The 70,760-nt window shown below is 48.8% G+C and overlaps 1 protein-coding gene and 1 non-coding gene across 2 annotated transcripts; one reads left to right on the top strand and one right to left on the bottom strand.

Moving 5' to 3' along the window:
- The first annotated feature begins 11,169 nt into the window (after window positions 1-11,169).
- Uck2 (uridine-cytidine kinase 2) lies at window positions 11,170-68,854 on the top strand. Its single transcript, XM_032914716.1, has 7 exons — window positions 11,170-11,708; window positions 55,509-55,668; window positions 56,810-56,906; window positions 57,732-57,874; window positions 62,395-62,492; window positions 64,121-64,169; window positions 65,338-68,854. Exons 1-7 carry the CDS (start codon window positions 11,610-11,612, stop codon window positions 65,475-65,477), a joined length of 786 nt encoding a protein of 261 aa, XP_032770607.1. The 5' UTR covers window positions 11,170-11,609; the 3' UTR covers window positions 65,478-68,854.
- On the bottom strand, window positions 20,868-20,974 carry LOC116911873. Its single transcript, XR_004389387.1, has one exon. It is a non-coding gene; the product is annotated as a U6 spliceosomal RNA (small nuclear RNA).
- Window positions 68,855-70,760: the final 1,906 nt, after the last annotated feature.

Genomic DNA, 70,760 nt, shown 5'->3' with positions numbered 1-70,760 from the left:
TTGATGACAAATTTCCTTACCCACTGAGCCACCCCCCCACCAATCCCTATTTGAGACAGGGTTTTTATATAATCCAGGTTGGACTTGATAAAGTCAAGACTGACCTTGAACTGCCTATCGCCCTGCCTCCATCTACTAAGAGCTGTGATTGCAAATGCACTACCACACCAGCTTAACCCTTGAGATTTTAAGCTGCCAAGTATGTGCTTGACGCTAATCGATTCCTGTTGAATAGGAAGCCGAGCCAGGGACACACTGCTCGGATTGTCTGCAAGGTGTAAGAGTGTGGAGAAGCATGGCCACCATGTGCTAATATAAATCCAGAGCTGGAAAGGAGCTTAAACAGCTCAACGTCATTTCCTTCACTCGGCAGGGGGATGAACTGACAGCCATATGAGGTAGCAGCAGACAGCATATAACTAGTTACTGGCGGACCCAGACTGAGGCAGGCTGCAGCCTGCTGGGCTGGTTCTCTTTTGAGTAGCTCCAGCACACAGACTAGGAGAGGCAGTACACACGCCGTGCACCGGGTGAGCCAGTCCGGATTTCTTCTTTGGAGGAAAAGATGCTGTGCTCGCTTAGGTAACTTTGGAAGAACAGTGGTTTCAGCAAAGCTAAGCAGGGATCCTCCCTCAGAGTGTTACTCAATGTGTTTGCCGTGCTAACTCCATCCACTGTGACTCTCCAAGATGTTAGAGTGGGAAGGGCGTGCAGGTTTTCTCAAACTTATTTGTCCTCCATGTCTTTTTTCTCCTCAGCCTTACTGTTGCCAGGAGCAGTTGGGAAAAATAATCATTTCGGACATTCTAGGAAGAAGGCTTCGTTCATACTTAGCACAGCCTTTTCCTTTGGTTTCTTTTTGGGGGTTTTCAAGACAGGGTTTCTCTGTGTAACCCCCTGGAACTAGCTCTGTAGACCAGGCTGGCCTTGACTCAGAGATCTGCCGGTCTCTGCTTTCAAGTGCTGGGATTGAATGGATGTGACACCACCACTGACCCTGCAACTTTTATCCATATGTAAAGGTGTTCTCTCAACTGTCTGGTGTTTTTTTTTTTTAAAGTCAGATATAAATTATTTAAAGTAGATACTTCATATATTAAACTGATCTCATTTTTAAAAAGACAAAGCAAGTGAAATTTGGTTAGGATATATCAGTGTTTTATGTTTTGCTAGATTTACTTATTAAAATTGTGTTTGATGCACTCCAAATGACCAGAACAGACACATTAATCTTTATGTCTATCAACTGTTGAATGGAAAAACAAAATGACACACACAACCACAGGGGAAACCTGTTCAGCCATAAAAGCAATGAAACTGGGTGGGTGTGTTGCTGCCCGTCAGAAATCCCAGTGTTTAAAAGGTACAGGGAATATTGAGTTCTGAGCCAGTCTGTGCTTCATAGCAGATCCCTGTCTAAAAAAATGAGAGAGAGAGAGAGAGAGAGAGAGAGAGAGAGAGAGAGAGAGGAAGGAGGAGGAGGAGGAAGAGGAGGAGGAGGAAGAGGAGGAGGAGGAGGAAGAGGAGGAGGAAGGAGCTGGATAGATGAGAAATCACTAGAGGTGCAAGCTTCGAAGCATGAATTCAACTCCTGGAACCAATGGCCCAAGGAGAGAACCAATCCAGAAAATTGACCTCTGACCTCCTGGCGTGTGCTGTGGCAGAGGCTTCTTTACTCGAATACTCACACACGCCTAGTAATAGGTACAATAACAATTAGAAATCAGCAAAGAGAGGGCTCGTTTGTGGGGGCTGGTGAGATGGCTCAGTGAGCGTTTAAGACTTACTGCTCTTCCAGAGGTCCTGAGTTCACTTCCCAGCAACCATAGGGTGGCTCACAACCATCTGCTATGGGATCCGATGCCCTCTTCTGGTGTGTGTGTGTGTGTGTGTGTGTGTGTGTGTGTGTGTGTGTGTGTGTGTGTGTGTGTGTGTGTGAAGACAGCTACTGTGTGCTCATATACAATAAATCTTTTTTAAAAATCTGTCTGTCTGTCTGTCTGTCTATTTTTATGGGAATACACTGTCTACACTGCATCCAGTAGCAGGCTGGTCCACCCCAAGACCCCAGGAAAGAACTGCAGCACACTCATTAACAGCACACGGCACAGACAGTGGAACTGCCCGATGACGCGCACGATTCAAGGAGGGAGCCAAGCTGTCCCCTGAGAAGGAAGAGATCTTTAAAGAAAAAAAGATACAGAAAATCCTAATGAGATATGATGAAAGGAAGAAGAATCCCCCAAGTCAGCAGGTTTGTGGAGAGGCAGCTCCAGCAGGGCAAGCTTTCTGTCAGCGTTGCGTCAAGACTAGCTGGCTGGAAGGCAAGGGAGTGGAGTTCTGAGGAAATCAAGGCTGGGAGAGACAAGTCATGAAATTCACATAATAAAGGTTAATCTGTGTGTGTGTGTGTGTGTGTGTGTGTGTGTGTGTGTGTGTGTTTCTTTAAATAAAGTCCAAGGTTGTCTCTGACCTCCACGCACATACGCATGCGCGTGCATGTGAGCAGACACACTCAAGAACATGCACACACGTGAACACACAAGTTACAACATTCCTGAGATTAGAAAGCATTAAGTGCAGCAGGCCAGACATACAGCGGTGAGTCTGCTGATTTTACTCCCATGTGGGTTCTAGAAAAGCTGATCTCAGAGAAGCTGAGAGTAGAGTGGTTGTCGCAGCCTGGAGAGAGTGGGGAAGACTGGGTGAAGGTCTACCAACGAGGATTAATGTGGTACACAGGCCTGTAAGCTCAGCCCTCAGGAGATGGAGGCAGGAGGGCCAGAGTTCAAGGCCAGGCTTGGCTATGTAGCAAGTTGAGGGCAAAAATATACAAAAAGAATTGTACGTCATCTACAGAGTATCCTGTGATGTTCACAGCTATGTAGATACTATGTGGTGTTTAATTGGATTAAATATACCTATAACCTTAAGTATCATTTTTAAAAATCACTTTTTTTGTAGTCAAAACATTCAAAATCCCTTTCTGCTTTTGGAATACATAGTGCATTCCCCCTTCCTCATTTCAAGTGTACATTGCATGTGTATGCATGTATGATACATGTGTGTGCACCAGTGTAGATGGTTATAGGTCCATTTGTGAACACACGTGAACACATTTGTGCATGTAGAAGAAGCTGATGCCATGGTTCTTCCAGTATCACTGCTCGTGTTTTTTTTAATTATTTATTTTGTGAATATGAGTACACTGTAGCTACCTTCACACACCAGAAGATCCCATGACAGATGGTTGTGAGCCACCATGTGGTTGCTGGGAATTGAACTCAGGACCTCTGGAAGAACAGTCAATGCTCTTAACTGCTGAGCCATCTCTCCAGCCCCCACTGTTCGCGTTTTAAGTGTGAGAGTTTATTTTTAGCTCACAGTCGCTGGAACGTTGTTGTGGGGGAAATCACTATCGCTGGAGCCTGAGACCGGTGATCACATTGTAGAGAGGAGTGAGGGGTGCACACTTGCTGCGTTCAGTTTGCTTCCTCTGCTCCACAATCTGTAGGTGAGACAGAGGGGCAGGGTCACTTTGTGTAGCCCTAGAACTTACTATTTTAAAAACAGGCCCTCAAACTCACAGAGCTAGACCCGCCTGCCTTTGCCTCCTGGTTGAACTTATCTTTTGAGACCGGGTCTCTCACTGAAACCAGCGCTCACCTATTGGCTAGGCATGCTAGTCATCAGACTCTACCTGTCTCTGCCCACCTACTACTAGTGATGTAGAAATGTGTGACCACACCCGCTTTTCTGCCGGTGCTGGAAATCTCAAGTCCCAGTGCCAGCACTTTACCAACTGAGCCATCTCACCTCTCCCTGCTTTTTAATGGTTTTGAGATAGGGTCTCAAGCTGGTTCAAATTTATCATGTAGCCAAGGATAACCTTGAACTTAACGATACTCCTGCCTTCAGTTTCCAGATGTGCTGCCAGGCTCAGTTCACCTTTCCTTTCTTTTATTCTTTTAAACATTTATTTATTTATGTTATATATGTGAGTACACTGTAGCTGTCTTCAGACACACCAGAAGAGGGCATCGGATCTCTTTACAGGTGGTTGTGAGCCACCATGTGGTTGCTGGGAATTGAACTCAGGACCTCCGGAAGAGCAGTCGGTGCTCTTAACTGCTGAGCCATCTCTCCAGTCCCCTTTCCTTTCTTTTTGCTGGAAGAGACTCTCATGTAGTACAGGCTGGCCTCATACTTAAAATCACATGGGCTAACTTCTAGGATTTCAGGTACCACTATGTCTTACATAAAATGAGTTACAAAATGTTCCCCTCTCTCTGGGAGAATTGGTGTAATCTTGGCATTAACCCTCTCTTGTTAAAAAAGAAAAGAAAGGAAGGAAGAAAGGAAAAAGCAAAACAAGACAAAAACAAAATAAGACAAAACCAGAAAGAGCTTGTGGTCTGCCGACCTATTACCCTGCAGGCAGATCTATCATAGATTGCCAGCCTGGATAAGACAGCAAGCGAGATCCTGTTATAGGCTGTCAACAAGAGAAATGGTTCATGAGCACAAGTCTTTTAAAGCTAAAAGTCTGGAAAGGATACACTACGTAAACAGTTATTACAAGAGTGCTGTTCGGCGGCGGCAGGGGCGCACACCTTTGATCCCAGCATTCCAGAGGCAGAGGCAGTAGGATCTTTGTGAGTTCAAGGCTAGGCTGCTTGCACCACACTCACCCCATACACACACTTGCTGCTTACTATAAAGTCTTACCCATAGACATTTGGGGCTCCCCACCACCAAAGCCATCCTGTGTGACTGCACTGCAGGGGCCTGAGCTAGCTGGAATAGAATCAATCCCTGCTGTGAGCTGCATCAGATTGCCCCGTCTGGTTTTTTTTGGGGGGTGGGGTGGGGTGGGGTGGACAACACCATGACCGCAATGTAATGAATTCTAAACCCACTCATAGTCTCTAACGCCCACCCCCATGACTCCTACATAATTTTTTCCTGACTTTATAGATGTTCCTATTCTGATCATTATCTTTAAAAAATAATCTTTTAAAACACATCTAATTATGTGTGCACCTGAGTGTTAGGCTTTGTGTATGTGAGTGCAATGCCCCAGGGCTGGAGAGATGGCTCAGTGGTTAAGAGCACTGACTGCTTTTTCAGAGGTCCTGAGTTCAATTCCCAGCAACCATATGGTGGCTCACAACCATCTGTAATGGAATCCGATGCCCTCTTCTGGTGTGTCTGAAAACAGCTGCAGTGTATTCATATAAATAAGACTTTAAAAAAAGAAAGGAAAAGAAAACCATATGTGAGTGCCATGTCCCATGAGGCCAGGAAAAGGTGCCAGATCCCCTGGATCTGGAGTTGTGAATCAGTCGTGACAGCATAACTGGGTACTGGGAGCTGAACTCAGGTCCTCTGCAAGGTCGGTGAGAGCTCTTAGACGCTGAGCCAATCACTTAGTCCCAACATTATCTTTTTGTTTTTGTTGTTGCTACTTTGAGATAGGGTCTCTGTTGCCTCTGTAAGCTACAGAATGAGACCCTGTCTCAATGAAATAGTGTTTTTGTTTTGTTTTAGAGTTATTTACTTTATGTATATGGGAACGCTGTAGCCGTCGTCAGACACACCAGAAAAAGGCATCTGATCCCATTAAGATGGTTATGAGCCACTGTGTGGAGCTGGGGACCGAACTCAGGAAGAGTCCTCAATGCTCTTAACTGCTGTCTCCAGCAGTGAATGGTAGTTTTCAACAGATACATAAAACATGAAAAGTTATACATATTAGTGAGATACTATGCAATGTTGTTTGCGTACGCGCGTGTGCACACACACGTCATTGTATAATGTAAACATCAGTTTAAACATATGACTCATTTGGAGTCTTTATTATCTGTTCATGTATGTCGGTGTGACACATCCACACTTAGCATATCTTTATGAAAGGACAGGATGTCTTGGTTTGTACTAGAAAGAGCCTTTGGGGATTAGGAATACTTCCTTTTGGAACACTTAATCCCTGAATGCTAAACTCTGTATTATCCAGACAGGGATGAGAAAGAGAGGAGGGGAAGGGGTTGTTCTTAGCAAGGAATATGTAGTAATTTGCAGTGATTTTCACAACTGTTCTGTCAGATGGTTATCACTTAACAGTGCTGACATTTACAGACTCCAAGTAATTTGCCAAAATTTACTAAGGTAGAAATAGCTTATTTGATGGTGTGCTGTTTGCCCAGCATGGGCAACGCCCTCGGTATGATACCCAGCACTACATGAACAAGGCTCTGTGACGAAATTTCGTAAATCAGGCCAGCCTGAGATGCTTTTGAGACCCTGCCTCAAAGTTAGAGGCGAAGCCAGGACATAAACCTTGCTTTTCCCCATAGCCCTTCTTCATTCTCAAGGCGGGTCAGTGGTTCACTAACTTCAGTGAACATAAGCTCTTCTGGGGAGCTGTGAAGGACTGCACGGGGCTCATCCCCTGAATTCCTGATTCATAACTTCTGGGGCGGAGCCCAAGCATTAGCATCTCCAGCCGCACTGTGGAGGACGGCTGCAGCTGCAGCCGCTGCTCCTGCAGGTCTGACACTGCACTGTGCTTTTCTTCTCTCTTTCCCAGGTACTTTCCGCCCGATGGTATCAGAGAGCATGGATGATGAAGGTCACAGGGTGGAGAGGTTGAAATAGCCTTCCTGTCAGAAGGTCTTCTTTTCTGAACAGTTAGACATGGCTTGTCAGAGCAACTGCTGACCGAGAAAAGGTGGAAAGTAGTTAGAAAGGCAACATAAAGGACAAAAAAAAAAAAAATGTTCAGGATGGTGCTGACCTGTGGTAGCATCTGTTCTTGTGATGGGGGATGGATAGGCAAAAGGAGAATTGGTCATTGTTCTTCCTGAAGCACCTGCAGGCAGAACAATTCTGTTGGCTCTGGGAAGGAGGGGTGCTGGTGCTTCAGGAGAGGGGGCAGGCAGACAAAGGACTGTCATCGGCAATGTCTCATTTCTCTTTGGCCACAGCTGTAGCTGCATACTCATGCTGACTTCATTCCCAACCCTTCTCCCGGCCAGGGCTTGAGCAGGCTGACTCTGTATGAAGGAAAAAGAATGATCACAGACGACATTTCCTTGGGTGTGTTGGAACTCTTAAGGAATACATATATTAAAAGATACGTGTGTCATGGGGGCGGGGGAGGCAGAGGGTCAGACTGAAGTCACTTTCGCATCTGCAGTCATTGCAGAGTAGGCTCGAATGCGATGTGAGCATCCCTGGCTGTGGGATTTGTGACTGGCTCTCAAGAGAGGATGACACAGCACAGGGAGTAGCAGAGGCAGCTTGCTTTGCTCAGTGCGGAGCAAGACACTCGAGTCCTTGTTGAGGTCACGGTGCTGAGAGTCCTCTTAGTACTTTAAACAGACGGCGACTTCTTCTGTGTGGGCAAGCCAACCAGCCCTAAGGACAGGGAAGGGAAAGCAAAGAGGGACAAGGAAACAGAGCAGGGTCTCTGCAGCTGGCATGCTCTGCTAACAAGGCCTTATCTTTACATAGAAAGCTTTCAACCATTTTCAGAGCATTTCTGTGACTACTAACTCCCATTCTGCTATTAGCATTAAGCCAGGTAGAAAGAAATGTATTGAATTAGCTCAGGTACTAAGTGATCTCAACTAGGAACCTGGCGCACCTGGACTAGCTGTAGAAAGTTACTGTGTAATTCTAAAGAAAGCAGTGGAAAATAGGAAGGCCTCCAAGTCCAGCCCCAGCATCTACAGACTTCTGGGAGTGGGGGGCGGGGCAGGGACTAATTTTATGCTTCATCACGATATGGAAGGTGACGTGGCTTGGTCAGGGTGTGGTGACTTGTGCACAGACACTGCAGAAGAGAAATTTGTGAGAGAGGAAGCAAAAAAGAGCTAAGAACCACACTATTGATAACTGAACTACCCTGGGGGAACTACATCAGTCCCACTGTGAGGGGTGAGCCCCTGGGACCTCTTCCTAGCCCTCTTAAGAGGTCTCAATAATTTTTTTATACTGCTACATGGGGAATCAACTCTCTGTGTGAATTTTGGGCAGGAACGAGCTACATTGAAAATGTAGCAGTCAGGAAAAAAATATCCATAATATTAGTAGCTGAGTGTGTTGGCAAACTCCTCTAACCTCAGTACTTGAGAGGCAGAGGCAGAAGGATATCTGTGAGTTCAAGGCCTGACTGGTCTACAGGGCAATTTCCAGTGCAGCTCTTTCTTAAAAGTAGTAAGCACACAATCATAGGGACGTTTTCTTTCCTTTTCACTGTTTTAAATAACTTATGTGCGTTGGTGTTTGCATATATGTCTGGGTGATGGTGTTGGATTCCCTGGAACTGGAGCTATAGGGAGTTGCGAACTCCCATGTGGGTGCTGGGCATTGAGTCCTGGTACTCCGGAAGAGTAGACAGCACTCTTAACCACTGAGCCATCTCTCCGGCCTCGCTTTTCAGTATAATAAAATGTGTCTTTGTTGGTACCTTTTTACCATATCTTCATTTGTTCACAACCATGCATCAAATGCATCCTACTTGTGTGTCATTCTCCTGGGGCATGGAGTGGGGATGCAGAAATGAAATGTGGTGTCCCAAAGAACATTCATGGAAGCCTTACTACATGCCAGCAACTGTTCTAGGAGTTGGGGGGGTGTAATAAAAGGGGTGTGTGTGTGTGTGCAAGAAATGTCAGTTCAAAGTAGGCTAAGTAAAACTGACAGATCCTAACACAAGTGTCTTCACAGGTAGGGGGATGGGCACATGACTAATTTACATGATACAGCAGGGTTAGGCAGATGGCAAGGTGGACTCTGGGTGGTAAGTATACTGTTTTGTTTTAGTACTTTTGTTCTTTGGTGGGTTTTTTGTTTGCTTTTGAGACCGAGGAGTTTTTGTGTAGTCTTGGCTGGCCTAGATCTCACAAGGAAAAACAGGCTGGCAGACTCACAGATCAGCTTGTCTCTGCCTACCAAGGACTGAGATTAACGGTGTTTGCCGCTATACCCAGCCTTATATTATTGTAAGATATTTCAAATACATTTGTGTGTGCGCGTGTGTGTCAAAATATGGAAAAATCTAGGGGTGGAGATTTCGGAAAAGTTCATGATGTGGCCTCTTATTTCCCCTTAGCTAGCTAGCTACCGGCTATCTCCACGTTAATCTGTGGACTCATCAAACTCCAACTGCCAACAGGCCTCACACTGGGCCGTAAATAGAGTTCTGCAAATCCTTGAAGACTGTTTTATTTCCTTTGCAGAGAATAGACTTTTGGGAGAAGTCAACACATCCACACTGCCTCTGCTGGGGGATGGAATGAGTTAGCCAGCCTCTCCCAGATGTTGACTGTGGATACCAGGCAACCACTGGAATCTTGGTTCCCGGGGAATGAGGTTTGCTGTTGATGGCGACATAAAATATCTTAGGAGAGAACATTCGTAAGCAAGACAAGGTGGTGTAATCCTACCATCTGGGAGGAGACTGTGGGATGAGGAAGGTGGATCTCAGCTCTTTAGGGAGTACAAGGTCAGCCTGGGTTAACTAAGATCCTATCTCAAAAGAATAAAGAGTGCTTGTCTAACCACCCCTCCCCTGCCCCCCACCAAGGTTTCTCTGTGTAGCCTTGACTGTCTTGGAACTCAGAGATTTGCCTGCCTCTGCCTCCTAAGTGTTGGGATTAAAGAAGCCTATCACCAACACTCAGCTAAATCTTTAGTGTTTTTCCATTAAAGAATTGGAAATTTCTAACTTTCTTTTTGTTTTTGAAGTCAGCACGAACAAGGATGCGCTCTACAACGTTGGAATAATTAGCTCGGTGCCCTTTAACAATATTTTCAAAATTAATATTTACAAGAAAATGTGTGACTTAAAATCTGTTTAAACTTAAAAACTGTAGTGCAGCTGTGGTGACACACAGCCCTCTCACAGGAGGCAGAGGCAGGAGGATCTCTGTGAGTTCGAGACCAGGCTGGTTTTATAGAGTTCCAGGACAACCAGGGATACGCAGAGAAACCCTGTCTCAGAAAAACCAAAAACCAACCGATCAACCAAAAAATCAAAACGAAACAACGAAAAAACATAAACCAAACCAAACAAAGAAACCAAAAAAAAAAAAAAACCCAAAAAACAAAAATCCCCAAACAAAACCCAACCTGTGTTATGCATATAGGTGTTTTGCCTGCATGTATATCTGTGCATCCAATGTTCGTGGTGCAAGCAGGGGCGAGAAGAGACCCCCTGAAGCAGGAGTTATGAGCTGCCTTGTAAGTGCTGGGAATTGGACCCGCACACCTCTGGATGAGCACCAGTGCTCTTAACTGCTGAGTCATCTCTCCAGCCTCTTCGGCCCACTCTTAGGGCCCCATCAATAATTCACTGATAAGGTTCAGAGAAGCTGAGATTCTAGTCCTACCTTTCAGGTGTGCCCTGCAAAACTGCCCTTTCTGGTTCCTTTAGGAGTCTTTTCCAACCCCAGTCGTCTACAGTGATATTCAGACATTGTTCTAAGAACTTTACCTATGATAATTCATTTTAGCCCAACAAAAGTCCTAGCGTATCATTATTTCCATTTAATAGGCGGGAACACTGAGGCACAGTGGACTTGCTTGTGGACCTTGATGTGAATGAAGAAATCTGCCTCCCCTGGTGAAGAGCTCTTTAGTCTCTATTTGGTACTGTCTTCCTGACCAAGTGACAAATTGCTCGCCTCTAATAAACTAGGTCAGTTAAAGTCATCAATGACTCGAAATGGTATATGTCTCTATTTTCATTAACCCTTGCTCCACGGGGATGTCAGTACTGCGGACCTAGGGTGCCATGGTGTGGAAGGACACTAGTTTTTCAGGGAGGGGTAACCGTCCTCGAGTCACCTTTCTTTTAGGGAGTCACATGAGGACAGACCTGCTAAGGAAAATGGCACTTGGGGGTTTCCAAGACAGGAAATCTCTAAAGTCGAGCGGCTGACACACTATTTTGGCATACAGGGGATGGGAAGGGAGTCTCTGAAAACACAAGTTTCAGTGAGGATAAAGGGTCCAGGCATTAATTCTCCTCCATCTCCATCTTCCCAGCTTTTTCCAGTTTTGCGACTCAAACCTGGGGCATTTCCTCCATTCTCTGAACTGCTTGGCAGCCTCTTCTCGCTTTTGATCTCTTTTGAAATAGGACGCAGAGGGCACATTAAAACGCTGACCTAGCCGGTTTCTCCCTCACTCCCCCACCCCCCCGCTCCGTCCGAGAAAGGGTTAATCGGGCGGGTGGGGAGGGGAGTGGCGCTCACACCTTTCCCAGAGACCTCGGGCGGCGGCGGGGCCCGGGCGGGGCGGAGGCTGGGGCCAGACTCCTGGCGAATAGCAGCGCGCAGCCCGCCCGGATTGGAGCAGCCTCATCACGCTGACCTCTGCCTGGGATGTAAACCCCACGGGCCGCCACGGGCACAGGAGAGCTCTCAGCACCTCCGGGAAAGCCACCTCGGCCTCCTCCGTGCCCGGGCTCCAGCCGCGGCCGGCCCAGCCTCGACCTCAGCAGCGACCAGCGGCGCCTACGAGGAGCTGAGCGAGCCCGGTCGCGGGCGGGGAGCGTGCGTCGGTTCGCACAGGCTGCGAGAGGAGGGGCGGCGCGAGTCATGGCCGGGGACAGCGAGCAGACCCTGCAGAACCACCAGCAGCCCAACGGCGGCGAGCCCTTCCTGATCGGCGTGAGCGGGGGCACGGCCAGCGGGAAGGTAAGAGTCCGCGCGCCCTGCCCGCACTGAGGTCGGCGCATGTGGCCGGCGCCCGCGGGCCGTGTCAGTTGCAGCCTGCCACCGCGTGGCCCGCGCGATCCTCCCTCCGGGCCGCCGCGCTCCGGCGCCGCCAGACCCCGCGCAGACTCGGGGCGCGGCGTTGGGGATCAGCGGGGGACCGGGGCGACCGAGGGTCCCTGGTGCGGGTTCCCTTTACACTCCCCCCGCAGGGATGGTGCGCTCCCTCGCCGGTTCCCGGCGGCCGCTGTGACTCGTGGTCAGGGTCTTGTGGGGGAGGGGCGGAAAGTGGATGCTTATTGTTTTGCAAGTCGGGTGTAGGGACCAGGCTTTCGGGGCTTCCCTTGGAGCCTGTGTGCGCTCCTCGCCCGGCCTGGCCCTGGCCGGCCGCCCAAGTCCGTGGGCTGCGAGGGTGGTTGGGATGCGCGAGGTGGCGCGCCGGCTGCCCGGAGCCCACCTGGGGGTTGCAGGGCTTTCAGGGAGAGCCGAAGCTCGCTGGGCGCTGTCAAGGATGGGATGACAGCAGGGACTGCTGTCTTTTATGGTCAGAAGAGAAAACTGCATCAGTCTCAGTGAGAAAGTTGTACTGGCCCCGTGCTCTTCGGTGTCCGGGTCGCTTGCTCCTTGGATCCCAGGGAAGGGGCTACCCAGTGTGACTTTCCGAGACGCCTTTTTCCTTTGTATTTTCTTCTGCAAGGCAGCGAGGGGCGTCTTGACCTAACCTCGGGTCTTTCCTGCAGGTGGAGAAGGGTGGAGCCCTCCCAGATGGTTCTTTCTTTACTCCCCCTCGCTCCCTTTTAGGATGCGGCTGCTTGCTCGCCTGCCGTTTAACAGCCGCCAAGTTCAGTGGGCGCTCGGGCTCCATGAGGGGCGCCCGAGGAAGCTGGGCGCCGCGTGCGGCCGCTGGCGAGGCGGGATGGTGAGTCCCAAGGCTGGGCAGCGTGGAGCAGGAAGGCTGGATGGCGCCATGAGACGCGCGCCACGCGCCACGAGCCACGAGGTTTTAGCTTCCAGCCCATTTCTCCTTGGCCCCTCCTCCATTTTGATTTTACGTATTTTCCCTCCAGGTCTGGAGTACTTTTAGCCCAACAGCCCAGACTCAGCGTTGTGTGCTGCAGACTCCAGTATTGATGAAGTTCGCCTCTGTTTTAGCTTCCATGGTTTGGATTCTGCAATGCTATTTAGGTCTCAGAACTTTGGTCTTTGTTTTTTGTTTTTCTCTTTGCCTTTTAACGCGCTAAGCTTAAAAAATATGTTCTTCACTAGTGCGTCTAGGAATGCCATTCCTACTAGGACCCCTTATCTGCTCTTTTCGGAATCACCTCTGCCGCACTGTTCGTTTTCCAGAATTCCTGCCGTAGAGGGCCCTTTTCTAATTCATGGCTGTATTCCCAGAGTAAAGTTTGGGGTAGCATTAGCTTAAAGTCCAGTCCTCTTAGTGAGGAAGAGACCTTAAACTTGCAGGTGAGTGGAACATTTAGAAACAAAATGACCTTGGTAATCACCTAAATAATTTAGTCACCGGAGGCTGAAAAGCGACACACTGAAAAGGTGAAAACATTCTTATTCTGTTATCTTATTCAAGTCTTCTCAGTTGATATCAAGGATGGGACAGCTCAGAGAGCTGGAAAGGTAGAGCCAGTTAGCCACTGTGGGCGTGGCCAGGTCTCAGCTGACCTGCTGCATATCCAGGAGGAAGAAAAGGGAACTCCCTAGGAAAGAAGGGCCTTGTCTTACAGTTTTCTAAATGTTCATTTTGGGCAGATGATGGCTTGTTAAAGAATTGTGTGTGTGTGTGTGTGTGTGTGTGTGTGTGTGTGTGTGTGTGTGTGTAACACAAGTCTCCTGGCTGACTCGGGATGTCATTATGTAGACAGGCTAGGTTGGCCTGGAGATACCCCTGCTTCTCTAGTCTTGGGATTAAACTTGTGGGCCACCATACCAGACTGTGTGCGTGTATGTTTTAAAAAGTCCAGCTGTGTGTGGTATGAGATAGAGTGTGAGGCCAGCCTGGGCAACAGAACCACTGTCTCAGAACAGTGGACTTGTAAAAAATTTCGTACTGTAGTCGGTTTGCAATTTTATCACAATGTTATTCCAGTCCATACTGTTTCTCCACTAAAGAACTGCAAGCTTCTTTCCTTTTTGTTTTCCAAGTCAGGGAGAACAAACTGGATCTCATTTGGGACTCAAAACCTGGTGCAGTGGGGCTGGAAGCATGGCAGGTTGATACCTTACATTCTGGCTATAAAGGTGTTTGGAAAAGGACAGAGGGGTTAAGAAAAATGGCGGTTAACAAGGAGATTCCAGAGCCCAACAATCTAATTACCCGGTTTAAGATTTATGCTTTTGGGTGGTGGTGGCGGCGGCTGCCTAACCCAGGAGCTTGTATTGTCTTCTCTTGTAGAGAGAAAGGAGGCTGAGCTGATAATGTATGCACATGGCATAGTTAGTGGCTGCGCTGGGACTAGAGAGCTTCAATGCCCAGTCACTGCTGCAGGCTTCTTTAAGACATGATGGAGATAGCTAGGAAGGAGTGAGTACTGGGGCTCTCCATAGTGGGACAGCTTCACCTAGAACAAATGGAGGGGTCCTACAGTCCTGTACCATAACTCTGATACCCTTCTCCCTTTCTGGTCTCCTTCTGAACCACACTCGTTGGAGATATATAAGAGGTGTTTTTCTATGGGACTCTCCTTGTCTCAATTTTGTGACTCTTTAGTGTATAACTATTTTATCTCAAGACAAAATTATTTTGGTTGTGAAAGGCAAAAAAGAATAACTGTGCACTTTAATCCCAGCACTCAAGAGACAGAGAGAGAGGCAAAGAGGCAGATCTCTCTGTTAGTTCAAGACCAGCCTGGTCTGCAGAGTAAATTCCAGGACAGCCAGGGTTCACAGAAGCTGCCTTAAAAACAAAATAAAACCAAAAATATTGATCACAGCTCCAGTTATCACATTGTATATTTATTTTCTGAGACAGTGCCTTGCTATATGGTTCAGGCTGGCATTGAACTTACTGTAGTCCAGGCTGATGATCTTGCCTCTGCCTTCCGAGCGCCAGGATTACAGAGCATACTGATCCTCTGCTCTGTTATAGATTGTTAGATCAATTTAAAGTTTCCTATTGGTGGTGGTGGGGGAGCTGGAGAGATGGCTCAGCCGTTGAGAGGCACTGACTGCTCTTGCAGAGGAACTAGGGTTTGATCCCTAGCATCCCAGATGCTCTATCAACTTCTGGCCCTGTGCAAGCACCAGACACACATGTGGTACACACATACATACATGCAAAAGGTCTAGACACCTACATTAAGCTGGCTGTGGTGCTAAACACAGGTCAGCCAGGGATACATAGATCCTGTCTCAAAAAAAAAAAAAAAAAAATTGAAAAGTTAGAATGCACCAGGGAGTGGAACTCCATGATAGCGCTCTCACCCAGTATAAATAAAGGTTCTGAGTTTTCTCTCCTCATCTCAGACACGAAGCCAGTCTGTGGCGGGTGGGGAAGTTTTTCTGGCTTAATATCAAAAGCCAGACTTTCCTCCTGAACAATAGGTGCAGGATGATAGCAAGATAACCTTGGAAGGGAGGCGGAAACGACCCAGTAGCCCACCTGTCTGTCTATACAGTCTGTCTTTCAGTACTGACCCCAACCGCCCTGTCGATTCTCACTCTTGCCCTTGATGAGTAAAAACAGCCCGTGGACCGCTCCTTGTCACACCATCCCAGGGGGTCTTGTGTTAGCGCTTGCTGTCCCTTCCCACTTCACTCATGTCTGCTCTCCAGGGTCCAGCGTACCGGTCAAAAAAACTCGAGTGGCAGCCCCCTGGGCTGAGGACCGCAGCTCATTTTGTGCTGCCTTCTGGTGCCATTGTTCTTGTCCCCGTCTACAGTGGCTTTTGGTGCAGTGCTGTTAGCTGCTTCCAGAAGGGCGCTCCTTGCTCCCTTCATCAGAACCCGTCCGTCCGCTCTGTCAGACCTACTGCGTCTTGCCCTGTGGCACGCCTGACTCTGATTGCTGCTTCCTGCAGAGTCTGGTTCCGTAAGAAGTACTGGAACGCCGTCCTTGTTGAGGTATATGGAGAGAGGGGCAAGGTAGTTTCTGTTCCTCAAGACAAGGCTAGTCTGTGTATCTTTGCTCTGTGGACCATGTTGGCCTTGAACTCAAGATCTGGCTGCCTTGCCTCTCTGAGCACTGGGATTAAGGGCGCTTGAATCTAAACTGAAGGATGCTGGAGACAGTCCCCCTTAGTGTCTGTCTGCGTATCCACAGCCCAGTCTGCTTTCTCATTCATCGAGAGGCTTTATCATGAAGGAATCAGATTATCTGACTTTATAGGTGCTTGGACAGTGGACGCGCGCTTTGACCTAGGGACAGAAGTGGGACTCCGGCCCAACTTTTCGGAATCTGTCTCATTCGGGTTTTTCTGTGAGCTGTGACCTCCCCTTGAAGGTATTTTTAGGGAGGCTGGCCTGTGAGTAATGCAGGACAAGTGGTCCCCACCGAGGTGTGGGCTGATACGTCGGCTCAGCTTGACTGTGAGTCAGCACCTGCTTTTGGACTCCCTCAGAATGCTGTGGGGCCTTGTCATCCTGGCGTCCCCTGGCCCTATCCCTGGAACCTCAGCTGCTCCCCTTCTGTCCGAGTGGCTCATCCCATGCTCCTTCAGTGAGGCGCTTCCAGGACCCCAGCTGTGGGCTTTGTTCTCCAGGCTGCACTCCTTTGGGGAGGCACTGTGTATTTCCTACCCCTCAGATTCCTGCCGTGGTTTTGTTGGAGGGTAATGCTCTGTCCCTTGGGGCTCTTCTGGTAGTCCCATGCTCCTTTACAGCCAGTCCCCTAGGTGTGGTGTGCACTTGTCCCTATCTTTCTGAAACCCTTCCATTGAGTTCAGTGCGCCACTGCAGCGAGGAGTGGAGCAGCAGCAAGCCGCCAGCACCACTTCCTGTTACCTTTTCTCCGGGGTGGGGGGTGGGGTGGAGGCTTCCCTTATTCTTAGGATGAGTGTCTTTGAAGTGTCCTTTCTTCTGGTGCTCGCCCCCTGCAGTCATCTCACTCCCTCTTAGTGAATTGGGCGCTTGTACTTGGCTGGCTCTGTGTGTCAGCTTGACACAGGCTGGAGTTACCACAGAGAAAGGAGCCTCCTCTGAGGAAATGCCTCCACGAGACCCAGCTGTAAGGCATTTTCTCAACCAGCGATCAAGGGTGTGTGGTGCCATCCCTGGGCTTGTAGTCCTGGGTTCTATAAGAAAGTAAGCTGAGTAAGCCAGGGGAAGCAAGCCATTAACATTCTTCCGTGGGCTCTGCATCAGCTCCTGCTTCCTGACCTGCTTGAGTTCCAGTCCTGACTTCCTTTGATAATGAACAGCAATGTGGAAGTGTGAGCTGAGTAAACCCTTTCCTCCCCAACTTGCTCCTTGGTCATGATGTTTTGTGCAGGAATAGAAACCCTGACTAAGACAGCGGTCTACAGGGTTGGGGATTTAGCTCAGTGGTAGAGCGCTTGCCTAGCATGCGCAAGGCCCTGAGTTCGGTTCCCAGCTATGAAAAAAGAAAAAAAAAAAAAAAAAAGACAGAGGTCTACGGCTTACTGTAATTTTTTTTTTTTTGGTAGAATCTCGCTTTACACTTTAAAAGAAAAATTTATTGCATGTCGGTAGCCTGCACATGTTCAGACTTGGAAGGAGACAACTGACTCCCACTACTAGCTCTCCTCAGAGTCCAGATTTTATTAGCTTCTGTGATGCAGACAGCTTGCATTTGGGAATGCCACTGAAAATGTGAGGTAGGACTTTTTGCTGGTGGGTTCTGTGATGGTGAGACAGACTTCAAGGTCTTTCAGGATGTCTTCATTCATTCATTCATTCATTCATTCATTTGGCTTTTTGTGACAGGGTTTCTCTGTCTTTTAATTGTCCTGGCTGTCCCAGAACTTGCTCTGTAGATCAGTCTGGCTGAGGAACTCACAGATCTACACCCTGTGAGCTGGGATCAGTGCTGGATCAAAGGCATTCGTCACCATGTCCAGCCCTGAAGATTTTATTTTATGTGCATTGGTGTTTTGCCTGCATGAGTGTGTATGAGTGTGTCAGATCCCCTGGTGGAGTTAGTTGTGGACCTCCGCAACACTTGCCTTCTGGAAGAGTGGCCGGTGTTCTTAATCAGTAAGCCATCTTACCAGCCCTTACTTTTTTTGCCCATTAGAAACATTTGAGGGTGTACTTATAGCATATCATGCTTTCCTTGTCCTTTAAGTCATTTTTGTTAGCTTTGTCATTAGTTCATCTAATTTAGTGTATAAATCATAGGCATATGTAAATCATAACTATAACCGTGTTTTTGTAGTATCAATAGGAATTATGAAAGGCTAGGCCTGGCGAAACATTTAGAAACATTGCTGCAGTAGTGGAGGGCATTTTGGTTTTTATTAAAATATTTCTGATTGAAATATGTCTTTGGCACTGTGAGATGGTTCAGTGGGCCAAGCTTGACAGCCTGAGTGTGGGCTCTTAGAGCCCACAGGGTAGAAGAGAACCGACTACTACTGAAAGGGCTCATCCTCTGACCTTCCCATGTATGATGTGGCACATGTCTGTACCCACATACTTTGTGGACACACACACACGTTTTTAAAAAGCCCTTTAAAAATGTGACAGGTGAAACTGAGCAAGTTATTCTATTATTCTAAGTTATTTTGCGAATGTGTGCGTATAGCATGGCACGGTGTGTGCGCAGAGGTAGAGGATAACACACTGGGGAGTTGGTGCACACCTTCCAGTAAGGGTCTGTACCTGCTGAGCCATCTCCCTGGCTGAGATTCTGATTCTTGGGTGACTTGATGACGTACATTAGTTTAGATCTAAGTGTTTGGATCTATTTAGTCTTTTGAGCCTTAATGGCTGCCATATTAACTCTTCAAAAGTCCAAGCGAAAGCAAGCCCCCCTTTTTTGGGGGGAGGATTGGAGGCTTCTAGATGGGTCTCTCTGTGTAGTTCTGGCAGTCCTGAAACTTGTTTTGTAGCCCAGACTGGCTTGGAACTCAGAGATCCGCCTGCCTGCCTCTGTCTCCGGAATGCTGGGATTAAAAACATGCCTCACCATTCCACCTGAAAGAAAACTCTTTTAAAAATATATTACTGTTGTATGTGAATGCAGGAGGGTGTGTGCCATGTCAAAAGTGTAGAGGCGGGCTGGAGAGATGGCTCAGTGGTTAAGAGCACCGACTGCTCTTCCAGAGGTCCCGAGTTCAAATCCCAGCAACCACATGGTGGCTCACAACCATCTGTAATGGGATCTGATGCCTTCTTCTGGTGAGTCTGAAGACAGCTACAGTGTACTCATATATAATAAATAAAAATCTTTAAAAAAAAAAAAAAGACATGAGGGTCCATTAAAAAAAAAAAAGTGTAGAGACCAGGACAACTTTTTTCAACTATGGGTCCTGATGTTGAGTTTGGGCCTTGGTAGCAAGTGTTTTGAATCCTGAGGTCAAACTATCTCTGGTTCTTGGAGTTTGCGTTACCAGGCCTGGACTGATTTGAAAACTTTTGAACAGTGGTAGAGGGTGATTGATAGCCCTCAAATCAGCTCATGTTCTTAAAATTTTCATCAGCGATGCTTATTTTTATAACATAGTTTCTTTTTTCTTTTTCTTTTTTTTTCAATTTATTTAGGTGAGGTTTTTTTAAGCTTGTACTTGGTCATTTTTAATTGTGTGTGTGTGTGTGTGTGTGTGTGTGTGTGTGTGTGTGTGTGCTCCAAGAGGCTAGCGGTGTCAGATACCCTGGAGCTGGAGTTACAGGCGGTTGGAGGTTGTCTGATATGGGTGCTGGGCATTGAATTCTGGTTCAAGAGCAGTGTATACGCTTAATGAGCCATCTCTCCAGCCCCCGGTTAGAGGGTTTTTAAGTCTTTGTAATTTTTAAAGTTGTGCTGTTTTATATTGTGACATCAACATGAGACACATCATGCAGGTCCTGGGGATTGAACTCAGGACTTCAGGCTTGGGGGAAAAAAAAATCACCTCTACCCACTGAGCCATTATAGCCTTTAACTGGCCCTTAATTTTATTTTTTTATGCTTGCAAATGTTATTATTTTTTAAATGCTTTGGCAACAACAAATTGGGTATATATGTTAGACCTTTATTTCATATTATAACTTCTAATTCTTTCAGACTATATGCTTTTTTTTTTTTCCTTTCTTTTTTTTTTTTTTTTTCAGATTTGGGGGCCGAACCCATGGCCTTCCCCTTGTTAGGCCAGCTCTCTCCCGCTGAGCTAAATCCCCAACCCTTTTTTTTTTTTTTTTTCTGATAGGGTCTCTCTCTCTCTCTCTCTCTAGCCACTATGTGGCTGATCTGCAGCTCTGTAGGAGTGCAGTGGTCTGTTTGTGTCTGCTTCCTGAGCACTGTGACGAGAAAGAAGTTTTTATTTCTTAAAGTTTTATCACATTTTTGTTTAGTGTGTGTAACTGTGTAGGCATTTGTGTCTCTGTGCATTGCGTGTGTGTAGGTCAGGAGGAAACTTGTGAGTAGGCTCTTTTTTTCTTCTACCACATTATCCTAAGGGAATTATCATACTTGGTTGGAACTTTCACCCACTGAACCATTGCTGCCTCCTTCTCTCTTCTGAGAGGGTATTAGGTATCTCGACCTTAGTTTGCAGTGAGGTTGGTCTTCAAGCCCTGTGTTCCCGCCTCTGACTCCCCAAGTACTGGGATTTGGAGAGATGTCACAGTGCCCAGCTGTGGGAAGGGACCTGTTAGCTCTGCTGTAGCATCTGCAACTATTTCATACCACTTCTTTGGGTTGATTCAAGAGGGAAAGGTGGGCCCTGGTTTTGTAAATTGAGAGGAACTGGTAGGTAGCTCGATTAATGGCCACACCGGCCTCAGAAGAATATACTCTTCCCTCCTGATCCTCTGAGGATCTCCCCCTGCTTTCTGTGGTAACACTAGAAAGGAAAACACAACTGCCCCTCTTGATCAAAAGAATGACCTTTGGTCTTGGGTGGAGGCATTCTGATCTGTTCCAGAGATCACTGTTGTCTTCTCTGTCCATCACCTTGTTTCACAGGAAATCCTGTTCACCTGAAGACATGGCTAAAGCCATGGGAGGACTGCTCTTTTTTTTTTTTTTTTTTAAATATGGAACGCTTCACGAATTTGCGTGTCATCCTTGCGCAGGGGCCATGCTAATCTTCTCTGTATCGTTCCAATTTTAGTATATGTGCTGCCGAAGCGAGCACGAGGAGCGAGCACTGCTCTTTAATGAGATGATGTATTGCCTATCCTTCCCAGAAACTCCTTCCTCCTTGAACTCTTGTAAAAGTGGGAGTGGCTGCCTGTGCCTGCAGCCCTAGTGCTTGAGGGTGGAGACTGGCAGATGCTGGGCACTTGGCTTGTTAGCCAACTAGCAAGACAGCCTCAGGTTCTGTGGGAGACATTGTCTTAAAAACGGGTGGAGTGAGGCGGGAAAACACCCTTCATTGACCTCTTGCTTCCACAGACATGCGCATATACATGCATACATACACACACCCCAACACAATTGTTTGTTTTGAGCCCGGCCTTTCTGAATAGTCCTGACTGACCTTGAACTCAGATCCCTCCACCCCTCCGCCTCAGACTCCTAGGAGTGCTACCATTAAAGGCCTTTGCATTTAGCCACACCAAGGGCCTCAAGGGCTGTAAATGGCTCCTCTGTGCTGACTGTTTCTCCAGGATATATTCTCCTGAGCCAGGAGGAGATAACTGTTATCTCAGTGCTAATTGACTTAGCAGTTGACTCTATTGCAGCTCTCACTTCCTTGACTTCCTGGAGTGTTTGCTCATGGCTTTCACTACCGCTCTGCTCAAAAGTGTATGTGGTAGAGGAGCTCATCTGCTGGGCTAAGGAGTGCATTACTTTCTTTTGCCCATTTACATCTTGTAACAGTGTTTTGTGGTGCTGTGGTTTCATACACGGCACCTCACGCCAAGCGTGTATCCCCTACTGAACTGCCCTTGAGCCCCTAAATACTGTTTGAGTATTTCTACCTGTTTGCCTTGATGACTGCTAGGAGATGTGGGTAGTGCTGTTCGTTCTTGAACTTTCTCTTGGGGACCGTGGTGTGGTGGGGGGTTTGGGGGGGCATGAGAGTTCCCTTCACCTGGTGCTGCTGACATTGTCAGGTAGCTTTGCTTCAGTGTGCTTGCTTGATGGCTGGATGCCAGTCTAATGTTCCATTCAGGAAGATGATAAACTCAGCTGAAGAAAGACTTGAGCATCTCTTGAGAGCCACAGTTATCGTCCATTTTGTTGAGGTGAATGTTTATTGATAGGGACGGCATCATCAGCTTAAGAGATATTTAAGAGATTTTGTGAACCCCTAAAGGTCTAGGAAAAGGTCAGTCTGCCTTGCTTGGAGAAAACCCACCTACTTTGATCAGAGGGCCTCAACAGGGACTTTGTCAAACAGGGAGTTGGGCACCACTAATTCACAGTAGGAAAACTGGTAGACTGCCCCTTCCTTCTCCCCTGACAAATCTTTTTAGATTTACTTGGTGCTGGTGTGTGTGTGTGTGTGTGTGTGTGTGTGTGTGTGTGTGTGTGTGTGTGTGTGTACATGTGTATATACCATGTGTGTATGTACCATGTTATCAGGGGGCACAAAGATGTCCAAAGAGGCTGTCAGATTGCCTGGGAATGAATCCCAGGTTGTTTGCAGTAGGCATTCTTAACCACTGAGCCATCCAGTCCCGCTGTCGCAAATCTAATAGAATGGAAAACATATGTTTCACAGTTTACATGGGCTTTGTGCTCTGTTCATCAAAAAAGGGGCATTTAAGTAGCAGTGTTGAGTAGGATCTTATAGAAGCTTATAATACATATAATTATGTATCATTATGATATATAAATATGGTAATCATCCAAAGGAGACCCTACAAAATGACACACAGCTTTATGAAGTGTGTTTTCCAAGTCTCTGATCTAGTGACGGCATGCCTGATTTCCTAGCAACACTCTAAACTCAAGAGGCTGACCTGGTACCAGTTTCGGTCTAGCCTAGTGGAGCGCACCTTCCATCCCATCATTAAAGAGGCAGAAAGCAGCAGGCAAATCTGAGTGTGGGCCAGCCTGGTCTACCTAATGAGTTCCAGGACACCCAGGCTACATAGTAGATAGATCCAGCCTCAGCAACCTTTCTCCCCAAACAAGTAGACTTGTGCTGGTGTTGGTAATTCACAGTTCTGACTAGGACTCAGAACTCGGGGCTCAGAACTTGGGGTTGGGGGTGGAGTGGGGCTGCTGCATGTGGTCTGTAGCGTGTGTGTGTGTGTGTGTGTGTGTGTGTGTGTGTGTGTGTGTGTGTGTGTGTGTGTGTGTGTCTCACAGGTCCCCTTCTGCCAGGTGTGTTGGGAGCAGCATAACACAGAAGCAGTGCGACCGATCTGTCTCAGGAGAGAGCCCATGCTTCTTTTGGGTTATGTACTGGTTCTCTGAGGAAGTCCCGTTTTGGACACTGGTTCTGGAGCCTTGCCATATCTCTCCCGACTTATTGATCTCTGGAGGTCAGGCATGGTGCTTTCGTTAGCCACCGGCTGCATTTCCCTACTCCAGCTTTTGTGGGGAAAGCAAACATTTGGGAGCAGGACAATATGGAGCAATAAATACACCCTATTTGAATGAGGGAGGCATGAACACCGTTCAAGGTTCCCTGTCGCGCCCTCCCCAGACACTGCAGCTGGGTCGTCCTTTCACTTCCTGTATGAATGCAGGGGAGCTTGCGTTTCACCCACACCGGGGACTCCACCAGGCCTTCCAGGGAATTGTGTTCACTGGGGCAGTGTGGGATTCGAGGTCTTTCATGGTAATAGAATGGAAGCTTTTATGGCGTCCGTCACTGTGTCCAGTCAGGATGGTGGCCCCGCAGGCTTGTGGCAATAATGCTTTCAGGTGAGTGGGGACAGGGGACATAGGCCTTGTATTATGTCAGGCTCCTGTTCCTGGCCTGCCTTGGCCCAGTTTTTAATCTGTTTCTTTTGACCCCATGCCTACATCTGTGAAAAGGAGATAAGGTCCAGCTTGTTAGGAATAAGCGAGGAAACCGGCTCCAGTGTATACACAGCAGTGTCTGAACCAGGAACAGTCGCCCTCCTGTCACACCTGTGTTCACATTCTACCCCGTGTGTGAACAGCCCCTTTGATTAGTCTATTGTTAAAAAATATTCCTAATATTTAATTGGGGATACTTTTTTTTTTTTTTTTTTCTGAGACAGGGTTTCTTTGTATAGCCCTGGCTCAATCCTCTTGCCTTTGGAGTGCTGGGATTAAAGACATGTGCCACCACTGCCAGGCTTAATTGGGGTATACTTTGGAATATATAGCAAGACCCTGATATACACGACAAAAACCATACTGACCCCCTGAACCTTTCACTTGCGATCTGAATGTCGACTGTGTGCTGGGGGTCTCTGAGGTGTCGGTTCGGCTGAGTCCGAGAGAAAGCCCTGATCACGGGGATCATCTCTCCATGTCTGGCTCTAACTCACCCCCGTTAACTTGGCACGTGGGCCACTCAGTAGGTGCTTCGTGAAAACATCACTGAGCTAGGCTAAACTGTACCTCTTAAGTAGTTTCCCGGTCTTGTCATGGTTGACTGAACCTGTGATTTTGAGGTTTGAGAATGTTGGGGTGCAGGCTCCTGCCTTGTGTCCTCAGCCTCCCGTATGGAGACAGCTTCAGTGACTGTTGAGGGAGCAATCAGTTTGTCTTCCGTGCCACGTGAGTGGTGGAGTTGCTCTGGGCAGGTCAAGAGGAGCTGGAGAGTTTAATGGCTGGGAAAGCTTTTATTGTGAGATTTGCATGTAATCACCCCCCCCTCCCCCAGTCTCTGGATCCTTTGAAGCCTTCGGTTCCCAGGCTCACCTTTCTGCATCACATGACTGTGCTGCTTCCTTGTTCCCTCTAGGGATGTGTCTTTAACCTTCCCGGTGCTGCAAGCCTGTAATGCAGTTTGTGGTGACTCCCAATCATAAGATTATTCTTGTTGCTCCTGTCAGATAGTGTAAATATCTGATATGCAGGATATCTGGTAGGCAGCCCCTGTGAAATAGTCACCCTGCCTCCCCTAAGGGGGTCGAGACCCACAGATGGAGAACCGCCAGTCACTGGCTCTCTGTCTGTCTCGGCCGCCCGCCGCAGGCTGCTGCTGGCTTCCTGCCTCTCATTGTTCTCTCAGTTGCTTCTTGTGTTCTTTCTTCTTGGGCACGGGTCCTGCCTCTGAAGGTCCTGGGTGCACTGCTTGTCTCCCTTCTGGAGTCTGTGTTCTCATTTGTCATCGATTGTCTGCTCAGTCCCAAGTCCTCACTCGCCCTTCCGTCCCTTCTTTCCGTCCCTCTGTCCCCTGCAGTTCTACTCAGTGTGAGGCCTGGAATCCCACTAATCCCTACCACGTTCCTGCTATCCCACCTGTGACCTTCCCTCCAGCCACTCAGGAGAGACACCTTGCTGTCTCCTCTGCCAGCCTGCGGAACTCCACGTCCTACTTCCGTCCAGGCTGCCCATCCCGTCAGTTCCACTTGTGAATCTCTCTTGGAATCTTAGCCAAGCTTCCATCATTTCCAGACAGCATGACTCTCCAGTGGCTGGTTTCCCAGCCAGCAGCCTGGACCACCTCCAGAACATTCTCCACATTGCTGCCGGAGTGATCTTTAAACAAATACAGCTCTGATCCTGCCCGTCACACGCAGGGCATTCTTTGTGGTCCTGTTTCCGCTCTTGCCCTTGGCATTTCCTCCCGCCGAGCCGTTATTGGCCAGCTCCTTTGCATGTATCACACCTGTTCTTTCCCACCCTAATTGCTAACCACTTCCAGGGCCGGGTTCACCTCTACCTGTGAGTTCAGAGCGGCCTCTGCTCAGCATTCTGCTTCCACCTTGTCCATCTGGGCACCGTCATCTCTTAAAGGCCTCTTAAGCTACCCTCTTCCCGTGCGCGAGTGTGTTCGCGCACGTGTGTGAGTGCTCCTGTGCGTGTGTATTCTGAATTGGGATTCCCATCGTAAGGTGTTTTTTCTTTTATACTGTTTTATCTTCCTAGTAGAAAGGTTAAGGACACTGTTCTTATGCCTCTCCAATGTAGCAGGTGCCCAGGCCCTTGAGAGAGAAGAGTATATTCAAGTGTCCCTCCATGTCGTATGTGGAGTCTGTCTGACCCCCACCCCCATTCTAACTTTAGAATTTGAGATCTGAGAAGTCATTCTCACATGCCAGTTCTTGGAAAAGCCAGCTTTAAATGGACCCTGCCTCTGCCGCAGAGGCCATCGCTCTCCGGCTGAGCTCTGGGACAGATGTTTGAGTTTCAGGAAGTTGATGGCGCTCAGCAGTTTTGAGGTGTGGCACAGCCCTTGACTTTACTAGGAAGAACAACCTTTCCCTGGCCAAATCCTGTCGGTTTTTTTTCCCCTTCAATCTATTGAAAACACACGTGCACACATGCCCTCTAGCCAGGCACTGTAGCTGGTGCTCAGGATCCCAACGCTTAGGAGACTCGAGAGAGGCAGATGGTTGTGAATTCAGTGGCAGCCTGGCTTACACAGGAAGCTCCAGGCCAGCTCAAGGCCTCATAGTGAGTCCCTGTCTCAGCAAAACAAGAAAATATCCCCACACATACCAGTGAAGCCTAAGTAACCTTTATCACATTTACTACACCATTTCTTTCCCTTTTCTCTATAAGACAAACTCATGGCTTTTTAAAACTCCATTTCGTGTTTGGTTTTCGTGCCTGTGTGTGCGTGTGCTTGCCTGAGCATGCCTGCTTGTACACATGCCTCAGAATGAATGCTATCAGGGGGTAACGTGGGCTGAAAGTTCTTTCTACCAGAGAACTTTCTACCAGTCCTGGAGACCAAACTCAAGTCAGCCTTGGCAGCAAGGGCCTTTACCCACCACAGTATCTCTCCAGCTCACCTTTCTTCTTCTCTAAAGCACCACTTTCCTTTGTAAAGCACTGGCTGTGCTCACTTGCTGTTGTCATAAACAACGCTACCTAAAATATTCCTAATGTCCTGTTTATTGTTCCTTTCCTTATTGTCTTCCCAGTTCTTACTGTGCCTGCCTAGGAGTAACGTCTCTTAACTCCAGTCCTCAGAGGTGGGTTGCAGTAATGATCCTTCATTTTCCAGTTCAGTAACTACCCTGGAGGCCCATAGCCAGGGAGTGGTGCTGTCCAGCCAACTGGAGGGCCTAGAAAACCTGACTCTGGACTGGGGTGCTTAGCCCAAGTTTGCTAGGGCCAGCGTAGTGAGTGCCGGCAGGGACTGGGAACTGAGCCCCTCATAGGTGACACTAGGTTCAGAATGAACAGCAGACACCACAAGCGAAAAGCAGAAATTGAAGCCTGAAGCACTAAGAATTGGGCATTTAAGAAGGAATCTGTGTTTGGCCAATGCTCAGTTCAGGGCTCCCAAGTCTCTAAGGTATTGAAAGATCAGGAGAATCCTCATCGTAGTAATTGGTCTTTGGCAGCAAACAACCTCCTGTCTGTCCCCCTTCATGTCACAGAGTCTTGTGTTCATTGGTGTCATCCTGTGACCTTGAACTTGAAGAGAAAAATAACTTGTTGGCCACTGGAGTCTGTTGCAGGGTCTGTGGCAAAGCAAGAGCATCAGCTGAGAGAAAGCTTGGTGTCCAAGCGCTGCACACTTCATGGTCACCAGGAAGTAGAGGGAATGATCAAGGTCAAGGTGGGGTCCCTGAGTACACCCGAGTTTTGAAGCCTGACTCCTTCCTGTGCAGAATCTCATCAGGTTCAGGCCGGCCTTGAAATTATCCTCATGCATCAGCTCCCCAGTTTATGTGGGGGTTGGGGTGGTTTGATATGGCCTAGGACTGAAGGAAGACCTGGGTTTTCTTACTTTGAGGGCTGGGTATGCGCCTCTAATGCTCAGTTATAGACAGGTACCATCATGCCACAGTTTGTGGGATGCCCAAGATGGAACCAGAGCTTGGCGTATCTATATCCACCAGCCGTACCTTCTGTATTTTCTACGGTCCCAGCGCAGTATCAAATGTGACCCCTTTAAAGAATTAATCTGGGCTAGGTGTGGTGGCACAGGCCTTTAATCCCAGCAGAGGTAGACAGATCTTTGTGAGTTCCTAGTCCAGCCAGGTCTGCATATTCTCAACCTTCCTAAAGTGACCCTTTAATACAGGTCGTGTCGTGTGCCCCACAACGATAGAATTGTCTTCGTTACTATTTTGTAACTGCAGTTTTGCTACTGACGCACAGCTGGTTGGGTGGTAGGAATTCTCAAACATTTTGGTGAGCAAAGAGGAAGTCTTCTGTGGGGAGTCCAGAGGGGGAACTAAGGCAGTGTGGATAAGAAAGAGTTCCCTGAGGCTTCCCTCACCAGGTCTTTTAATTTCAGCCGCAGACACACACTTCTGCACAGACAGACACAGTACTTAAGTTTGTTTAGATAAGTCCCACTATGTAGTTGGAAGTTCCTTCACCTCGAGTGATAGGATCACAGGTTCGAACCGCCACACCCCCTATGCTGCTAGGATCAAACCCATGGTTTCATGCGTGCTAGGCAAGCACTCTGCACATGGAGCTACAGTTTTAGTCTTTGTGTGTGTGTGCGTGTGCGTGTTTGTGTGTGTGTATGTGTGTGAGTGCGTGTGTGTGTGCGTGTATGTATGTGTATGTGTGTGTGCATGTGTGTGTGCATGTGCGTGCATGTGTGTATGCATGTATGTGTGTATGTATGTGTATGTGTGAGTGCGTGTGTGTGCGTGTATGTATGTGTATGTGTGTGTGCATGTATGTGTATGTATGTGAGTATGTATGTGTGTGTGAGTGTGTATGTGTTTGAGTTTGTGCGTATGTGTGTGTGTATGTGTGTGAGTGTGTGTGTGTGTGTGTATATGTGTGTGTGTGTGTGTGTATGTATGTATGTATGTGAAAGTAAGTGGTCTTGAACTCCTGCTTCAGCCTTCTGAGTGTTGGGAGAACAGGCCTGTACCAGCCTGCTTAGGTAGCTATAATACATCTGTAGAAAAAAAAAACTATCCTCCTTGGTGAATGCATTTTTTTCTTTTTTTAACCTGACTCTCTGGGGAATCTTGTCTCTTGAGATATTATGTGATCTTGACTATGCAGCAATCAGCTGGATAGCAGCTTGCTTTACATGAACTGTCTGTCAGCTTCCTTGACTTTTGGGGAGCTTTGGTCTCGTCAGCCGTATCCTGGCACACGAGCACTGCTTGCAAGGTCTGCTTCCATCCGTGTTCTGTTGACGCTGACAAAGTGGCACGCCTGCGAATCCAGGCTATCCCTTTTGGAAAACGGAGCATCCGTGTTACTGACTGCGTTGGTCTGTTTCCTATTGCCAGAACAAAATACCCAAAGGCTAGAGCATGTATAAAGAAAGGGGGCTTATTTACCTTTTGACTTTGAGGCTGTAAGTTCAAGGTTGAGTCACCCGTAAGGGCTCCATGGCTAATGGTACCATGGTGGACACCTGTGTGGGAGACAGGAAACCAGAGAACAGGGATGATGCCAGACTTGCCCTAAAATAACCACACATTTTCACAGGCACTAGCCAAGTTCGTGAGAACTACCTTTAGTCTCTTCCGAGAACAGTACACCTCTAGCAACCGTGGGTCTCACCCCTGGGGAGGCCCCACCACTTCCCAACTGCGGTGCTCCAGTCCCACCTGCTGACAAACCGCTCTCTAAACCAAGGCACCACCCAACAACACCTGGGAGACTGGCCTTGCAGTTCCCAGTAGTCCCTCTGTAGGGCAGATTAGTTAGTGGGGGAGGGTGTCCTTGGCTGAGCTTCAGAAAGAGCCACTTATGTCTCAAGCTGCTTGTGGAATTTTGTTGAGCTAACGTTTTGGGTTAACAGTATTGTTAGACTCGGGCACCAAATTGGTTATGGGCTTAGTTTGTGTGTGCGCGCCAGAGGGCAGTTGGATTGTAGCTCATGATATCGAAGAGATCATGGACAGAGTGATGCCATATTGCCTTCTGTCCCCTTGTGAGCCTGATGCCATAGGAGAGCTGACACCCTGGCATTTAATTGGCTACTTTTATTTTCTACTGCTGTTGTACGTGCATGGGGGTGACATGCTTTGGCAAAGCTGCTACCAGGTTGACACCTGAGTTTGATCCCTTGAATCACACAGCGGAAGGAGTTTTACATCTGGATCTGCAGGCAGCAGGGAGCTCTCTGGGTTGAGGTCTGAGATCCCAAAGCCCACCCCCCCATCGACACTTTGCAATAAGGCCACACCTGCTCTGACCAGGCCACGCCTTCTAGTCCCTGTCAGTAATGCCAAGGATTCAAAGCTATGAGTCTATGGGGCCATTCCATTTTGGGGGTGGGTGGGTGGAGACAGGGTTTCTCTGTAGACCTGGCTGTGCCAGGAACTCACTGTAAACCAGGCTGGCCTTGAACTCAGAGATCCTCTTGCCTCTGCCTCCTGGGTGTGTGAAATAAAAAGGAGTGTACTATCCCATTGGGTAACCTTTGTCTGCCCTTACTAGGCATAGACCTTGTGAGGCCACAGCAACACAGGAAGTAAATGTAGATTGTTGGTGTCACACCTTTAATCCCATACCCTGAAGGCAAAGGCAGTTGGATCTCTGAGGTCAATTTCAGTTGGTCTATGTACAGAGCAGTGTACAGGGAAGGCAATTGAAAGGTCGTTTGGAGCTCAGTAACAGCAGCATTCTTTGGTGATGGTGATAGTGGTGGTGGTGATGGTGATGATGATGGTGATGGAGATAATGATGGTGGTGGTGATGGTAATGGTGATAGTGGTGGTGGTGATAGTGGTGGTGATGGTGGTGGTGGTGATGGTGATGGTGTTGGTGGTGGTGATGGTGATAGTGGTGGTGGTGGTGGTAGTGGTAGTGATGGCGATGATGATGGTGGTGATGGTGATGATGGTGGTGATGATGATGACAGTGACAGTGTCAGGTAGCCAATGTGGTCCTGGTGATTGATGGTCATGACGCTGACAGCTACTGTTCTTGTAAGCACTGTAACAATCAACAGTCCTTGTACTAGGGCATCCTGTTTCACAGAGAACTACTTTTACCCCTTCTGGTTGTTTCTCCTTTTATTTACCTTAGCACTTGAAAATGAAGAACTGAGAACAACTGTACTGTCACTTCTCCGCGTCTGCTTCTGGGATCTCTATTACACGGTTTTATTGATTACCGTACCGAAAATCTGTTCACTGTCCCTTTACTGACACTTGTCCTTTTTCCATGTGTAATTCTGTTGGGATTTGGTTAAATTGACACTTAATATTTACATTCTCATGAATATTTTAACTGTTAAATCAGGTTGGGGAAAAAAAAAACCAACCACAGGGCTAGAGAGACCTTTTTACACTTCCTCCAAACAATGCGTGTCCTCCACGGGTCTTGCTCAGCACTGAATCTGTCTCAGCTGACATCACTTTGCCAATCAGCCAGAGTCCAGGAAGCGGCAAGAAACTGCAGCAAAACACCAGAGGTTTACTTTTTTTTTTTTTGTTGCATTTCTCTCCTGGAGTCCCAACAAATGCAGCTCAACTACACAATGTAAGGCGGACCGGTACGTGTGTGGGTGTGGGTAACAAAGAATCCATCACGTGTCCTTTCAAAGAACATCCCTCTCTTGTGTGTCCTTCAGCCCAAGGTTCCTTCACAAGTCTGCCTTAGCTTTTCACTTCAGCCAAACACCATTTAACTGACTTTCCAAAGACCCCTCAAGTTTCCGCTTCAGGTGGTTGGTGGTACATGCCTCTAATCCCCTCACTTGCTAGGCAGAGGCAGGGGGATTGCTGAGTTGTAGTACAGGGCTATACAGAGAAACCCAATTTCTACACTCGAGTACATAGGCAGGGTCTAGAGGACGACAGGGTGGGGCAGGGGACAACACAAGAAAATGGAACAAAAAGCTGTTACAAAGCAACAGACCAGTAGGGTACTGACAGACCTGAGGGCAAGGGCAGGCTGCCGCTGGCTGTGGCTGCTGAGGTCTGTCTGTCCTGTCTGTCTGCCTGCTTGCCTGCTTGCCTGCTTGCCTGCCTGCCTGCCTGGCAGCTTGTTCTCTCAGATGTTCTTCTGTGCCTCCGTGCTTTATCTGGACTTTGAATAATTGGGAGATTTTTTTTTTTAAATAAAAAAATGGGTCTCTTCACGTAGCCCTCCTGTCTCAGCCCTCGAGTGGTTAGGATTACAGACATTTGCCACCGTGCCTGGTGAGGTTAAACTTGAAATATCATTCTTCACGGAAGTGTTTGAGGCAGAAAAGGGAGTCCAGCACGTCTGTGCCACTGTTTGTCCAGCTGCCTTTCCTAACTTTGTCTTTAAGCTGAGCTCGTCCACGGCTAGGAAGCCTTCACGTCTTTCAGAAAATGCTATGAGATCATGGAAAGCATGCGTGGGACTGACCCGTCCATTGGCCGTGGTCCAGGAGGAGCCTGAAGTGGAAAAGGCAGGTGGGCAGGGCTGGGGAAAGTAAATCCGGGAAGTAAATCCGGGAAGGGAAGAGAAGTGGTTTCTGAAGCTTGTGCTTAGGCGGCTTCTCCTGGTGAGAACACCAGTGTTGCTCACTCAGCAGTTTACCCACAGTAAGGGGAGGGAGGGTCAGGAGCAGCCCACAACGGTGGCTTTCTTGAGCTAAACCTTTGGCCAACAAACCAGATGGGAGAGGTCAGGTGGCTGAGAGCCTTGGTCCGATTCTGAACTAGAGGCCAGAACGCTATCATTACAGCATGGGGTTGAATTGTGGGTTCCTGGTCTGCGAAGAGGGTTGGTTGCGGGTCTTGGGGGTTGGGCATGAGGAAAACCGTTATGTAATTCAGTCCTGAAGGGATCTGCTGTCTACCAAATACCCCCAACTGCTCTGGAGTGAGATGTGGGGTTAGAGCAGGGCAGGACAGGGCAGTGGGGCAGTGGAGCTGAGGAGGCCAAGCTGGATTCTTCTGAGGGAGCCATGCCCAACACTAATAATAGCTTGACCCTAAATGACCAGATCCATCAGGGGTAGGGGAGCAAGGAACTCCTATCTGCGGAAACAGTTCTTTGCCCTTAAATGTTGGAGTGAGGAAACTGAGAAACCAGAAAAACTGGAAAAGCTGCTTTTATTAAAACAATTTTTTTATTACATTTATTAGTGTATGTGTCAGTGTGAGCGCGCACTGGCTCGCCCTTTGGGGTCAGGTCTTTCCACCATGTGGGTTCCAGGGATCAGATTGTCAAGCTTGGCACCAGGCACCTTTGCCCATGGAGCCATCTCACGAGCCTCAAGCGTTGCCTTTGGATGGGCAGACGAGGCTCGTGGGTGGACAGCACAGCGCGTGGCTCAGTGTATGAAGTTCTCATCCAGCCTCAACCAAGTTTTGCTAGGAGCTCCTTCAAGGCCTTGCCTCTGGAACTTGGTCATCTTCCAGGTAAATTAGGTGTAGTCAGTGACATCACACATGCTCACAGAGCGGTATGACCTTTGCTAATGTCTGTCCTAACGCACTCTGGCTGGGAGAGGCCGGGCATCTAGGCAAGGGTGAAGAGTATCGATGCATCTGCCGGCCAACTGGTGGCCCTTTAGACCTTCCTCAGCTCTAATGGGCTCGCATCTCTCAAGCATCAGCGTCCTCCTCTTAAAGGTCATTGCCAAGGTTGCCCCTCCGCTGGTGTCCTGGTTCCTGCTTCTTTTCCACGTTGCCCTTTATTGTGGGTTAGTTGTATGGATACCAGGCTCACGATCCTGCGTCTATGTGAATCCCAAGCACAGAACCACATAGGTCACTGGGAGCAGCTTTGAATCCATGGTGGTGTCAGGCTATAGGACACGACACCATGAGACCACAGCTTTCTCCAGGGTCTGACTAGAAATGGGAGAGAGCAGTTCCCCAATTTATCTGGTCATTGGTTTTCAGTCTCACAGCTCTTCTTTATAGGTCCCCAGCACTCATGAATCCTTTAAGGGGTTTGTGGAGATGGCTCAGTGGCCGCTCTTCCAGAGGACCTGTGTTTGATTCCCAGCATCAAGATGATGGCAAATGGTCACCCATGGCTTTTGCATTCCAGATGTCAAGCCCAGAGTCTCTCACCTGTGCTAGGCAGGTACTCCACTACTGTACCACACGGCCGTATGCTGACTGTTAGCATATTTTGTTTGTTTTCAGGACAGGGTTTTACCGTGTAACCCTGACTGGCCTTGCACTTACTGTGTTGAGCAGGCTGGCCTCATATAGAGCAGGCTGGCCTCATACAGAGTAGGCGGGCTTCATGTAAACCAGGCTAGCCTCATATAAACTGACAGATCAGTGCTGGGATTAAAGATGTGGGCTACCACACACCCAGCCCCAATTCCCTGTTTTACACAAAAGGGAAATCAGTGAGAAAGACATTGTACGCTCTGGGATGACGGACGATCCTGATTAGACAGGGTCCACCTGCCTGGCTCTGTTCAGAAGTTCTTAGCAGCAGCAGGCCTCGATGTGGAGGGCTTTTGCAAGGTGTCAGGGTTTCTGAATTCAGTCCACAAAACTCCATTCCCAGTCCCTGTCTGGATTGCCTGTTACTTTACAGGAAAGACGGCCCAAAATAAGACTTTTATAAATAGCACAGATCCTGTTTCCTCACGTCTTGCTGCAGAGCGGCACCCACAGTTGAAACACATTTCAACACTGACAGACCCCAGCACGGCAGGAAGTAAAACTGTCTCACATACATATTCAGTCCCTTTTTTCTCTCGCAGCCTCCTGTCCTGCCTAGCCCACATATCGTCTGCGAGCTAAGCTGCACATTCCAGGGTTTCTGTGGGTGTCTGAACACACGCAGGACTGTGGTGTATGTGCAGTGGGAACGTCTCTTCCTTATTGCCAGAATGGAACATGGGGAAGAGGTTCAGAGACGTGGAGTTAGTCTGCTTAGCTTCTGCACGCCTCGGTGCAAGATGATTAGCTAGCTCCTTTGGGGTGTGTCCGTGTGCTCACTTGTATGCGCATGCATGCAGTGGTTGGGGCACTGCTGGGGATTAAACCCAGCAGCCTGAGTATGTTAGTGCTCTACCGCCAAGCTCTACTGAAGCGGAAATCTAAGGGTTCTTTGGAAAGTGTCGGATGGTGTTTTGTTGGAGCAAACGTGTGAAGGAACGTTTAGTTGAAGTGGACACCAGTGAAAGAATAAGGCAATCTTAGGAAGGAATGTTTAGCTGAAGCAGACACAGGAGACAGGATGTTCTGCTAAAGCAAGCACGTGAACGGACAGTTGAAAGATCCTTTGCTAACAACACCCATGTATTGGTCTGTCTTACGTTGTGTAATGAGCTGCGTGTGCTGAGACTCCCATCACACCCTCCCCTCCCCCCTGAAGGGAAGGAAAAAAAACTTCTGGTGGTGTGCTGCAGTTTCCTGCAGCTTCTGAGGATTCGGGCTCATTGGCAAAATGAGGCAAGACCAGGGGAGGGCAGGTGATGTTTGGAGGGAGTATAAATAGGACTCAAGGCTGAGGCTGGGTCCTGGCTGTCTCTAAGTCGTGCCACCGCTGTCTAATCGTTATTGCTATGGCAACTCTACCAAACTGGGCTGCTGGTGTTTCTGTGAAGTGTTTGAGAGTGGATTGAGCTGCCGCTGCCTGCTGACCTGTGAACTGAACTTCCAGACGACACAGACAGGAGTTGCTCCAAAGAACCTTTCTAAACAGGTCTATAACTCCCTCCCTCCCCAGCCCCATTCATTCTTTTTCACCACCTTTGGTGGGTGGTGGGCTAGCAGGGAGGTTAAAACGTTTGAGAATCATCATTAAAAATAGCTTTTTTTAAATTAAAGAACTTTGCTAAAATTAAAAAAAAATTGATTATCTTTGAAATGGATGAGCATCCTATGGCATTCTGCTGTTAGGAGTGAGCATTAACTGGGAATGATGCCCCTAAGTGACAAACGTCCTCCAATAAAGCCACACCTCCTAGTCCTTCCCAAACAGGGCCGACTGCAGACTAAGCATTCCAGTATATGAGCCTATGGGGACCGTTCTCATTCAAACCACCACACACAGTTTATGTAACATGGGCTACTCTTATATTTGAGATCTTCCTACCTCAGCCTTCTGAGTAACAGACTGTAGCTGAGGACCCCACGCCATTGGCTCTTAGTCTGTTATGGGATTTGGGGTAAAAATCAGGACCTATTCGGTGTTGGTGGTGTACTGCAAGGCTACTGAGTGATAAATTCCTAGTTGATGTTCCCACATGTACTTATTCCGCAATCTGCAGGGGAGTGTCTTGTAAAGGAAAAGAGACCTTAGATGATTTTAGTCAATATTTTGGGTCTGTGACACATGATCATGACAAATCGCGTATGATTCTTTGGCCAGGAGTGAGTTCACTGGTAGCCTTCCCATCTCTCCAGCTCTGGGCTTACTCAGTAGAAGCTTGAAAGCTTTAGTCAATAATTAACTTGGAAGACACTCCCCGAGTGGCCGGCTTTCATCTGACAGCTGTGCACGTTAACTGGGACAAGTGGCCAGAGTCAGAAAATTAAGGGCATGTGTTAACCAGGGGCCCTCGACAGCTTTTTGCGAGCACACTGACTGGGGACGGCGCGTCATGTGCTCCAGCCTCACCACCTGCAGAGATGATTTGAGGGTCTCTGGAAAGCGTCCGGCCCAGAGCACCCATAATTCAGCTACTCAATTCCTTACACCTGCTTCCTCAGCTGATCCGGGGTCAGCCGAGCCGTAAGCGAGGAAATGGTGATATTCATGCCTCCTTCTAATATGAGCGGGGACGCAGCTCAGTCTGGAGTTTGGTGGTTTTGCTGATGCATTAAGATTTGTTCCTCGGGGTTGGGGATTTAGCTCAGTGGTAGAGTGCTTGCCTAGCAAGCGCAAGGCCCTGGGTTTGGTCCCCAGCTCCAAAAAAAAAGATTTGTTCCTCTAAGTACTTGTACTGAACGTCCAAGAAATTAACTTTACAATTTTTAAATTTATTTATGTCTTTAAGATTTAGTGGGAAAGAGTTTATATAGCAGGGGCCAATCTTAAACTCAAGGCCCTCCTGCCTCAGTCTTGCAGGCCCATTCATGTTTGCCTAGGATGTGGAAAGGCATGGTTTGGGTCTCTAGCACCACATAAAACTGTGGTAGTGCACACCTATAACCCCAGCAGGATCAGAGCTGTAAGTCATCTCTGGTTATATAATAAAGTAGAGGCTAGCCTGCGCTACGCATGCTTGCACCAGATCCATTTATGGTAAAACTGAGGCTGAGCAGACGTGGCTTCCTAAGGAACCACATGTAGCTGTACTTGACCTGTTTTTGGCTCAGCCAGGAATTCATCAGTGTTCTCTAAAGGAACAGATCTGATAGGTATAGTGTTGTATTTATTATGTTATATTATTATCTGACTATAGGGGGTTATTAGAGTGGCTTACAGGCTGGGGTCCTAGTAGTCCAACAATGGCTGTCTCCTGACAAAAAGGCCAAGAGCCGCACAGCTGTTCAGTCCACACATTCTCAGTCCCGGGGGAGTCATAGCGAGCTAACACCAGTGATGTGGGTGACCAGGGAACAGGAGAGATGAATTTGTCAGTAAGAGTGAGAGCAGACAGGCAAAGCAGCCGCGGTTGCTAATGTTGTTCCACTCTGAAAACCTTGAGGTCGGCCTCCATAGTTCACAGGGCTCTTAGCACCACTGCCCTGCAAGCTCCTTCCTAGCCATCCACATTCTTTCACAGAACATCACGGTCAGGCCAGTACCAACCTCTGTCTTAGTTCCTGTTCACTCTTCTATCGCTGAGAAGAGACATCACAGAAGAGGACATTTAATGGGATGGGTGGTTACACTTTCAGAGGGTGAGTCTGGCCATCATGGTGGGGAGACTGGCAGCAGGTAGGAAGACGTGGCACTGGAGCGAGAGCGAGCGAGGGGGGGGGGAGGCAGGCACACTTCAGCCTAATATTTACTCCGTAGTGTGGTTAACTCTTCCATAAATCCTCCATGGTCAAGAGCAAGCAGGGCAGAAAGAAATAAAAAATGTACCGTGTGAGGAGAGAACGACACCGGGGAATGTAATGTTGGGGTGAAGGTTTGTGCTGAGAGATGAGAAATGGAATAAAAGGGAGGGGAGCCCTCAGGGCGAGACCCCACCCAGCTAATTCTGTAACTGGTGATGAGGAGAAATTTAAGACCGGCCTCTTGAGGTGTAAGGATACCTGACTCATTTCCTGGCAACCGAAGGTGATCCGGGGTGATCAGCCGCAGGATACTCCATCTCAGGGCGGAGTAACAGGGAGACACCCGGCTGGGAGCAGATGTTCAGGGTGAGGTGGTAGAGGGGCAGATGGTGATGACTGAGCAGGATGAGGAGGGTGGGTCAGGCAGAGGTGGGTGACATTGAAACAGCAGCTGGATGGCTGGGACAGCAGTGAGTACGCACCCAGAACACTGCAGGAATTGGAGACAGGTACAGCAGCAGTTTGGGGCCAGACTGACAGCCAGGCCAGACTGACAGCCATTGGCCAATAAACAGCACAATGTGTGGATGGTGTGCCATTACCATTGTTAAGTTTCTAGGACCAGGTATCTAGAACTGGCCATCTAAGAGGGTTGGCAGTGAGCGTGGAAGTCGAACTGGGAAATACCTGATCCCCCTTCAAAAACTCTTTAGAGTACATTAGGCTCGTATGTAAGGTGGCGATTTGAAGAACCGTTAGCACCGATGGAATGTTCTAGCCACTACATGTAGAACATAGTGGACAGCCTGTGCGTGCTCTGTCCTGAGGTGTGAGGCTCTGGCTAGTTTTCTGCTGTTGGAGAAAGCGGTTCTGAGAAGCTGAAGTTCCCCAGGGTTGCTTGGGTAAGAGAGGTTTCATGTGTGGGCCCTCCCTGCTCAGCTCTTCCTCTGAGCCCCAGGCCTCTGAAGGTTAGTGCCCAGAGTGTCCTGCAGAGTGGCTGTGATTCCCTATCTGCCCCCGTGGCAACTCTGTTTGCCTTAGTTCAGTTTGCTGACAGGTGAGCAAACAGCCTGCTGTTCTTGGCCGGGGAACTTGTCCCCAGAGAGAGAGTGGCCACGTCCAGGCTTTGCGGTGGAAACATCTGGACACATCAGCAAATCTGCCTCGAGACAGCTCCTGCTTCACAGCCCATCCTGTAGGTCTCTTTCTGAGTCCTGCCTGTTGGTCACCTCAGCCCAGGAGAGGCCCAGCTGGAGGAGGCGGCGGGAGCATCGCCTTCCGCACCTGTACCACAGGAACTTTGCCTTGTCTTCCAAGGAGATGCTCGCATGAGGCCTTCTGGCTCAACGCAGAGCAGTGCGGATTCCTGAGGGAGCTGGCACTGTTTTATAAATTACTCATGCCGAATCTGTCAGAGACTAAGATTAAGTCATACTGGGGCAGAATAAATCATAACTTCATTAGATCACAGCTTCTTTTAGAAAAAACGGAATGTGTGTGGTTGTGTGTCACACTTGTTTGGTGGTGAGGAGATGACGTGGAGGAGTCAGTTCTTCTACCGTGCGGCTCCTTGGGATTGAACTTAGGTCCTCGGGCTTGGCAGTGGGCACCTTTATCCACTGAGCTGCTAGGAAGTTCCTACCTTACAATTTTTCTTGAACTGTGGGTTGTAACCTGTCGGGCTATGTAACTCAATGTAGGGGCTACAAAATAAAAATGTGGCAACAGAGTACAAGTTAATTCAGAGTTGAATGCCTGAGGGATCATGGGTGGCTCTGTCAGCTACTTCAGCAGCCTTGGTCTTAGCCACACAACAGGAGCACTTTACGCGGGAAGCCCATCGGCCCCGATCGGAGACTGTTAGCCCTTACAGATTGCAGTGTGGTGTTTTTACTGAACATACAGGGTTCTCTAGTCTTCTAGAAACTCAGTGGGTTATGAGCAGCAAAGACCTCGGCTATTATTTATCTTCCCACGGCCCCTCAACACGTAGATGTCAGATTAGTACATCTTGGATTGTCTAGTGTGGAAATGCTTAATTTTAAAAGCGTTTGAAAGCATTTGGCTTGCTGACTTGGGTTTCTTAATCGTCTTTATGACTTTTGCTTAGAATTAGGAGAGAGTTCACCACAGTTTCGGAAACGTTACTGAACAGGTATTTGCCATTGTGTACTATGTAATTATGGGGGTGTTTTTAGAAGTGTCCACTATAGAATAAAGATATCGATTAATTCTAAAACATGCTTGAGGCGATCTGTGTCCTCTGCTATCAAATCTTAAATCAAAGTTTATTCAAAAAATGTTGTAAAGATTTATTTTACACATGTTTTGCTTACATGTATGTCTGTGTATCACATCGTGTGCCTGGTGCCCTCAAAAGAGCTTTTGGTTGTGAGTCACCAGGTGGGAGCTGGGAACTGGATCCATGTCTTCTGCAAGATCTACAAGTGCTCTTGAGTCAGCTCTAAAACACCCGGTATTTATTTAGCCATCCAGATAGGGCCACACTATGTAGTCCTTGATAGCCTAGAACTCGTTATGAAGACCAGGCTGGCCTCGAACTCAGAGATCGAGTTGTCTTTGCCTCCCAAGTGCTGGGACTAAAGGCATGCACCCAGCTAAGGTTTTAAGTTCTTACAAAAGGAACCTAAAACTACTTATTGACCATTTTTCAGTTTACAGATAGGTAAGTGGCAGATGAGTAGATAACATTCTGGTACAAGATTATTTTCCCGTAGATAGTAAAGGCTTAATTCTTAATGTACAAACAAGCAATCATAACTACTTCATGCTTTTATCTTTAATGAATGGCAAAATTACATATTAACCAGAGGCTTGTTTTAAAGTAAATCTCATTATTGAATAGTAAATATTTGAGTCGTATCTGGGGTCATGTAAACATTTCTCATGTAAAAGGGTGAAATAAGTTGAAGACATCATGCCCCATCCAGTGTCACCTGCTGGGCGCTTCCCTTGGACTCTACGGTGCTATGCTGTATTTACTAGCTCTGTGTTTTGAACAGGGATGAGGATTGTCTTAAAGGGACCACCCTTTCTATGCTTGCGGTCAACTTTTGGGGGCAGGTGTTCCAAGGGCATTGCTTGATTTTCTTTTTTTTTTTTCTTTTTTTTCGGAGCTGGGGACCGAACTCAGGGCCTTGCGCATGCTAGGCAAGCGCTCTACCACTGAGCTAAATCCCCAACCCTCCAAGGGCATTGCTGATCTTTAATTCTCTCACCCCTTCTGTGGAGGAGGCTGGCTGCACTCTGGTTACAGAGTTGATGTACCAGTGGCTGTCCTAGATTTTCTGGATATCTGGAGAAGGAACCCCTTTGCTTTGTTCCAGCCCTCATCTCCTTCCTGTCAGAGGCTTGTTTTTTGTCATCTGACTCGGTTAGCTCTGACTGAACCTCTCTGGTCTCCTGCGTATTCTTACATGTTCCAGCTCTCAGTGAAGTGACTTTCTGTCCCTTTGGGCTGGCATCTTTGGATACACAGAACAGTGTCCGCAGTATCAATGGGTTCAAGAGTGAAAGTCCCTTCCCATCTCCCATCACAGCTGTCTTATCCATCACAGCTGGCCTTCTGCGTCCTCCGCAGCAGCTGGCCCCAAGTTTCTGCTCACTGTGGGTACCCAGCTCTCACTCTTTGTCGTGCTTAGAGTCAGTGTTCAGCCTTGATGCAGGCTCAGTTCCCTGTCATGTCCCTGGGGTCCAGACCCCAGGAAGAAAGCGCAGCCAATCCTGTAAGGACTCCGGTACTCTTCCTTGTGTGCAGGATTGAATCTATAGGTGAGAACCTAGACAGGGAAGGTTCTTAACGTTAGCCGAGACCTGCTCGGAACTTTTCACTCTCTGGCTTCTGTTAAGCCTTTTAGACCTGTGATGAAGATCGGGACCAGACTTTAATTAAAATGCTTAGTGTTTTACCCTAGGTCGGGTAATTTATGCACAGAGGCATACTGCTCATGGTTATAGGACTGGCAGACTCAGTGTCTGGTGAGGGCCGATCCCCACATTGAAGACAGTACCCCATGTGTACTCACTGGAAAGGCAAGAGGGCACCAATGGAATCCAGGAGAGCAGAGTCCTTGTGACCTAATTACGTCCAAAGCCCTTCATTTTATTCCCATTGCATTGAGGATTGGGTCTCAACAAGTGGGGTGGGCAGATGAGGTGGGGAGTAGACAATGGACCGGAACGTAGCAGAAACATGTCAAACAAGAGACAGTTGGCTCTGGCTTATGTTACAAGCCTGTGCAAGAGTAACATCCCGGTCCCCGACCCGGTTGTCTCGCAGACAGAGAGAATTGTTGCAGAGTCGGTGAACCACTGTCTCCAAACTCAGAAGGCAGATTTAGGATTAAACATGGGCTTGTGTAAGTCAGGCCCAGTGCGTTGCCATGGTGGTTTTGTTTTCTCACGGTACTGTCCGATCTCCAGCAAAACCTTCCATCTCTTCATAACTTCAGCCCGCTATCTCATCACATTTGACAAGCCGGATGATAATTAGTAGACACTCCTTGAGGTCAAAGGGGCTCTGTGGAGGTCCTCAACATTTTTATCCTTTTCTGACTCCCACTTGAACAAACAGCTCTTTGAAAGGTGAGTCCCACTTGTGGAAACCCTCCACAAGCGCTTGACTGAAACATTACCCACCTGGTTTAGCTTGGAGCAGTCTCTTTGTTCATATCTTTTCTCACGAGGTTTGATCCTTTGAGGTGGGTCTTGCCATGTTAGCCTAGCCTGGCTTTTAGTACAACACGGCTCCCAACTGCTGGGATTTCAGGTGTCTGACACCACACCCAGCTGCATAGTCTCTTAATTTCTCCTTTCTCTTCCCTTTGATTATCTAGTCTCAGGCAATGAAACTCTGGATGCTAATCCTGCTTCTGGGCAGGCATCTGGACCGGGACACTGTTGCATGCAGACAACACCCATTGGGCTTGGCTGACTCAGTCTTAATGATAACATAGGAGGTCAGGAGAGCCCTGGAGGGAGGCCTTGTTGTAAAACACACACACACACACACACACACACACACACACACACACACACACACACACCGAGAGAGAGAGATAGAGAGACAGAGACACAGAGACAGAGACAAAGAGACAGAGACACAGAGAGAGACCAAGACCAAGATAAGGTCTTCAGTTGGCCTACAGCCTGTTAGTCTCACTATGCTAGCTGAGCTGCAGGGATTCTCCTGTTTCTGCCTGCCCACCACTGGGATTATAAAGTCACATGCTTGGGTTCGTAGATGGGTGCTGGACATCCAGTGCAGGTCTAGTTTCTATGTAACAAGTGCTTCACCACCCCAGCTGTCTCCCCAGGCCTCAGGTAGTCCTTAAGGGTCAACACTCACACAGAAATGACAGAAGTCTGCCTGGTACCCACCCACCCCCCCACCTTTCCTTCCTTCCAAGGTTTTTGTGTGTGTTGTCCTGGCTGTCCTGGCACTCTGTAGACCAGGCTGGCCATGAACTCACAGATCTGCCTGCCTCTGCATCTACGGGTGCTGGAAGATGTGAGCCACCATACCTGGCCACACCACATCTTGTTTTTTTTTAAAGATTTATTTACTTCATGTATGTGAGTACACTGTCGCTGTCTTCAGACACACCAGAAGAGGGCACCGGATCTCATTACAGATGGTTGTGAGCCACCATATGGTTGCTGGGAATTGAACTCAGGACCTTTGGAAGAGCAGTCAGCGCTCTTAACCATTGAGCTGTCTCTCCAGCCCCCACATCTTGCTTTCTTAAGGACAGTTAGTGAATGGAATGCAGCAGCCAACCCGGCCAGCATCTATGCCTTCCTTAGCCACACAGGTAGGTTGCTGTTTCTGATGCCTGTCAGGTAGCTGGGACTCTGAACTCCCGAGCCACTGATGGCTCTGGTTTCAGTTTGCTAGTCTTTGTCCACACTGAGTGACCTAGATAGGACACTTAAACCCTCACTGTTTCTTGTGCTGGACACGGAGACACCAGTGAATGCATGGCTTCTTTCTCAAAGCCCGTGGAATCTGGAAAAGAGGTTATTAGATTTGATGTGGAAATAAAGAACAAAGATTGCAATTTTCCCATGTAGAAAAGTGGATCCGGCATTTGGCTCTGCAGAGGTCATTTTTACTGCCTAACCCTAAGCTGTCCCCATCCTGTAGGGGAGCATAGGCAATGTGGGCCTGCCGGTGCGAGAGAAGTTGCTGGATAGCCGTTACCATGTCCTTGAAGAGCTCTGGCATCCTTAGACTTAGCTTAGGTAGGGACTCAGTCATTATTATTTCAGTGTTCAGGGCTCATCGCTCAGCGCTCGCTCACAGAAGAGTAGTGGGGGAGCTGGGAGTGACAGGCTGTGTTGTTTTGGAAAACAAGCAGGGCCGGTCCGTTGCTCTGAGTGCATGAGTGTAAGGTGGGGACTGCAGAGTATTTCATAAAGAAGGGAACATTCTTTTCAATCCAAGGGCTTCTGTCCAGTAAGTACAGATGTCATTGGAACCAGATGCTAAGCCTGCTTGTGTGCCCAGCTCTGAGGTTACAGGCACATGATACCATACTCAGTTTTTAAAAATGTGCTGGTGATCAACTTTAGGTCCCTGTGCTTGCATGGTAAACTTTACCAAGTGAGCATCTCCTCCAGCTCCTGCCCCTGAATTCATGTGTGTAGGTAAGATACTCATGTGACTGTGAAACTGATTTCTTCTGCCTTCAGACAACATCGAGGTTTTTTTTTCTTTCTTTCTTTTTTTTTTTTTTTTTTTCTGGAGCTGGGGACCGAACCCAGGGCCTTGTGCTTGCTTAGGCAAGCGCTCTACCGCTGAGCTAAATCCCCAACCCCGAGGTTTTTTATATATAGTTGACCTTCAGTATCCAGAAATGGCTGACCTCAAGAGCTCTCCTCTTCGATGCAGAATTCTGAGGATGTTCAAATAAAGAAGTTCAGGGTGGGGCTGGAGAGATGACTCAGTGGTCAAGAGCACTGACCGCTCTTCCAGAGATCCTGAGTTCAATTCCTTAGCATTCCTAGATGGTGGCTCACAACCATCTTAATGGGGTCTGGCCCTCTTCTGGTGTTTCCTAAGCTGCCCCCCGTCCTGGAGGATGTGGAAATGTGGGCCTGCCTGTGCAAGAAAAGTCATTGAATCACAGAATATGTATGTATATATGTGTATGATGTGTGTGCCTCATACCTGTGAGCCTGAAGAGGGTGTCAGAGTCCCAGGAACTGAGGTTAAATTAGAGATGGTTGCAAGACACCATGTGGGTGCTGGGTGCTGGGAACCAAACCCAATCCTCTGCAAGAGCAGCAAGTGGAGATGGGATTTCTTGGTCAAAAAAGACGAACTGTTTATGTGCTAGCCTAGCTGCTGGGCAGACTTCGTGGTGCCAGCTGCTGGTAGCATTTGAGGATACGGTCCCAGTGCACTGTTGCTGGGGCGGCTGTGCTGTAGGCTCCCGATTCTGCAGCTATGGTGAGCACAGCAGCGAGATGTTGCTCTCAACATCCACTCTTCCAAGGAGGATGGGAACACATCTGTTTTCATCACTCTGAGTCTGCTCCCACCCACCCCTGAGCCCCCATACAAAAGGACAGAGTTCTTGCACTACTGCCGTAGCAAACCCGTCTATCACAGGACGCCCTCCTCTTTGAACCGGAATGAAGTGGGGAGGAGAGCGGAAGTCGGAAGTGCTCCTAGGAAGCAGTCGTTTACATCTTTTTAGAAAAGGGGACTCATTGGCACACGGGAGCCTGTGCTGGGCTTTCAGCCCCTGCCAAGCACCTTGGAAGGCCCACTTCAACACAGGGATTGGTCACACATACACTGATGAGCTAACCAGTTCTAAAGAGAGGGAAAGATTACAGGGTGATCTCCCTCAGTCCTCAGGGTGGGTCCACAGCCGCGTCCCAGCTTTTGCTATAGGACAGAATAGACTGTAACCACACGTTCAGTTCTGGGTTCCACACCACCACAAGCGTGGTCCTGCTTGTATCCCACATATGGGACTAGAATGGGGGTTCATTTCTGCTTGCCTTTTGATCTCTGTAGTCCTTTATGCCAGCCTCAGTCAGGCACATGGCTGGCAGACATTCATGACCCCACCAGGCCTTTTCTGAAACAAATCACTAATTGGAAGAATGAGCCAATTTAAATCTGACCTCTGAAGGATGGGTGGTAGTGTAACCACAAAATTCCACTTCTGGTTTCTTCATGGTCACATACCACAGCAGATTTCCTAGAATAGGGGCCTCCTCCTAATAAACACAATAAACAACTATAAAAATGTCGCACAATGTCTGTCTGTTCCAACTGCCTGGCCCATTTCCAGGGCTGGCCTTCTGCACCGAGATCATCAATCCTGGTATATTTCTCCCCGGTTCCTGGTCCTCTTTCTTTTCACTGTGAGAAGCTTCCAGGAGCCTCAGGTGAAGCTGGTAAAAAGGACAGAAGTGGTGGCCTGGCTGAGGTGGTGCACACCTGTCATCCTGTACTGACTCGGAAAGCAGAGGCAGGTGGATCGCTGAGTTCGAGACCAGCCTGGTCTACAGAGTTAGTTCTGGGACAGCCAGGGATACACAGAGAAATCCTGCATCAGAAAAATAACAACAACAACAAAAAGGATGGAAAGTGTGTAGACTAGTTAGCAACTGCCTTTTCGATGGCCTTATTTTGCGTAGCACAAGTTATCACAAGGCTGCATTCCATTGTAAATATAGTCCACGTTTGGCTTATCTGGGAATTGAGGGATGGTGGTTGCATGAACAGTGCCACTGTGAACATAAGCCATGCACATGTATTTTAACCTCTGCCTTCAGGTCTTTGGGGGCACCTATCCAAATGTGGAATAAATATACCATGTGGTAATTTTATGGTTAATACTTTTAGGCGTTACCATACCATTGTCCACAGTGACCACAGCATTCTATACCCGTCATTTACACAAAACTTCCCCTTTCCCCATGTCTTTCTGACTTCTTTCCCTTGAAAGTAACTGCCATTCTGACGTGTGTGGAAGGCTGTTTCCTTGTGGTTTTGGTTTGCATTTCCAGCGGGTATCAGTGTTGAGCCCCCTTTGTCTGTGTCTTGACTTTGCCCATTTTATAGCCAGCATTTTGGTTACTGTAGTAGAAATTCTGTATGCATTTAGGACACCGCTCACCAACCAAACCGTGAATGCAAATACTTTCTCCCACCCCACAGATCCCTTTTTATCCTGTGGTTAGTACTTTTTGCACAAAACTTTTCCAGTTCTCATAAAGTCCAGCTTCCTGATTTTTCTTTGTTTTTCTCTGCTTTGGGAATCATATTCCATGCCGCTCCAAACCCCAGGTTACCCTGTTTTGCCTCCAGTGTTTTCCAAGTGTCGTATAATTCAGCTTTTCAGAGCTTTCACTGGCTGTATAATGTAAGCAAAGTTTGGGCTTTGTTTTGGGGGGGAATGGCTGAGCCTTTGGTATAATTTTCTTACAAGAAAGAAGAGCTGCTATTTAGGTTGTTACCGAGCTGCATGCTGTGCCTGCCAAGGTTGGTTTTTCTCCCCTAAATGATGCAGGTGAGCTTTAAGCTTCTCACTGTATGGTGGACTGACAGTGCCCTCACTTCAGGAAGCTTTCCTGAAGGAGTGAGATAAAACACGCAGTAGGTCTGGACGGAAGTAGGAGGTTGTCGCTATTGTTTTTTAATTTTTCTTCTCTAGTTACATATGTGACATTATTTCATCAAGCTTCCCTCAACAGAGCACCCGGCCTGAAGTGAGAACTGGCACTTGTGTTTAAGGAAAAAGCTAGGCAGAGGACCTTTGTCTCTCAGGTTTGCCACGGGTCCTGCTCCGTTAGTGAGGCCCAAAGCCTAGGCCTTTCTTAGCGTGTGCAGCTGTGGGCCAGTGGACTGGCGGCAGAGCCTGGCTCTCTGCTGTGATGGGTTCCAGGGCACACAGCTGCAGGCCTGTCTGGCACTCTTGAGCGATCACCGGAAGCTCCTTACCACTCTCTCAGGTCTCTGTACTAGACGTGGGTCTGGCCTGTTTTCAGGGTCCAGAGCTGCCGAATTGGTGCCCTCTTGTGGTCTTCCTCTGACCTCTTTGATACCTTGGGGCAAAAAGGATGAAATGGTAGAAAGGACATGAAATGGAGAAAAGATTAGGGAACTGAAAGAAAATCTGTGGCTGAGGGAGGGACTTTTTTTAAATGTTAATTGAATGTAATCACATCAATAACAATTTCTTCAGTTTTATTGTTGAGTGTCCTCTACCTGTTTTTCAAGACAAGGTCTCTCATTGGCCAGTGAACCTTTTCCTGCTTTTTGGCCTCTGCTGCTCATCCAAGGACTAATTATTCGGCCCATCTCTTCTGCACGGCTTAAGGAGAGCCCACCTTCCTAGGGATGGACTCTGAGCCAACGTGATTTGAAACAGCCCAACTGGGATGTTGGGTCTCCACAGGCCACAGATCCCGTTCTCTTGTCCCAGAGGTTTTCTAGTCCACAACAAAGCTTCTGTGAGCATTTGTGTGCCCGCTTCTTTGTGAACATTTGTGTGCCCGCTTCTCTGTGAACATGTTTTCATTTCACCGGTGCACAGTTGCAGGAACATTACAGGAGATTGCCCTTTCCTTCCCCCACAGGCACCACTGGTACCCGGAGTGCTACACTCATTGCTTTGTGAACCCTTAGTGGACCAACGTAACCACTGACCGTCCACATCGGGGTTCTCTCTCGGTGCCGTGTGCTGAGTGGCGTTGGACGTGCTCACTGGGGGACTTGCCTGCCTGAGCGTCTCCGTCTATCCATCTATTCCTCCTCCCTCACGCCTAGCTCCTAGCAACTTCCGGTCTCTGTAAAGCAGGAGTTAGTTTTATAATAAATACTGTGAGGTTCTAGATGTTTGCGGAACCTGGAGGTAGTGATGAATGGCAGATCCAGCAACATTGGTAAGGAGGCGAGCATCCTAGGGAACCAACGGGAAAGCAGGTCACGTCTTTTTCAGAAGTCATGAAGAGCGAACAGTCAGTTGTTCTCAAAGATAGTAAAAAAGACTCCAAACAGAAGAGATGGAGGAGGGAGGTGCTTGGCACACAGTGCTACTCCCACAGCGCCGGGATGCTGGGTGGGAACAAGAGAAGAAATTGAAAGCAACGTTCATGGGCAGGTCTCTGGGTTTCCAGTGCGTCTGTGTACACCAACGGCTTGTCCATGTGGCCCTTCACCCTGGAAGAGTCTCAGAGGATCCACGGACACACTGCTCTGCCTTTCATAAGTCTATGTGGATTGTCCAGAATGATGGGCTTCGTGGATTTTCATTGGTGCATATTTTGTACTTTGGTCATTTACCCCTGCCCACCAGTGATTCATTGCCGTGTGAACAGGGGAGGCAGTCCCTGTCTTCTCATTCCTCAGTGCATCACTTCTGTAATAGGCGCTTCCCTCTGGAGAAGAAGCCAGGTGACAGCAAAGGGGGAGTGGGTGGGTTGTGTATCCTCCGGGGGAAAGGGGTCTTGAGTATTGAGTTTCACCACTCCAGTTTGTCTCTTAATCCCCAGTTGGGAGGGGAAGGAAATGGACCAGCCCCACTTGTGTTCTGAAGTGAGGAATTAATGACCCTCCAGTGTGATCTCTGCCCTCTGCCACGAGCTTCAGAAAGGACTTCATCTAGCAGAGTCACAGAAGCTGGGAGCAGCCCAGGCAGGTCCCTTCCGTATTTGTGCACGGCTACCGATTCCGTACTCAGGTGGAGGGCGAGCAAGCGGAAGCTAAAAGAGTTCATCTCTTTGTACAGAATGACTGAAGTCATTTATGCAGAGTGACTGTTTAAAATCACCGTTACCTCATGTGAGGGTAGCCTGACTGCCCAGGCCCTAGCACACTGCTCTGTGAAAGTTTGCTTCTGTGCATAGCTGGTGACCAGACAGGACGACCCTAGACCTCTCTGTGTGTTCCGATGTAGAGCCCCACAGCTTATATCGCTAAGCAGTTTGCCTTTCGTGTTTCCCCTCTCTGGATAGTGACTAACTCAGGACTGGATAAGAGGGTAGGAGTGCTGCCGTTCTTAGCCTGGTTCTTCTTCGGAATGGGGTTGATCAGTTCGCAGCAGGAGTGGAGCACTTGGTGTGCTCTGCTTTTCTGTGTTGCTCCTTTCCCTGTAACACAAGAGGGGCTCACCTGCTTTCTAGAGTAGCAATCTGTGCCTCCTTAAGCATGTACTCAGACACCTTTTAACAGAAAGAACTAATTGTCGACAGTCACAAGTGGCTTGCTTACCTTTCCCTCCACCGTAGTGAAGTATTCTCATCAGAACAATTAACTTCCCAAGAGGCCCGGCAAGCACGTGCTTTGCTTTGCAACCGGGGTTGCAGAGTCTTACCAATGATGCTGGGTTTAAACACATTGGCACTGCACCCCATTTGAAGAGTCCTGGGGCTTTCTCCCCCATCGGAAGTGTGGCAGGTCTGGCAATGTGTGCAGTGGTTCTGAGCACCCACCCGACCTCGGCTCAGCCCGTCTGAGCTTGGAGCCCGGCACAGCTGCTTTTGCAGTGTGTGGTCATAGGCAGAATCACTTACTCTGCTTCTCTGCGACTCAGTTTCCTGTTAGGAAAGAGAGGATAGTGTCACTCACTAGTGTGTGTCATGGGTTGGTTTGAGGGTTAAGGTGGCCCTAGCCACAGGTTCTGTGTCACAGTCAGGGTTACTGTTGCTGTGATGAAACACTGGCCAAAAGCAATCCGAGGAGGGAAGGGTTGTTTGGTGTTTGTCTCACGTTTGCTTATCATTCTCATCACCACAGGCGGTCAGAGCGGGAGCTCAGAGCAGGAACTGGGAGGCAGGAGCTGGTGCAGCGGCCATGGAGGGGTGCTGCTTACTGGCCTGTTCCTGTGGCTTACTCAGCCTGCCTTCTTACAGCACCCAGGACCGCTGGCCCAGGGATCAGTAATCAGGAAAATGCCCTACAGGCTTGTCTACAGCCCAATCTTATGGAGGCATTTTCCTTCCTTCCTTCCTTCCTTCCTTCCTTCCTTCCTTCCTTCCTTCCTTCCTTCCTTCCTTCCTTCTTCCTTTTTTGGAGGCATTTAAAAGGTTTCCTTTTCTCAGATGACTGTAGCTTTTGTCAACTGTGTCAACTGAACTTGGACGGAAGGTGTGTGTGTGTGTGTGTGTGTGTGTGTGTGTGTGTGTGTGTGTCTGTCTGTCTGTCTGTCTGTGTAAATCACACCTATATAGTGTGTCCAGACCTTAGCAGGACAGCTGCTTGTGTAGCTTCTGCATACATAGCATTAGGTATCAGGCTGTCTAGAGATGATTTTTAAAGTCCACAGGAGGCTACATGCAGATCCATCTATCATCTCTCTACCTCCCTACCTATTTATATGAGGATTTTTCCCCCCCTTCGGAGCTGGGGACCGAACCCAGGGCCTTGCGCTTCCTAGGCAAGCACTCTACCACTGAGCTAAATCCCCAACCCCTATATGAGGATTTTTTATCACAGCGATAGAAACGAAAGTAGACTGCCTCTCCGTGCCCTCACCTTCTGATATTGTCAAATTTCCAGACACTTCCGGCCTGATTTTGGAGGACATACTGAACATCGCGCCCTCTTACTCTTTTATCTGACTTGTGATTGCCCGACTCCCGGACTTACTTGGTTTAGCCACTGTCCATCTTTAGTTGCTTCAGGCTGGCTGCTTAGACTCCACCCACCGAGTCTTCACTAGGAGGAGCAAAAAGAGGGGGTGCTTAATTATTTAAGGAGCTTCCTGGAACCTTTCGCTTAAGACCTCTACATATTTAAGTGACCAGAATTTTTTAGCATGATGACGCAGTGCAAGGAAGGGTAGAAAATGTCAGTGCCCAGCTAATGTTCGGGGCGGAAGATTGAGAACACACAACCAGCCATCTCTACTAAGTCCTGACTCCAGGAGGAGCACAGTCTAAATCATGGCTGGTGCTAAAAAGGAGCTGTGTACGCTTTACAGGCGCCAGGTTTAAAGAGAAGGCCCTCTGCTGAACTGAGACCCCATCCCCAGCCCCTCTCCACTGCAGCCTGGCCAGTCCCTGGGGCTAACAGCTGACCACAGCCAGTCCCTGGGACTGCGGCCTCCGGGGCATTGGGGAACCTTGTGCATTTGCAGCGAGTTTCTCTTGAGATTGTGTCTGTGCCTTGAGCACAGTCGCCATGCTTCTTAGTTTGCCTGCTTAGCCTTGCATGGTTTTGGGCTACCCGCTCTCAGACTATAGGTGGCTTCCAGCTACTCCAGGGACGCATTTGAGGGACACCTCTCTACTGCGGCCACATGGTTGGTTTGCTCCTGTTAGAATCAACAGATTTGAACTTTGTTCTCAGTTGTGGCCAGAGCAAATTATGGGTGTTTTGATGTTCTCATGCCTATAAATTAGAGCCTGTGTGTGTGGGAACACCCTGAGCCCAAAAAGAGTGATGTAATGTATGGGGGGCGTGGTTTTTTTTTTTTCCCTTGAAATGGAGCTTGGTCATGATAGTCACAGGGAGAGACTGGAGTAATTGGTGTGACTTACAGTACCAGAGCGAAGGGGCCAGATGGCCGGGCATGCTTGGCCTTTTCCCACCACCAGCTGATGAGGTCAGTTGAGTTCAGGGCAAGTGTTAACTGAGGGGAAGGAAACGAGGCCCGGCTGACTGACGGCTGAGCTTCCCTCCCCCTGATTCTGAAGTAGCCCCGACAGAACATGACAGGCCACTTGATGGGTTTGTGGCGTGCTGGGCAGAGTGGCCCCTTGGCCCAGGGTGTCTCTGAGGCTGCAGGGACAAACCCCCAGCCTTCCGCCCTTCTAAGGGTGGGAGCCCTCAGAGCCCTCCATCCCTGGCCTTGTCCAGCATGTACATCCTGGGGCTGCAGGGCAAATGACAGAGGCTGAGCAGTCAGTCCCCAGTGTTCCACCCCCTCATCGGTATTGGCACTGGCCGGGATCCTCACAAGGGGGTTAGGTCCAGGAAGACAGACTGCTAGAAATAGAATAGCCAGATGGTGTCTGGGCTTCGAGAGCTGACTCTTGTGTAAGGATGATTTTTAGAGGAAAAAAAAAACCTTTCCTTAGGCCAGAATGGGCAGCAGGCTCAGCATCTGCCCTTTTAGGAGCTGCCAGCAGAGGGTTCTGGTGACTGTCCGACACTCTGGGGCTTCCCAAAGGCCAGCGAGAGTGTCTCTGAGAAAGGAAGCCATTGTTCTACACATCTGGAGCACTCAGCCTATCGATACTGGCTCCCAACAACTGGGACTTTGTGTGTGCACTGGGAACTTTCTTTTGGTAGACAGGCCATGGCCCTGCCTTTAGTTATATGTGACATTTAACACGGTGAGGTAAGGATGCAGCGCGGTGCGGCCGGACACTGCTCAGTGTTCTCTGCCAGTGTCTGCTGGGACTGGGAGAAATCTGTGGAGGAACTTGGAGCTGATGCCAACGCCCTTAAGTTCTGGAGAGAAGAAAGAGGTCAGGAGTGTCAGATGGCCTGGAAGTAAAATTACAGATAATTGTTCTGAACCACCATGTGGGATTTTTCTCTGCAAGAGGAGCGAGCACCCCCCCCCCCAGGTTTTCCCTGTAGTTCTGGTTGTCCTGGAACTTGCTCTGGAGACCAGGCTTGCCTCAGACCACCACCCAGTTTAAGAGCAGCAACTCTTAGCTCTGAGTCACCTCTCTAGTCCCCTCTCCTCCTGCCTTCAGTTGTGTGGGGAGTGACAAGAGCCTAATTGTTCTGGTGACGCTGTATGGAGCAGTGCCAGGTGGTCACTTGCCTTAGTACCTGCACTTGGTGGGCAGAGGCACTCAGATCTCTGAGCCAGGCCAGCCTGGTCTATGAGGAGTTCCAGAATAGCCAGGACTTCATGGAGAAACCCTGTCTAGAAAAAGCAAGATGATTTGCAAAACTAGGCTGTACGCAAGCTCCCTCAGGCTGTGTTGATACCTGTGAGCTTTCCAGCCCTGGATTGGGAGTCCTGACCCCATTACGGTGTTGTTCCTGTCCTCCCACCCCCACCCTGCCTGCCCCATTAGCATTGACTGTCCCTTGAGCTCCTGTACTAGTGGTTCCATCATGTAAGGTTAGGCTCACGGAAGAGCCCTGTCCCAGTCTCTCTCAGGAGTTATGAAGAGCACCGAAGCCCTCGAATTGCACTCGACCGTGGACTTTTAGCCTATTCATAAGAGCTGCCAATCAGATTTTTTTTCCAGGGTTGTAGCTGGGTCAAGGGAAATGAATCGTTTCTTGTAGCGGCAGTGTGGTATTATGATGGATTTACTAGACTTGGACTCAATTGTTCTAACAATGTATAGCTAATGTACACATGACCCTTTCCCTGAGTCCCAGAAAAGGTTGGCAGCACAATTTGTTCTCACCACTTTGATTGTAGGAATCAGGTGTCGGTTAGGAAAAGGAAATTCCAGGTCTACAAATACATCAACCTTTTGCCATGACTTGCATGCTGGGGTGTTTTCCAGTTTTGAGTTAGAGACATTCAAGCTCTACCTTCCTGGAGGTGGGGGTGGGGGTGGGGGTGGGGGCATCTCAGGGAGCAAATCTGCGCCATGTAAGTGTCACAGAGGGAAAATCACTTTGGAATAATAAACTGCCGTAAACTATTGTTCCTCCCCGACTCCTTATTGCCGTGCCGTGCCGTGCCGAACAGGCTGATAGATACAGACTAGTGCAATGAGTGGCTGCTGTTCTCAGGCTACAGTAAACCAAACAACTTTTAGAAAAGTTGTAACTCTATGCTTTGGTATGTGTGTTTTGCTGTTAAAAATCAGGCGGCAAAGTTTGTACAACAGGTTCAAGAACAAAACTGAGCCCGGTGTGCACTTGACTGAGTTGTCAGGCTGTTGCCTCTGGAGCTTTCCTGGCTCTGTAGACCAGGATGGCCTCAAACTCAGGGACTGGTCTGCCTCCCCTGGAATCCAAGGCATTCACTTTTTTATTTTGTTACTACATTTGCATTTAGTGTATGCATGTGTGCATACGTCCATGGAGGTCAGAGGGCAGCTTGTCCAAGTTCACTTTTCTTTCTGTCTCACGGGTCCACCAGATTACAGGCTTAGTGACCAGTGCCTTACCACTGGGCCATCCTGCCAGTCTGCTTCTGGAGCGCATTGTGTTTTAAGGTTTTATTATCTATTTATATCTACCTGCATGCATCTGCGTGTCTATAAGCTGTTGGCTTACCTGGAGGCTACAGGTGATTGTGAGCCACCCGTCCTGGGTGCTGGGGTAGAACCCGTGTCCTCCATAGGAGCAGCAAAGCGCTTTAGCCACCGAGCCATCTTTCCGCCCCTACAAGAGCTGTGTGATGTGGCGATGGGCTGGGATGACATCACGTAGCCCTCGCTCTGGCTCTCGCTTGCACTGATGAAGCTGTGTAGGGGCCTAGCACTCTGTGTTTTTGGTCTGTCAGCGTAGCTTAGCTCTGCTTTCTGCATGAAGATGGAGGATACTTAGCATTCCGTTTTCATTCACTAGCTTTCAGAGAGGAGGTAGGCCGCTGCCTCCACACCCTACAGCCGGGAGCCCTCAGAGCAGCAGGGGCCAAGGAGGAGGAAAGAACGATGGGGTCCTGAGACCTGCCTTTCAGGTCTAGTCTTGGAGGGTTTTGGTTTTTTTTTTTTTTTTTTTTTCTTAAGCTTCTAAATGCTGCCCTAAACCACCCACACTGTCTTATCATTTTAATTGGCTGTATATTATCACAGCTGCTGGCTTCTTCCCTCAGCTTCTTTTTAGGGAGGCACCAGCCTAGAGATGTGCACTTCCTTTGCCCCAGCGCACTCCTCCCTGCACCTTCTCTTATTCCCGGCTGTCGTCTTCTCTCCTCACAGTCTTCCGTGTGTGCTAAGATCGTCCAGCTTCTGGGGCAGAATGAGGTGGATTACCACCAGAAGCAGGTGGTCATCCTGAGCCAGGATAGCTTCTACCGAGTCCTCACTTCAGAGCAGAAGGCCAAAGCCCTGAAGGGCCAATTCAACTTCGATCACCCGGGTGAGTTGCGAGTTGAGAGGTGTGTGTGTTGAATGTGGATCGGGTGGTGGCTGTGTTCATGAGGCTTAGCTTCTGCCATCTGTATCTCCTGTCCACACCATAGGGGCCCACCTTGCAGGGTTATCATATGCCTAGAGGAAGGAATGGGTTTTGGAATACTTTGCAGAAAGCTGATTGAATCGAATGAAGGTCAACCATGTAAGCTTGGGTAGAGATGGGTCAGTCCCAGGCGCAAACACACAACCGGCCCTTTTGCCTTCTGATGTGCACCTGCATCTGATGTGCACTTGCATCTGATGATGTGCACCTGCATCTGATGATGTGCACCTGCATCTGATGTGCACCTGCATCTGATGTGCACCTGCATCTGATGTGCACCTGCATCAGATGAGCACCTGCATCTGATGATGTGCACCTGCATCTGATGATGTGCACCTGCATCTGATGATGTGCACCTGCATCTGATGATGTGCACCTGCATCTGATGATGTGCACCTGCATCTGATGTGCACCTGCATCTGATGTGCACCTGCATCTGATGTGCACCTGCATCTGATGATGTGCACCTGCATCTGATGATGTGCACCTGCATCTGATGATGTCACCTGCATCTGATGATGTGCACCTGCATCTGATGACGTGCAGCCTGTACCACCTCCACCCACCCCTCAACCCCTACCCTGCCCCATGTGTTCTGCTTGGTGACCAGCAAGAAGGGAAATGGGGTGTCTTGATGTGGACTCCTAAATGAGTTTTACTGCTAGCCTACATCAGCACATTGCTCCTTCAGATCGTCTGGGTTCTCGTTGTTGGGAGTCAGCCCTGCTTGGCGTGGACTCATGGTTCTTCCTAGTCACAGCACACTTTCCACTTAGCATGAGCCAAACCCAGGGCGCCCAGCTGACCTTTGAGGAGAGATGGGAGGGGCCATGTTAACACCACGTATAGGATGTCAGCAGAAGACAAACTACAGATCAGTTTCCCAGAACTCATTCACACACCCTGTTTTAAGATCTGGGGAGCGTTTATATTCCACCATGGGTGGCGGACATTGGCTTTGGGGTGTGAAGTTTGCTCTGATTTTAGGACAGGTTAGTTTAAAACCCAGAGCTGTGTTAATTAATAATTTGATTTCCTTCAGATGCCTTTGACAACGAACTGATCTTCAAAACACTCAAAGAAATCACCGAAGGAAAAACAGTTCAGATCCCTGTGTATGACTTCGTCTCCCACTCACGGTGAGTGAGCCGGGCTGGCCAGAGTTTGTCAGCTGCTGTGGCTTAGAGCATCCTGGGTGTGCACCCTGGCTCCTTCCGCATCTTTCGTGAGGATGTTCTGTAGAGTAGTTGGGCCTTTTTCTTTCTCTCAGAGGATGGGTCTGAACTTTGGGCGCGTGTTTGTTGTGGTGTGCATCTTTGAATCTTTGCTCTCTGAAGAGGTTACCATGAGCAGGACCAGAGGCAGAACAGGGAAAGGACAAAGCACCATCTCTGCTCTCAGGCTGTACCTGCAGTTCGAGAGTTGAGGGTGGGGAGGTTGACGCCATCAGGAACAAACCATACCCCGAAGCTATTCCCCATACTGCAGACAGCACCTAGATATCTAGATCAAGACAGACCATCTCTATTGAAGCCCCTCCTGTGGGCATCCATCTAGAGCGTAATTAGAATTTGAGCTCACTCTCCTTGCCCTAATCTGAGGATAAGTTTGGGGATATCTACTCTATGAGTACACTGTAGCTGTCATCAGACCCACCAGAAGAGGGTGTCACATCCCGTTACAGATGGTTGTGAGCCACCATGTGGTTGCCGGGATTTGAACTCAGGACCTCTGGAAGAGCAGCCGGTGCTCTTAACCACTGAGCCATCTCTCCAGCCCGAGCTAGCCTTCTTAAGACCTTGTCTGCATGGTGGTGGCCTGAAGCCTCTAGGGCTAGGAGCCAAGCCCCTCTCCTGTTGCAGGTCTGTAGTGGGCGAGAACCCAGAATCACAGCCCAGCAGATGCTCCAATCTTGCTGTCACTCTCCGGCCATTCTGCCCTATCACTGCTCTCTGTCTTTGCAGGAAAGAGGAGACGGTCACCATCTACCCCGCAGACGTGGTGCTCTTTGAAGGGATCCTAGCCTTCTATTCCCAGGAGGTCCGAGACCTGTTCCAGATGAAGCTTTTCGTGGACACCGATGCGGATACCCGTCTGTCTCGCAGAGGTGCGTTCTGTAAGCTTCGGTTGGCCTGCTTGGTGGCCACTGTGGGAGCAGATAGATAGATGGGAACCCAGGAGAGGCATGAGCCTTCCCTGGATCTGAAGTGAAGCCTGGACCTCTCCTGATGCAGCTGTGTGGCCCTGTGACCCAGCCCAGTTATATCAGCTCAGCCCCAGGATATCCTGCTACCCAGTGTTTGGTGATATTAGGAAGGGATTAGTCACTATACTGTTTAGATAAAGAAAGGCTTGTTCAGTCAGGAAGTAAGTCTAGCTTCACTGGGAATCGTCTAGCTTAAATGCTTGCTTATGGCTTTTTTTTTCCCATACGGCATCAACAAAAGATACCTTGGTCTTGGAAGTTACTAAGTGTAGGGCGTCTGGGGACAGGACCCCCTGTGCCTGCAGTGCCCAGAGCCTTTTCCCACCATCTGCTTCTTTATACTCTCTTCCCCCGAGGCAGCCCTGGATCATATTCTCTAGCGGGCCTTCCTGAGGTGGACCTGTGTTTGTGTTGTCTGTGCATTCTCAGAAACCACAGAACTGGGTGAGGAGCTGAGCTCCTCAGGATACTGAGCTCCACTCGATTCCACTGGGAGGGTTTTCAGGAGGAGGATGAGGAGGGAGAGGAGGAGGGTTAGGTCATAGGGATGAGGTGTGGTGTCAGTAATTAGGGGAAATGCTCCTTACCTATATAGACACACAGTGGCCTGCTCTGAGAATAGCGTGTGGATGGAGTGTACTAGGAAATAGATCAGAAGTAGCTTGGGCTAGGGATGTAGCCCGGCACGGTGGGTAGAGCACTTACCCAGCATCTATTAGGTCTAAGTTCTATCCTCAGCACCATGTGAACCCCATGCAACTGGGGAGGCAGAGGAAGGAGGATCAGCAATTAAAGGTCACCCTTAGCTAGTTCAAGGCCAGTTTAGACCCTGATATGTGAGTTAGGCAGGTAGGTAGACATGTGAGTTATTGGACATTCTCGTTAAGTGGGTTGAAAATACATACAGTGTTCAGCCAGAGCTGTCAGTGGGAGCAGTAGAACCCAGAGAATCTAGTCTGAGGGATTTCCCTGCTAAGGAGTGATGGGATGCAGGCTCACTTGGAGCCACACGAACTCTTAAGGGGGAGCAACAAAAGTACCCCTATTTGATGGGGGAGACTGGTAGGAGACCTTAGTGCCAGCAGGCAAGTCCCTCTTCCAGTTAGTCATGGTGGTGGCTCTAGGGATACCTGGTCTCCTGTTTCTTTATGGACCCTCCCTACCTCAGGGCATCTGACCCAGTGACCTGGCTTGTCACCTTACCTACAAGTGCAGCTCTTTCCCTCGCCTTATGGTTGCCAAGCTAAAGAGGCAACATGGTATATTAAAAGAAATAAAATAAATTCAAAGCCAGGTGAAATGCGCCAAGCCTCAGGCTTCATTATCCATCACACGTGGGGCCTTGGGCAAACTGTGTTTGAACCTTATTTTTTTCTATCACGCAGTCATCTGGGGATTAGTCCTCCAAAGACGGGTTAGAGATGATACAGGGAGAGCGCCCAGAGGTGGAGGAGTTGATAGTTGCTGCCTGTGAGGTCAGACTTCTGAGAGGAAGGGGCTGGTGCCCTCTCTGCAGTCTAGTTGGGCCTCGGGAGAGTTTGACTAATGGCTCACTAGTCTAGCAGGTGCTACTCAATCCTAGAGAGATCTCAGAGGAGACTAAACTTCTAGGAAATTAGAACCAGATTTGGAGTAGTTGTAAAGTCTTTGGAAATAGTCTTGGCTTCTGACTAAAATCAGGTCATCATGGTCCAGGTTGACCAAAACATTATTCTCTTTCCCTTTCGTGGCCCAGGATGGGGGAGAGTGTCTTTATGAATGTGGGAAGTCCTTGAAGTGACGAGGAATCTGGGAGATCTGCCTGCCTCTGCCTCCAGGGGTTGAGATTTGAAGGCCTGTGTACCCAGCTCCCCCCGGGATTCTCTTTGGCCAGTGACTGTTTGCCTCTTGCTGTCTCCTCGTTTCTGATGTGTCTTTACAACTCCCCCTCTGCCAGGCCCTTCCTGGCGGATTTGAGGAGTTTTCTTACATTGCCATTTCTGTAAGTTCCTGCTTTCCAGGTGCGACACAACACGATTGACATATGCTTGGGTGCAGAGAGCTGCAGGGCCAGGGGACAGTGAGTGTTTAACCGTACAGGACTGGAGAGCGTTCTGAGAGAGTTGAGTGCCCTGCTTACACCCGTTGATAACCTAGGCTCTGTATGCTAGGTGTCCAACTTAGCAGCAAGGGAGGAGTGGGTGCCCTGGAGGTGCAGGACCGCCTAGATCCCCTTACTCTCTGCTCCTTCCTTCTGGTGGCTCCTAAGTACCAGGCAGAAAAGAAGCCAGACATGGGCATTTAGAGCTGAAAGAGCACCTCCGGGCCCTTCCAGGCTAGGCGCAGAGCTGGCAAACGTGTAGCCTCCTGCACATTACTTTGTTCCAGCACAAGTGTGGGGCTCAGGCTGGGCTGCAGCAGGGTGGTGTGGGAGTGTTGGTTTTCTGGAGTTTCCGGTTTAGCCAAGATCTTGTTCTGACTCAGCCCTTGGTCTGGCTCTGTTTCTTGGCAGAGCCCAAGGAGCAGGGCATTTCAAATACAGTGTGCTGGCTGGCCCTGGCGCGCCCTTGGTCATGGAGCCATCCTTGTCTGTTTAAGGCGACAACTTCCTTGAAGGCTCTTAGGGAGTTGGGTGACAGTGCCTTTTCTGTCATTGCATGTCCTTACATATCTGGGAGCCGTTTCTTTGTGAGTCTTCTTTTCTGCCTGTCCCTTTTAAATACCCACCATATGTGTTTGTGTCCTACTGGCCTCTCCTGGACCTTGTCTCACCTGTCCAGGGCTCTGCAGGGTTCCTGTGTACCCCCACTCCCCTCACTGACTGGTCTTATGGTGAGGAGCCCCCTCCAGGTTGATTACTGATTATTGAGTACTGCAGTTGTCACAGGAGGGTAGGCTCATTGAACCTACTGTGTGCAGCGGCCATGCTGGAGATTTTCTCTACCTCCTGCCATCTTAGCTAACAGCTTTATCAGAGCTGTAGATTGCTTGCCTAGCGTGCACAAAAGCCTGGATTCTTTCCCCAGAACCGCATAAAACTGAGCACAGTGGCCCACACCCGGGACCCCAGTGTTTAGGCGGGTGTGCGAGTTAATTGAGGGTCATCCTCTGCTACACATCAAGACCAGCCTAGGCTATATGGATTCCTCCCTTCCCACCAGTTTTAAATAAGATGCTCCTTGTCTACTTTCTCTTTAAGGAAACAAGCACTCAAAAGTGTTTAAGTCGGGGTTGAGGATTTAGCTCAGTGGTAGAGCACTTGCCTAGCAAGCGCAAGGCCCTGGGTTCGGTCCCCAGCTCTGAAAAAAAAAAAAGTGTTTAAGTCACTTATTTTAAGGTCACAAGAGCAGGAGTCTCTGGGAACAGGACTCACATCTAGGTCACGTTCCTCCAGATCCTTACTCATTAAATAGAGCCATGCTGTATGACCTCCCTGTCCCCTGGAGCTGACTGTATGACCTACTGGCTTCTCTTAGAAGATGAAGTTACCAGATCTGGTCTGCAGGCAGCAGCAGGTCTGTGTGGGTGTGTCCATACATGTGTGGGTGTGATCATGTACACATGTGTGCATACATGTGTGCACATACATAACTACTTGGCGTCCTGGCTCTGATCTGGTAACCCCTGGGAATACAGGTTAATAATCAGCTCTAAGTGGCGGGCTGTGCAGGGGGCTGTGCAGAGGGCTGTGCAGAGGGCTGTGCAGAGGGCTGTGCAGAGGGCTGTGCTGGTTGACAGACTCTCCTTCCTAGCTCACATCGCTAAGGGAAACTGAGGCTTGGGGGAAGTCAGCACAATGGCAGAACCAAGATCAAGATGGTCTGGCCCTTAAAACTAGGTTTTAAAAAGTGTTTGTTGCAGGTCCCAGTCCAGAGGAACTGAGGGGAGAGCATAGATATAGAAGGTGGTGAATTTGGGTCCGTCTGGGCTTCCTTCCAACCAGTTTACTGTTGCCTGTAATGTGCCTCTCTCACTGGGGACATTTCTATTTGCAAACTTCTGGGCCTGAGGTGAGCATTAAGGGCTTCCCAACCACCGGTCTTCACACCCAGGAGAGTTTGGTGGTGGCAGGGGGCGTGGGGGGGGGGGGAGTGGTGGGTGGCGGTGGTGACGAGCTGATCCCACAACAGGGGTTGCTGTGGACTTGAACACTGAAGCCGCTCCACCTGCTCCCTGTTGTCACGGCTCAGGGGGATGCCCTGCTCTTTTCTGGTTCCTGTAGAAATTCTGTTTGCTTGAAACAAGAAAGCCGCTAGTCTTGGTCAGGCAGCCTTTTATGTTAGAGAATTCTGTAGTAGAATTTGATGGTAGTAAGACTTAATGTAACTTGTTTTTACTAAATCTGTTGTTGATCCGTCTTGGGTGAAGGATCCGAAGCCCCGGTGAGCTCCCTCATGAACCACTTTCTTGATTTTTGTTTTTTTTTTCTTCTTCTCTTACAGTTTTGAGGGACATCAGTGAAAGAGGGAGGGACCTCGAGCAGATTTTATCTCAGTACATTACATTCGTGAAACCTGCCTTCGAGGAGTTCTGCTTGCCAGTGAGTCGTTCTCTTCGATTTCAGCTCCCTTAGGGTTATTTATTATGATTTTATGTGTATGGGCGTTTTTGCCTGTTGATGTCTGTGCACCACATGCATGGAGTGCTCAGAGGAGGGCATGGGATCCCCTGGAACTGAGGTACAGATGGTCGTTAGCTGCCAGTTGTATGCTGGGTCCTGTCCTGGCACAGCAGGGAGAAGTTGGAGCTTAGACCAGTTCTTTTGGGAAGATCTTTTGGGAAGGGTGGTGCTGGGGGACAGTCTTCAGAGTAAGTGGGTTTATCCTCTCATGCTAATTAATGCCTTCTGCTTTTTCTCCTCAGTACATCTGCTTTAAGTCAGTTAGGCCTTCGCCTTACACCAGGCCTGGTTTTGTTTTAAGTCAGGGACTGCTGGACTTCCTGAGTAAGCCAGAGTAAGCTTCAGCCTGAAGGTTAGGTTATAAGATCAGGTTTCTGGGAAAAGGGCTCGCAGGGCTGGGGGGCTGTGAAAGTCTCATCTCTCTTTTTTTTTTTTTTTTTTTTTTTTTGGTTCTTTTTTTTTTTTGAGCTGGGGACCCGAACAGGGCCTTGCGCTTCCTAGGCAAGCGCTCTACCACTGAGCTAAATCCCCAACCCCAAGTCTCATCTCTTTACCTGAGAACCTTCCCACTTTTTTTTTTTTTTTTCTTCTGACTTACTGAAAACCCTAAAGCATTTCACCATTGGGATCCAACCACCGACACTGTTCTGCCGTTTAACTCAGCTATAGGCCGGCTGAATTCTGCCCGAGTGTTTTCTGGGATGTCTGTGCTCGTTCCCATGGTCCAGCTGCTCTTTGCCCATGGAAGACCAGTTCCTTTCCCACAGTTGGGGCCCGAGAAAGGTCTGAGGTCTGAGGCTGACATAGGCCAGCAGTTGCCAGGAATGAGGGTATTCAGGCATTGGGGGGTGGGGTGGGGGGATGGGGTGGGGGTGGGTGCTTGTGGCCTGTGTGAAAAGCCAGGGGCATGTTTTAGGACATACTTACTGCCAATATGGCTCATGGAATCTCAGTAAACAAAATATACAACAGAGAAGGAGCATGGTTTCACTTTTTAAAATGTTCTTTGTAAAATATTGTAATGATAAAGAGAAGTGAAGCTGGCCACCAGCAGGGTGTTCCCTTCCCTGGCTTTATCTGAGGGCTAGGTGCAAATCGTGTCACCTCTCAGGTTACCTAAAAACCCAAGGTAAATGAATCCCCTTTAAATATAGCTATTGTTGCTTTGTTTTGTGAATGCAGGGTGTGTGTGTGTGTCTGTGTGTGTGTGTGTCTGTGTGTGTCTGTGTGTGTGTCTGTGTGGAATCTAGTGTCTTACTCATACTAGGCAAAAGCTCTACCATTGAGCTATATCTCGAGCCCGTTAAGTTTGGGTTTTTCTAATTAATGCTATTCCTAGTGCTGGAGATATTTGACATGTCCTTTCTCCCTTTGACTCACATTTCAGCCATGAATGTACTTCCTTAAGCCTCTCCTTCCCCAGCATTGTAATCAAAGCCTCAGGCTTCTGCCAGGGCTAGCTAGTCCTTCCCATGTGCCCTTGGAGAGGGACTCAGGCATGTCCCTGAACGCCCTGGTTAATATGATGTAAATATCTCTTTCCACAGACAAAGAAATATGCTGATGTGATCATTCCTAGAGGTGCAGACAATCTCGGTGAGTACCAGTGGGGTGTACTCCTGTGTGCCCAGTAACCTGCTCACACCGCTCTTATAGGGACACAATTGTGATGACTGCACAGGGTCCTTTAGTCTTGGGAACAGATGTGTGTAGACACACATACTCAGGGAATCTAACAGAAGGGGCCGCAGACTCCCTTCAGCTACCACCTGAGTAATGACACGTGGCCACCTGGTATTCAAGACCACCTTTGTCAACTAAAACACACCAAGTCCCAGAATCCTGGGCATGGCTGGGTCTGTGCCTGTAACCCTAGTATATGCTGTCTGGACTGGAAACAGCACAGTTGCTGGGATATGTTGTCTGCCAGCCTAACTTGTGCCCCCAGTTTAGTGAGAGACTGTTGGAAGGGAATAAGGTAGAGGGTGATAGAGAAGGACATACCTGACGTCTTCCTCTGACCTTCCTATACACTAAATATATACCCCACTGTCAGTCAGTCAGTCAGTCAGTCAGTCTCTCTCTCTCTCTCTCTCTCACACACACACACACACACACACACACACACACCCTCTTACCCTTGTTGGTGCTGTTAGCAGTGGTCAGTTGGCTGAGGTATGTAGTTTGTTTCTGACGCTAACACAGCTCGCCCTTCTGTGGGAAGAAGAGCCTTCTGTTACTATTGATATTGCTGCAGTTTTGGGTCATACGTTGGCGGATCCTTAGTAAACTGGTGCTGTTAAAGACCATCTCCAGCCGGGTGGCAGCAGGGGCATGTGCCTTTAATACCAGCACTCACAAGACACACGCAGGAGTTTGAAGCCAGTCCGCGTCTACAGAGTTCTAGAACAGCCAAGCTACTCAGAAAAACCCTGTCTCTAACCCTAATCCCCTACCCTACATAAACAACAACAAGAACAGAAAACAAACCACCTCCAATCGTGTCTACACAATTTTGGGGTTGCTTGCTTCATCTGGCGGGAATTCTGACTGATTCCTAGTCGCTGTCCATTCACTGTCATTCTTTTTAGAATATTTTGCTGGAGGCTCTGGAGAAGGTTAGGTGACTTGCTTTGGTGGAGGGTCAGGGCCACTCTCCTGGAAATCTCTGCGTCTGCTTCCTGCGTGCCCCAGACTGTCCTCCCAGCGCTTGCCTTCCCCTGCCCTCTAACACTGCCTAACGCTGCTGGTCTCTGCCCCACAGTGGCCATCAACCTCATCGTGCAGCATATACAGGACATCCTGAACGGCGGGCTCTCCAAGCGGCAGACGAACGGCTATCTCAACGGCTATACCCCTTCCCGCAAGAGGCAGGCGTCAGAGTCCAGCAGCCGGCCACATTGACCCCCGTGCCCTGACTCCATACCCCAGCCCCCAGCTCCAAGACGCAGGAGGGGTCGAGAGGCTTTGGTCACCTGTACATATGCCTCCTCTGAAATTACTGTATTTAAGAAAACACCACGGAGATGAAATGCCTTGATTTTCCTTTCTGCCCTTTTGTACTTTGGAACAGCAAATCTTGACCGAACTTGACCCTGAGCTTAAGTGACAAACTGTGCCAACTAGTACTGGTGATGCCTAATTATGAATCCAACGTGTAACCAGTTATAAATACACACATACATACATATATATAAAAAGAAAGGATCTATTTTTGTGTAAATGTACAAACACTGTAGAGCTGTTTGCCGTAAGTGTTCTGTAGGAACCTGTGCGTGGGTTGGGCCTGGAGCCCCGCGCAAGAGTTCTGTGCTCTGGCCTCGCTCGGGAGCCATGGGAGTTGGGCGGTTGATTGGTTGATGTCCTTTGTTCTCAGCACCCTGGGCCTCAGTCGGGATGGGACTCAACCCTCAAGGGCTCCCCTGTCAGATGCCACCTCCTTGAAACTGGAGCCAAGGGAGATACTTTTGTCTTTTTTTTTTTTTTTTGAGTTGGAATTAAGTGTGATCTCAACTCAATCTCAGGGAAGAGGCCCACTGAGGAAGATCAATCTGTCTGCGTTCTTTCTTGCTCACTCTGGCTCTGGCTGCCTGGGTACCTCCATGACTCCTTCCCTCCTGTGCTGTCTCTGTTTCCCAGACGCCAGAGCTGTCTCCAGTTTCCAGGTGGGGATTTGATAGGGTCTCATCCTGTGTGAAAAAGAGGGAAGGGGCTGGGAGAGGACTCTGTCGCCTGGAGAGTTTAAGGAACATGCCTCCTAGGGAAGTAGCTGGTGAACTGGCCTGGACACATGACTGGACAAGGAGTGGCTCATTGCAGTCACCTTTGGTTAACGACATCTGGTATTGACCACTGACAGTTCCACCCATGGAGCTGGCAATAGCTTTTGTCCCCTCTGAGCTGGGGCTTTACTGTGAGGTGGCAGCCAGTGCCTCCCACCAGAGACTCTGAAGAGCAGAGCATCAGGATGATTTCCTGAACTACACCGTCACCATGTTAATGAGGTGACTGCCTAGCAGGAAGGGGCCAGGAGGAGAGAAGTCTTCTTAGAAGACATCAAGGAAGGGTATTTAAATCACGGGTACCCAAGCTGGGGTTTTAGATTGAAGACGTCCAAGGTAGAGATTTTCAGCTTTTCTGAGCACTCCTTCTTGGTGGGAACGCCTGCCCAGAGGAAACTGATGATGTCATGCTGAGAAGGCAGCTGGAGGGACCAAGCAAGAAGGCAGAGGTGTGAGGTAGAGGCCTTAGTCTGTGCCTAGCTGCAGGAGAACCGTGGATTGTCATGAGCCACACGCTTAGTCCCTCAACCTAGAGCCTCGTGTCTGGGTGGCACTCGGAGCACCGAGGCTCTCATTCCGTTAACTTCACAACCACACCGAGGTTCCCTCGCACCATCTAATCCCCCAATCAGGATTCAAATTTGCCTTCAATTGCGTTTTTCTATTTGTCATTGACCTAGTCCTCGGTAGAGCTTTGCCGCTTTTCTGAGGCATCAGAAGGCCGTGGTGCAGGCCCTGCAGCAAGTTCACGACGGCAGTCGCCTTTGCAGCGGGGAGCCCTCAGCTCAGGCGCCTGCGGTTAGGCGCCCACTCATCAAGGCAGATACATTTAGAGTATTCGGGGAGCAGTCTTTATCACATCAACTTTGTGCAATTCTGAGATTAAAAAGGTAGGTTAGGACCCGGCCTCAGATCCCAAGAACAAGGACCCTGGCCTTGCTGTATGTAGTGTTGCACGTGCTCATGGGAAGCCTTGTATAGGAGAGCCTCGGACGCTCAGTGGGTAGCACTCTCAACTTTACTTGAAGCTTCCAGGTGCCAAACCACTTAGTGCCTTGGCTGTCTATCCCACTGCCGTGGAAAATGGATTCTTCTCATCTCTGAGCCTTTACTTAGCTGCTCCCTCATCTACCTATGGTGTTGGGACCAAGCCTCCAAAACCTCTGAGCAGCCCACTTGTAGCTTGGATGCAGCCGTAGGACCACCCTACCCCTACCTCCTTGGGAAGTGGTTACCAGTTCAGCGAGAAGCGGTATTTGCTGGGTACAGGGAAGGAATGGAGGTTGTACTGCTCTCGGGCTGCCCAGTTTGTGGTCAGTTGTGCATTTCGAACTTTCTATAGGAAACATTGTGGTCTGAGTCGTGAGGTTTTGGATCTGCAATTTCCTTTGGAGAGTTGGAGGTAAACGGATCTGGAAACCATGGCATTTGTCACCTGGGGACGTTTTAGCTGTTCTTAGAGGAAGGAAGCTGAGCTGGGCAGGTCTGCACATCGATCACAGGTGCACAAATCCTTCGGCTTCAGAGCCACCCAATGGTGCTTGCTTCTCCCGCCCCGCTCACATCTATCCGTCTTTGGCTTGGGTGTTTAGGAAACAAAAGTTCTGAGCCTTGCCTCACAGGAAGGTCCAGACTTATACCTCATCATGCTGATGCAACCCCTCTGACTTCTCTTTGGGTACCTGGAGGCTGATAGGAATCTGATCTGGCGTGGGTCGAGTAGGCCCTGGGGAAGGGAGTGGGGCAGGTTCAGGCTTTGGGGGAGAGGGGAGTGGCCAAGTCACCTGCCTCAGAACTAATATTTATGTTGGTGGCTACTCAGAGATCATGGGGGAAGTTGGCTCCAGTTTGCTGTATCCAGGGTGAGCCTTTTGGGAGGCTACTGGGTCAGGTGTGCCCCTGAGTAGCGGAGACTGATCGACCTTGACCTCAAAGTCCCGCAGTTGCAGAGGAATGCAGGGAAATATTTTTCACTGCCCTTGGAACCCACCCATGTTTGTGTCCAAGAATCTCTAAAGAATGGGCTGATTTTCGTGAGGCTAGGGTCAGTCCCTGGTACATGCAGACCCACGCTTTCTGGGAAGGACCAGCCGGCCGCCTGTGTCTCCATGCGGTTTATTCTTTCCTCCAGGCAATTGCTGTATGCTTTCTGTCAGAACAAGGAAGAGAGCAGGTTGGGAAAGGCACAATTGGATGCGTCTGGCGTATGCAAGTCTTTAAGATTCTGGCTCTGGGCCTGCGCTGTTCTCACGGTGCCAGGCACAGGTGACGTGTTTCAGCGGCTTCCTGTTTCTCTCAGGCAGTGAGTTCCCACCCAGGCCTGCCTCAGGAGCTAGGTTGAGTGGCTAGAGACCTAGGCTGTTCTTTTCCCTAGAAGATGCTGCCTCTTCCCCTTTGCTTTTTACTGCCCTACCTTTGTTAGTGCTATGAAATGACCACACCCTATGTACTTTGCTGTAAATAAAGACAAATAAAAAACAAAGTGAACTCAACTCTTAACTCCTTTGTGGTGCCTGGTTAGAAGCAGCCTCAGCAGCCTACTGCAAGAATTCGGGGGTGGGGGTGGAGGGAGGGCTGGACCTTGCATTTCTGGAGGAAGTAGGGTTTCCTAGGGACCAGGCCTCCTGGTCCAGGGATTTGTGTGGGCTTCAGCTCTCCCAGTGTTAGTTACCTTGCACTCCTATCCCAGGAACCACTGGGGCACGGTTTCTGGAAGGCTGAGGTTCTAAGAATGCTGGTTGTTCTCACTGATGTCATTTGTGTAGCCTCTGCCTCTGCTGCCTTTCAGACCTACCCACATCTCTATATTGAAAAGGAGAACAACACCCGGATGGCGTGAACTGGGGGGCCGTGTGGTAGAGGGAGACTTACATTAATTATAGCTCGCTCTGATGTGAATGAAGGTATATGTGTTTATATGTTTAAAACATATATGTGCATGAATGTCTGTCTATATGTGTACTATATGCATGCGATGTCCAAGGTGTTGGAGTGAGCCACCATGTGGGTCCTGGGACCCAAAGCTGGATCCTCTGAAAGAGCAGCAAGTGCTCTGAACTACTGAGCCATCGCTCCAGCCTATCTATTCTTGCTCGCTCGCTCTGTCTGTCTGTCTGTCTGTCTGTCTATCTATCTATCTAACTACCTACCTATCCATCTATCATCTATTATCTATCTGTCTGTCTACCTACCTACCTACCTACCTACCTACCTACCTACCTACCTACCTACCTATTGATTTATTTATGTATTTGTCGTTGGTTCTTTTAGATCAGAGTTTTGCTATTACAGCCCTGGCTGGCCTGAAACTTGCCATGTTGACCAGGCCCGACTCTGAACTCAGATGCACCTGCCTCAGCCTCTCAAATGCTGGGATTAAAGGTGCGTTCCATCACAGCCAGCTTAGTCCTGTATGTAGAAGACCTACCTCCAGGGGCTACCACACAATTGACTCGTGCTCTTTGCAGCTAGCTCCTGACAGTTCCCATGTTTTAGCTTTCCTTCTCTACCTCTGCTCATCCTGTCTTTCCAGCTGCTTGTTTCTGCTAACCCAGGCCATCCCTGCAATTTGACAGACAGGTCTCTCAATGGGGGTCTCAGCCGAGTCCCCTTTTTTCGGGTGGTGGTGGGGACAGGGCAGTGATGCTGCTCTTAATTCTTTTTGTGTGTTTATGTGTATGGCTGTTTTGCCTTCATGATATATCGGTACCACTTGTTTGCCTGGTGCCCTCAGAGGCCAAAAGAGGCTTGCAGACAACGGTTAATACCGGCTTAAACAACTTCAATACAAGGAGTAGAGAAGGGTCTTGAATCGTGGCATTCAAGAGACTAGGGTAGGTGGATTCCTTCATGGTATGCTGGGGATGTTTAGATTTTAAACGTGTGGATTTTAAAGGTTAAGTTGATGGCACATACCTGTGACCCCAATATTGGAGAAGTTGAGGCAGGAGGATGAGAAGTTTGAAGTCAGCTTGGTCTACATACTAAGATCCTGTCTCAGAAATAATACCCCTTCCTTCTTGCAAAGAGAACAAAGTAATGAGGGCATTTCCTGGATTGGGGATGTATCTTGGTACTAGAGCCTTGCATCAGCAAGAGTTCTGGGCTCAGCCCCCAATACTGCAAAATCAAAACTATGCGCTAGACGTCAGTCTAGTCTTGTCTGTATACTTACATACACTTTAAATTAACCATGAACTAAAATAAAATATGAGAACCCATTAGAGACAGGACTAAGACCTGGTACATACATCTCAGGAACATAAGACTGCTCTCTATGTAAACCAGCTGTCGCTCACCACGTCCACACTGGGCATTGTCCTTATTTGGATTCAGTGGTTCCAGGGACTTGAATGTGTGTTGAGTTCTGATTGTCCTGGCCAGGGGCAAACCAGCATGTTGGATG

The sequence above is a fragment of the Rattus rattus genome, chromosome 10, assembly GCF_011064425.1.
Source record: "Rattus rattus isolate New Zealand chromosome 10, Rrattus_CSIRO_v1, whole genome shotgun sequence".
NCBI lineage: Eukaryota > Metazoa > Chordata > Mammalia > Rodentia > Muridae > Rattus > Rattus rattus.
Note: the sequence above shows the minus strand (reverse complement) of the source record. Positions and strands in the feature narration are given on the sequence as shown.

Bases quoted from the DNA above. Each gene is read 5' to 3' on its own strand.
- Uck2 (XM_032914716.1), top strand. From the start codon at position 11,610: ATGGCCGGGGACAGCGAGCAGACCCTGCAGAACCACCAGCAGCCCAAC. The intron at 11,709-55,508 runs GTAAGAGTCCGC...CTCTCCTCACAG, and splicing joins GGGGCACGGCCAGCGGGAAG to TCTTCCGTGTGTGCTAAGAT. The intron at 62,493-64,120 runs GTGAGTCGTTCT...CTCTTTCCACAG, and splicing joins TCGAGGAGTTCTGCTTGCCA to ACAAAGAAATATGCTGATGT.